Below are 72,089 nucleotides of genomic sequence, written 5' to 3' on the forward strand. Positions count from 1 at the left end.
AGCCTCCAGCGGAGCGAGAGGAATTAGTCGACAATCAGCCGGGAGCTGCTGCCTAGACCACGGACAATGCCACCAACAAAATGTATTATTTTGACATCATTGTCACTGAATAATATAAGAAACGTGAATTCAATCTGTGCTATTTTAATATACGGGACCTGCAATGGGGAAAAACGATTACACTTTTTTATAAAAATAAATAAGAGTTTTTATAACTTTCAAAGTTCGAATGATTAGATGTAAAACATAAAAAAACTGCCTCTTATATATTATAAAACGTATATAATGTAAGATGTAGTTTTGACGTTTAAGTTAAACAAAGGAACGGAACCAGATTGTCGAGATTAAATAAAACATATTAAAAAATAACGAATAGAGGTTTATCAATTAGTGGATACATTTTACTATAAGCTTTGCTTTAAATATAATACATTTTTATTAAATATTCAGGCAAGATCCTTTTGTTTCAGTAATTGCAATCGGAGCACAATAAAAATAATTTGAAACAAATATTATCATAATTTCTCACTTATTCATGGCCTTCAATTAAGGTATCACAGCACTAGCTGTTTTTTTATGTGTACAATGATAGATATAGTATCGTATCACGTACACGAGATGTACTTTACTGGTGGTAGGGCTTTGTGCAAGTTCGTCTCGGTAGGTACCACCCACTCATCAGATATTTTACCGCAAAACAGCAGTACTTGATATTGTTGTGTTCCGGTTTGAAGAGTGAGTGAGCCAGTTACAGCACAAGGGACATAAAATCTTAGTTCCCAAGGCTGGCGGCGCATTTCTTACAATGCCAATGTCTAAGGGCGTTTGGTGACCACTTACCATCAGGTGGCCCATATGCTCGTCCGCATTCCTATTCTATAAAATAAAAAAAAGATGACACAATACGATATATATTGTGTAATTGATTTTAGGAAGAGAGCCTATTAAATATTTGATCGTAAGTTACCTTCGTCCATAGACTAACACTGATAGTCCAAGAAGCTTAAACACTTTACGCAGTTATCAAACATAAGTGTCAAGTTGATAAGGATCAAGGATAATTGTGTTCCGGATTTAAGGGTGAATGAACCCATTATATTTGAGTAATTTGAAAAAATGCATATGCATTTTGGCGGTAAAATAAAGTGACCTATTTCGGCCGTCATTCTCAAGAGTAGCCATTTGGATAGCGCAGGAAATATTATGCTGCATAAGTGTTTGCGCAAACACAGGTGCACACTTTCTCACTGTTGCGACTCGACTACTTACCAAGAATTCAAACGCAGAATCAATCATTTTATATACAGACACTATTACCCAGGGCGGTAGAATAATAATTAACAAGATGAGTAGGTACCAGTCGAGCCCCACCGAGTAAATATGATCCATGGCTATTCCGTGTATAAAAATAGTTACTCAAATTCATTGCATCCGCTCGCGATCTAAAAATATCACGATAGTTTAAATTTAATTCGAAAACTTATAAATTATCTCGAATTGATATGTCATGTCATAGACAATAAAAATTGTAGCGCAGAAAATTTTCTGATGCATAAATAGAAATATATATAAATTGTATATATATTTGCAAGAAGCCGGAATGGCCTAGTGGTTAGAACGTGTGAATTTTAACCGATGATTGTGGGTTCAAACCCGGGCAAGCACCACTGAATTTTCATGTGCTTAATTTGTGTTTGTTATTCATCTCGTGCTTGACGGTGAAGGAAAACATCGTGAGGAAACCTGCATGTGTCTAATTTCATTGAAATTAGACACATGCCACATGTGTATTCTACCAACCCGCAATGGAGCAGCGTGGTGGAATAAGCTTCAAACCTTCTCCTCAAAAGGGACAGGCCTTAGCCCAGCAGTGGGACATTAACAGGTTGTTACTGTTTACTGTTACTGTTGTATATATTGGCGAATATGTTGAAAAAAATTGGAATTCAATTGGCTTTGTAGATTATATAGATAATAAAATTAATCAGCAATTTAATATAGTTCGTAAAATGTATTTAAATCTGTATTTAATAAACAACAAAACTATGATGAAATAAAACTACAATAGACAATGTTAAATACGGTTTTAATTTTCTAGTTCTCGGAATTATTCCTTAAAAAATAATTACAAAAAATATACCTTTATGTGAGATTATTAGTTTCCAAAATACTATTTATCCTATACTATCAATAATTTTGACCAGGGCGGCGAACAGACTATACATACGCAGAGTATAAATTACATATCCAAGCAGCATTTATTACTAACTTAGTAGTAGAAACTGAATGAAACACTGGTACTCAATAAATAGTATTTAAAAGATATTAGATTAAAAGTTAAAAGAAAACCGTTTATAAAATATAAATTTTTAACTAATAAACATTGTTAAAGTTTTGAGACACACAATGGTTTTCATCCTTATCGATCTTATCAAGCTATCCCCGCGACTACACCCGCGTCAAAATTCAATAAATCTCGTAATTTATACACTCATAACCTTATCCATGAGCCGGGCTGCCTCTATGTTAAATTTTATTACGATAGGATACCGAGACGAGACTTAAACGACCGAGTTTAGTCATTATTATATGTTAGTTAGTTACAATATTACTTGATAGATATGTAGATACCAGACTCACGAAAAGGAATATGTTACAGAGGCTTCCACATCATAAAGTTATTAAGGCCTCATATCAGGCAATCATACTAGCTACTATATAAACTTACAAGAAACATTCAACATTATGTCAGTAACTTTATTACGTTGAAATATACAAGAAATATATTCCTTTAGACTGTTTACTAGATGTAGCAACACCGAACAAACGATAATACCAAGCCAGTATAAGCTTTAATGTAAATATATAGAATAACATTGAAATGAATTCCGTTTTAACTTTTATATGGTATGATAAAAAGCAAGTGAATATAAGGCAAATGTGAGTATTTTTCTGAATCTGATTCTGTATGAAATAGATAACCTTTGCATTAATCCATACTTTAGCTTGTAGCATCAACTTACCCATAAAATTATATTCTGAATTTCAGAAAGTGATACGCAACATTGACTATAATAATTATAACATTTAAAGCATTCTCGCATCAAAATGGCATATCACCTAAGTCGGTTTCCAACATTTCGTACTTGATATACGACGCGAACCTTTGAAGAACAACATTGCAGCGCCAAAAGAATGTACGAAAATCAACTCAATTAATAGGGGAAATAGTTTAAAATGCTGTAGGAAGATTTGAGCTGTACGTACCTATTAGTTAAATAAATCCTTGTAAAAATCATGTAGACAAGAACATGACAACATAAAATATAATCATATTGTGATACATTAATATAAACATTTGTTACTAAGATTAATATTATAGACAAAAGAGATCGACTATCTTTCTATAGTGAGAATTGAATGAAAATTGTCTTATTTCAATTTACCAGTAATAGCCTGTGAATGTCCCACACAGTCTAGCGACTAAGGCCAATCTGAATCGGTATCACATAACAAGTTTAATCCTTACGGGAACAACTCAATTTACGCCCGTGCAAAATTTAGCGGTTCGTGAGGCTTTGAAATAAATAAAATGACATATTCGTAGTGCTTTCATTCGTGTTATATGAATGACAGACAGAAACTTGAGGTCAAAGTGCTGGGTAAAACGATATATGCAACATTTCTAATATAGTAACAGTATGCAGTAACAGCATGTTAATGTCCCACTGCTGGGCTAAGGCCTCCTCTCCCTTTTTGAAGAGAAGGTTTTGGAGCTTATTCCACCACGCTACTCCAATACGGGTTGGTGTGGCAGAATTTCAGTGAAATTAGACACATGCAGGTTTCTTCACGTTGTTTTCCTTCGCCATGAGATGAATTGTAAACACAAATTAAGCACATGAAAATTCAGTAGTGCTTGCCCGGGTTTGAACCCACGATCATCGGTTAAGATTCACGCGCTCTTACCACTGGGCCATCTCGGCTTTTTTTTATTTAAACTTAGAAAGTGCCATTCAAAAAACAATCATTACGCTTGTTAACAATACTTTATTGTGAATTTAGGTGGCACTAGCAAGTAACATCTGGCTAGCAATCAAAATAGATCGCATATAAACGAGATAACGTCAGGCGAAACTACGGAACCAAGTGCAACATTTATTTCGTACCGTCCTAAACGACGAACCGATGTCAATGTGCCATTCGTAGAGTATGCGTACGTATCCTAAAACAGAGGTGAAATATCATCACGACAGCACAACGCCTCTATAGTCGTATTTTTTAAAGCCGAAGCGCTTCAATTTTATTTTCACGCCTGCAACGCGCTGATACGATGAAACTTTCATCGAAGGCTTTCACTAGATGCGCGCAAAACATAAATCGTGGATGGACGCCGCGCCGAACGAACTCTCGTCTTTATTTTGTACAATAATATAGATTACAGACGTACAATGTGTGTTTAGTTTTTTTAAAGCGAACTACAGAAAATACAGAAACTTTTTATTATTTTTTTCCCGTCTGCGTATGAAAAAGCCCTTAGATATCCCACTGATGGACAAAGACTCGCCTTGGCTACAACAGGCTATTACTACTGCGGATTGGTGGTTCTTTGTATGTCTGTCTTAATCATACATACTGTTACAAAATTTGTAAAACTTTAAGATATTTTTGTTTTTCGCATTAAATAATGTAATTTATAGTCAACAAAAATAACCAAAACATCTTTAATATTAAGTTGCCTTGTCCATAATATAAATATTTTCAAGCTTATTGATATGCGTATTTTAACAAATCGAACTGTATGCGTATTATGCTGTACTCGTTCATACGATTAATAATTTGCTTTAACATGGCTTTTATTTAAGCCTTAAGTAAATGATCATATTTAAAATACTTAATTATATTTGGTTTTATTAAAATTATGGAGATACATTAAGATGGCTGATGTGAACAACGAAATTAATTTTTATTGAAATATTTTATAATTTAAGAAAATAAATAAATATGAAGTGAAGTAAATAAAAACATAATTTCGTGAATTATATTTTCTTATTCAATCAAAAATATTCATAAGAGAGCGACATGTCGTTTGCCGTTACGTTATGAGAGTTGGTCTCACCCGCGTCTATTATGTGACACATATATATATACCAATAAATATATGAAATAACCAATAAAAGTTAACTAGAGTTATTTTAACGAAATCTTTAAAATTAAATATTTTATTTACTGGCAAAGTAATTTATGGAGCTAAAATCATTAAATAACTATAAAAGAGTTCAAATATTTTTAAATAGGTCGTTACTCTAATCACGTTCCCACATAATGGTGTATAGTGACTTAATGGTCTGAGCCCGTGATAAGCAAGTACCTTTGTCCAGAGTAAGACATTAAATAGGCAATAAAGATAACCCGCTTATTCACATAATGTGACCTTATTTAGAACATCAATGTTACTTGACCAAAGGTAGGATTTTTTTGAGAATATAAAACGAATGAATTTGACGAGCCGGTTGGCGTGGCGGATAGATACTGGCCTTTCACGCCGATTCGATTCCCACCCAGGATAGACATTTGTGTGCATGAACATGTCTGTTTGTCCTAAGTCTGGGTGTAATTATTTATATAAGTATGTATTAACAAAAAAAGTAGCATGTTGTCTGGTTTCCATAGTACAAGCTCTACTTAATTTGACATCAGATGGCCTTGTGTGAATAATGTCCCAGGATTTTAGTGTATTAATGAATTTCTTAAATATAAATTACACTTTTAAAAATAACTTTTTGATAAAGTCTACATTTAAATTTATTTCATTTTAAATTCGTTTGTTTTATATCGTTAATATGACTTTATTTACTTTGATTTATTTAATACTACCCGTCCCGTCTTCGCACGGGTTGAATAAGGTTTTACATAAGGATCTAAATAAAAGACTCATATCGTAATACATAATATAACTCTATTGATTTACGGGGCGCACGCTAGCTAAAGAAAAGCTTTATTCGGCATAACTTTTTTAATAATCTTCTACAATCCTTTACAATATTTTAATTATTTCTTATGAATGACTCCGTCCATTGGTGAAAATCGTTCGAAAATAGGTTCTGAAGTTTTTGAGTTTATTGCGTTCAGACAGACAGAAGATTTTGTTTTACAATATGTAGTGATTATATTTAGTGCACTTGCTGTGTTAATTTGAATACCAGGAATATTTGTATGAGTCAATGTGCATTCGCATATATCCAAAAATGTAATGATGAGTCATTGACCCCAAAAATTGTGCTACCTACACGATATATAATGTTCTATATTTATATTCGTACGTATAATCGCACTTAGCCTTACTAATATCATAAATGCGAAAGTAAATTTATGTATTTGTTTTAAAAGTTTTCACGTCTTCACTAATCAACCGATCATCATGGAAATTGCATACACATTGTAACACGCGAGTAAAGCCGCGGACGCAAGGTTAGATTTAACGCGTTAATCTCACGAATCCGTTCGATAACATAATACTTTTTTGCGTTACATAGACCTACGTATTTTTAATAAAATATCTAGGCAAATGAGGCACCTGATGGCATGTGGTCACCATCAAAATATGACACATCCCCCCGAATGCCGCCAGGCCACACGTATTCTTCTTTTAGCCTCCTTCTCAAAGTTGTGCCGGCCCAGTTGTATAGTTTGGCCCAGGTAGATGTATTCCCGTACATATGGTCTCGGGGATACATGTTGGTTTGTCATAATTTTGGTATTTTCAATGTTCATCCCGAGACCTACTTGTCTTGAAGAATCGCTCAGGCTGTTTAACATCTCTTCGAAATCCTGCAGTCTCTGCCATGATGACAATGTCGTCGGCAAATTGCAGATGAGTAATATGTTGGCCATTTATATTAATGACGCGTCGGTTCAAATCGAGCGACTTGAAGACGTCCTCCAAAGCATTGGAAAAAGTTAGTGTTAGTATTATGATCGCTCAATTTTTATTCGACATAAATGTGAAGCGAATATAATATAATTCATTCAATAATTGAATAAGATTTATGTCTGTAGTTACCAGTTTACAAATCTTTGTTCCCAAGGTCGGTGGTGCATTGGCGATTTAAGGAGTGGCAAATATTTCTTACAGCTCCAATGTCTATAGGCGGTGGTGACCACTTACCAGATTGCCTCCTAGACAGTCTACCTATGTAATACTATAAAAAAGGAAGGCAAGTGGGCTGGTGGTAAGAAGTAACTACTGTGTGCATTAGCACTGTAATATTAAACAATCTCTGCACCCTAAAAGTGTCGTTAACCATAGAAACTTATGACTTGCGCCTGTATTTACTATTTACACAGGCTCACTTACCTTTCAAGCCGGAACACAGCATATTCACAAATATGTTGTTTATTGGTAGTATACCCTAACCGAATATTCTGTTACTATATAATTTCGATCAATATGGCGCAATGGCTAGGACATTCAAAACTTAACCAAAGGTTGCAGCTTCAAACCCAGACTCGAACATCAATAAGTTTTCATATCAATCATTATTTCATTCATTATAATTCATTTGTGCTCGGTGTTGAAGGGAAACATCTTGAGAAAACCTGTATGTGTCGGATGAAAATCAGCCACCACCACATTAGAGAAGCGTGGTGGAATAAGCTCCGAATATTTATAACTAGACTTCCAACCACTACTTAAAATTTCAATAGAAACTCTTATATATAATACCTAAAAAGTATATTAAAATTTAACCAAAAGCGGATTAAATTTATAATCCTTACACCAACGTTATTTCGAGAGCAGACAGACGGGAACAAATTCTGAGCCAGTCTCTCTTAATTGAAATGTGTCGCGCGAAATACATATTATACAATGTACCCGCATCCGACTGAACGTCTTGAGCGAATTTGGAACTGTGTACATAAAACCAGTCAACGAGATACAAGAGTGTTAATTAATGAAACTACGATGTTTCTAATGTTTCCACATAAATACTTGTCCTATTCATTTTAACAGTATAATATTATTAAATTCAAATTATAAATTGTCTGTTTGAAGTAATTGAGAATATTTGTTTAAGTTTATGGTCATTGATTTATGTTAGCTCACCGTCCAGACTTCGCACGAATAGAATATGGATTTTATCCCGTGCTAATTTTAAGCTATCATACTAATATTATAAATGTATGTATATTTTGTTCGTTTTTAGCGACTTATGAAAAAACAACTAATCAGATTTATATGGAACTCGGATTTACTATGTATTCCATCACTCTCATACTGCAATGGTAATCGATGGAACCTTAAGGTGTTATTGGTAGCCTTACATATAAACTTCGGAGTGTTACTGGAAATTTCCCAATAATATATTGTCCCGAAACGAGGTTTGAACTCAGGACCTCGAGGGCCTTATAAGTCCACTAGACCAACGAGGCAGGCATTTTATAACCGATTTAAGCTTCCTTATCCTGACTTAACAACATTTTCAAATACAAGTATTGACCTCTAAAGCTTGCAATTGAGAGATTGCAGATTGATAGACAGGCCTTCACGAGCAGATGTTACGATCAAATCGAAACATATCGAAGCTCTTTGTACAATGTGAAAACTGAAGAGATTAGTAAAAACTCTTTTTCTACTATAAGCTTCAGAATTAGGATTCAAACCTTACTAATAGTATGAAAACGTTCAAATACTGTTTTTGTATAACCTGTTTCTATTATTTTGTGATGGATTTAATACGATTTTTACCAAATGGGAATAATATTTTTGTTTAATGATTTTTTTTCTGTAATCTGTAAAGAAATATTTTATTCTTAGAAATACACTTCGAAAATTGTCGTCAAATTTATAAAGGTTAGTGGATAAACATGTGTCAAATTTTCATTTGACAATGACAAATTGCATTTGTTTTACGATGTTTTATTTCACAGAGCAATATATGAATTATAAACACAAATTAAGTACATTATTTAGTAGTGCTTGCCCGAATACGAACCCATGATATTTGGTTAAGATTTATGTGTTCTAACCATTGAGCTATCTCGACTTCTAGATACAATATTCCTTATATTCATGTAATATTCCCATTGTCAAATACAACGTCGACATAGATTCTATTTATTACTAACTTAAAAGGCTTCTTTAAAATATTTTGTAACTTATTATATTCTTATAACTTATTATTCGCACACCAGTCACCACCTAGCGTTCTTTGAATGGACTAAATTGTTGAAGGAGAAAATTATATAAAACATAAGATATTAAACAAATAATTTTAAAGCAATAAGAAGTTTAAGAATGCATGCAGGATACAATATCAGAAGTAACTGGCCATCAATCTCCAGACAGAACAAGTGAGTCGTGAAATTCGGTACTTCGATTTACGATTTCAACAAATTTACTCCGCAAATAGTATCCCGATACGTGGTTCTCAGCTTAAACCATTACCTCTATTCGATGCAACATTATCAAATTCACTGATTTAGCAGACCGACCCGATTTTGGATGTTCTTTTGCGGCCGGTGTAACAACATTGACAGTTATAACTACGTATCGTATCGTACTGAATTCGCCGTACGGTGCTCATTAAAATAATAGTTTTAAGTTATATTTTTTCGTTGATTAATTTTAAAATATTTAGTTTAAAGTTAATCTCTAAACGAGTCATCCATTCAAAAATATTATGTTTCATATGACTACATGATAATGATTAACATAACTGACTGAAGATTATAATAACGCCGACGAGCCGGTTGGCGTGGTTGGTAGATACTTGTCTTTCACGCCGAAGATTGTGGGTTCGATTCCCACCCAGGACAGACATTTGTGTGAATTAACATGTCTGTTTGTCCTGAGTCTGGGTGTAATTATCTATATAAGTATGTATTTCCAAAAAAAAAAAAGTAGTATATCAGTTGTCTGGTTTCCATAGCACAAGCTTTGTATAAGCTTAATTTGGGATCAGATGGCCGTGTGTGAAAAATGTCCCAGGATATTATTATTATTATTATTACTATAATTTATATTTTTAAATCATATCGTGATCGACAGTGAAGTGAAGTGAAATGAAGTGAACTTGCGTCAAATAAAATTATACCATCTATGTACTCAATTAAATTCGAATCAACATTGGAGCAGCGTGGTGGAATAACCTCCAAGCCTTCTAATTAAAAAAAAGACCTTACCCCAGCTGTTATATATTATGATTGTTGCTCTTTTACTTAATTAAATTAACAAACAACAAACTCATCTGATTATAATATTATTATGATTTAGTAAGAACTTACAAACTGTAATTGTTATATAAAAACTATTAATCATTAATAAGAGAATATCGCAGCGCAATTTTCTTTAATCCTGAAAAAGTCAAAAGAGATTAGATTTTCTGAAGCTGACCTAAAAGAAATAAGACAATTAATTAATTACTCGTAACTGTTTTGCCGCGTTCGGTAGGAAAACTGGAAAGATTTATTATTTACACTTGACTTACACGAATTTATTATTGCTTATATATTACTAACATTTTCATATATCTGTAGTAGTGTTATAGTAATTAATAATATCAAAATAAATAATAGCTTAACTTTTATTTAAGTAAACAGTTTAGCTATTGTGCTGTCAACAGACTTTAGTGATATTTTTTTTGTAATCTATACTTTTGTTTAAAGCAAAGTGACTGATTGAACGCGCTTGTCACGAGATCTACCTGAAATAAATCAAATTTCGTTAAATCGTTAAACATGTCATCATCGGATACAAAAGTATGTGGAGAGAGCCATAAATAAATATATATTTACTGGTGGTAGGGCTTTGTGCAAGCTCGTCTGGGTAGGTACCACTCACTCATCAGATATTCAACCGCAAAACAGCAGTACTTGGTATTGTTGTGTTCCGCTTTGAAGGATGAGTGAGGCAGTGTAATTACAGACACAAGGGACATAACATCTTAGTTACCAAGTTTGGCGGGTCATTATCTTATAACGCTAATATTGGCGATGCCAATATTTACGGGTGGTGGTGATCACTTTCCTTTACGAATAGAAATAGTTCAGACTAATGGCTTTGCGTCATGTTTTCTGAGTCACGGGAATGTACTAAGTTCCAACGTCCAGACTCCGTGCTGTTAATGGTAATTTTCGTCAGAAAAGTCCAATTACTTTTTACTTGCCCAACCTTGGGTTTGCAGCCTTATACCGAACTACTCGAACTACGGCAGTCGTCAGTCAAGGTCTTAATAAAGAATATGGCTGACAACATTGAAATAATGTCGAATTCGTCAATGCAGTTAAGCTAAAAAATATAGTCTAATCTTATTATTTTTATTTAATTTTAAAAATGTATGTTACTATTGCACATGTTCTTATATATCTATTATGTCTTAAATTAAAAGCTTACGGGTTTACTGAATCACTTTTAGATTGGCTATCATCGTATTTAAAAAAAATCTGCATTCTTATAGTTTGGATTACGATGACGCAAAAAAAAAACATTTTGTTTAATTTTTGTTATTATCAAACTCGCGTTTGTCAAAATAACGGATCCATTTTGTAAATGTTGTCAGTATTTATGTTGAGATAGAAAAAAATATTGGAATGAAATCTTTCTATGTCTTATTTATATGAAAATGCCTTATACGACTGCAAACGATCCTTGTCCTTAATTAACTTCATAATTTGTTTCCATGTATTTTCCTTATTATACTAATTCATTATACATAGAAATAGATTATAGCTTAAGTTTGTATGGAATATTAATTTATATTTAGTTGAAGAATTTGATTAACACAATTACGATTATCTTACATTAAATAAAGTTTACATTAGATATTAATGGAAAATATAATCGGCATGGGAATATAACAGTTACAAATATATTTTTATAATCAAAATCATATGTGATATATCATAATTTACCAAGTGATAATTCATACATGAACTAGCAACATTGAGCGAATCGGAAGTGTAGTAAGTACGGGATGTGGGAAATTTTTTTTGACACATTGCGCGGAAAAAAATATGATTGAACGCTGTTCCCGGTATGTACCATATTATGATTGACATGCTTTAACTACAGTTTTCATACAAAAACTAAGCTGCAATCTAAAATCCGACATGCATAGATCTTGTTAAAAATTATTGCTATGTCAATCTCCCGATTTATTATTTGCACACTTAACTGCATATGTCTAAAGATTTTTAAAATGCTTAATTATCTATTTCGCACATATATTTAAGAGATTCTTATACATGAAATTAATATATGTATATATTAAAATAATTATATAGAAAAGTCTGTATTCTAAAATTGCAAAAACTAAACAATAACTATCGTTAAAATTTAAATTCTGTCTCGAATCGAAACCGTTTAAAATTAGTAGAATTGACCAAGTAGAACGTTTAGCTAAAGAAAAATACATTATTTCATTCGAACTATTAATATACTTACCTAAAATATATTATTTATATATTTATTTGTTTTAAAATTGAATGTTACCTGAGGAAAATTTAATTATTTCTAACTGACGTAGTCTACTCAACTGTAAACGTAATTGAGATTAAAACTTTTTGAGTAATTTCGAGTAATCTCAATTAAAACTAATTATACTTTTTTAACCAAATTATGATATTTAAACAAACATTTTATATACCTAACTACAAAAACTACGGAGGCGAAATATCGCAGTAATTCTTAACAGTCGATCGCCCGTCGAAACCTTGAAAAGCATTAATGAGTTTTTATAATTTGTCTCATGAGACGAAGGAGAGCAGTGAGAAATGCTTAAAACCATGAAGCAGCATAGTGGGATAAGCTCTAAAATCTTCTTTTTAAAAAATGCCTTTCCCCAGCCGAACCAATTATACTTAACCAATAATAACTTATATGAATAGCAACAAATTATTGAATTACGTTTTGTCTGTAATTATCGATGTAACCTATTTTTTTCTAATTTATTAGGTTAAATAATATCAATAGTACCTATTGCTTATTAAAGTGACTAAAATTGAATTAACGCAGCTTACAAAATAATTTTATTAATAACCATCGAATCTAGATTAATTCAAGACATACCTTAAAGCTGACTGTATTTCGTCTCTAATATCGGATTCTAGTTCTCAACTTGTATACTGATAGGTACCAAACCTAACTAAGTTTAATAAATAAACAGGGACAAAAAATATATAACTATTAAGACATAATAACGATAAAGATTAACATATTTATTTAAATCATTATAAATCTTTTCTTCCTATAATATAAAGTAGATTTAATATTTTGCTATTTTCGTTATTCGTTTTATTTCAATTTTTTTGTACTTTTTTCTTAAAAAAGCGTTCGAAAAGTAATGCCACAGATAGATACGTCACACATGTGTCAATCAGACCCTTTCAAAAATTAGTGTAGTAGGTACATTTTTAAATGAATTACATGCTAATTTACTTGATTTTTTAAAATGCTGTTACTACCGAAAATAAATACATAAGAAAAACACATTAGTAACAGTCTGTTGATTTTTTATCATAGTGTGTAACTTTCTACATTTATTAGCAACTGTTATTTTACGTTTTTTTTTTTTTTTTAAATATACTGATATAGAATGATTATTGTATTGAAATTATTGTATTGTATATTTCACAATCATACAAAAAAAAAATTAAATAAGAAATTTAAAAAATGATGCCGACTAATAATGAAATACTATAATGGATAAGTCAGAGTAAAATTATAAATTATTTAAGATAAAAAAAATACCCTGCTAACGTTGATTGATAAGAAGTTAAGTCTAATAATACTAAGTATTAATAATTTAATTAAGAATAGATATTACAATTTAAATACACAATGAAGCGAAACCATACAAAAAAATTATAATGGATGCCAGTCTGTGAAAATAGAATGCTTAATTAAAAAAAAAAACTACTAAATGAGCGAAAGAGAAAAGTATGTAAGAGATTTACTTTCTAATTTCTATATAATAGCTAGTAACGGTTTATTCTTAGAACTACTAAATTAAATATTGTTGATGAGCCTGTTCTTCGTTTTTTAGATAAAATGTTGCTCACTTCACAACTTTAATAAAAGATTGAACAAATTTTAAATAGAGCGAGACGCAATAATTATTACTAAAATATAAATTAGGTTGTTCAAATGCAATCAAGTTGTTATTGTTGCAATTGTTTTAAATAAGTGGTAAATTAAATTAGTGTTTATCAATCAATCTTCGAACGTTGCAGTCGATTACAAACGTTCGGTCACTATAACCAATTACCTCGAATGATCATGCAATCCTGGGTCGGCATAATAAAACCTTATATATATATGTATATAATAAATACCTTATAAACTGATTGTAACTTTGAAAAACACTAAATAGTTTTTTTTTCGTTTTTAAAATAAATTTCTATAACATAAATATAATAAAACACTTATTTGATCTTTGAAACACAAATAGTATATTTACCGTTTCAGTTCAGGGTCCGATAGAGTATCACGCTCGTTCGCCCTAATGACATAACATTTAGCATACTTGGTGCACGTTCAAATAGGCAATTGAGGTCGTAAAGGATACTTACATGACGCGATGTAAATAAAATGTAGGAAGCACAGTGAGATAAAAGTCATAATTTTAACAAATATTTACATAATTACATTATAATATTTCAGTATGAACGTAATTTTTAATACATCTAACCGAAATTAAAATAAGTTGTAATATTTATTAAGAGTAATCTGGTAAACATAACATCTGCATACAATAGGGTACGACAATAAAATTAACGAACTTTTACTTTTTAATCTGGTAGGTTAAGCTATACGATATAAAATGATTTTAAGGAAAAAACTTGAATTCTTCATAATACACGTCATGTGTTATTTAATATATGTATAATTATTTACGTCGTTTTGCAATATTCAAAATTTCAATTATAATATATAAAAAAATTGCACGAGTTGTTTTTCTTGCTCAACAGAGTAAAGCAAGAAATATTATAATGCAAAAGTTTGTGTGACCCGACAATACCGGCGCAGAATGAACGTCTCGACTTTCCGCAACATGAATGCTACTGAGAATTTCTTGATAAATATTGTATAAAATTTTTATTAGCAGAAGCAGGACAGCTCCTTCCAGCAAAAAAGTTTTGTTCAAAACCACCAATAGTATTTAAGAAAAAACATATACGTAATTTAAAATGATACATAACTATAATTTAAAAACTAAAAACATGATTATAAACCTTCTGGTATCAAGCGGAATATTTCATAGACAAGGATACTTTAATAATAATAAAACACAAAATAAAAAATCCAATAAGGATCATAATTTATTTATAAAATGATATATACACTTTACAATTGACCAAAGGACATTTAGCGGGACGGGGTATTCGTAGAATTCAATCCCAATGCATTCCATTTAAAATGATCAACTAGCAGTTCTTTAAAAAATAATTAACTATCAATTTATTTATAACAATAAATCTGCTAAATACTAGATCTTCATTTAAAATAATACTATAATATAGCATTGAGTAGGATTCTAGAATACTCGGTCACACTAAATATCGCATTCGATGATGCATAAAAGCATCCTAGATGTTTCTCATTGGTAATTATGATAAAATCTATTATTTACAAATACTATTTACACCCTCTGAACTCAATCTCACACAATCACTTATGTAAAACATGAAATTCTTAGAATTCATATTGCTTTACGATTTATTTCGAATACGAGTGAATAATTTTAAAAAAAAATGCCTACAACTGTGAAAATGAAATGCCCGCATCGTACTTTTGATGATCCGTTGTAGATACCACTAAAACTTATTGATACCAGTGGTCTCTATTAGTCATTAAAGATACGTAATAACGGCTTACTAATAAACATTGCTTAGCGGCGGCTGTTTAGTTAAGCACTGATTCTCTCTTTCTTTCATTATTGATTTGACATTCGAAAGAAGACAACATTGTTTAACAATATCTCGCTATACAACATTTATAAGTAATGGACTTGGTTGAATCAGTTACTTTCAATGCAAATTTAAATGCCTTTAAATCATTAACAGATTATAAATAATTAATGCCATGAGCGAAAAATGTCAATTTCATCGTTCAATAAAACCTTATTTCATTTAGAACTAATTTTTAACTAGTACTTTTATCACAACAACATGAATGCACTTTTCAAGTGTAAATATTTTTATTTATTATTGCATTCATGGCAAATTAGAATAAATCGTTTTAACATTTGAGTTAATTTTAAGTGAATAACGGCCTTGCATTTACATAGAAGTAATTTCACAGCCTTGACGAGGCGAATGTTTTACGACGAAAATTTCAAAATACAATCTAGGATGTAGACTTCGAAATGATATTTGGCAGTGCCTTATTCACATATATTTTATTTGATAACTATTACATTGAATAATAAAACACGGCATAACATCTATTGACAGTAAAGAAACATGTGACCGATTCGTTTCGAGTTCACTTATTCACAACACCACTAACTATGATTATTCGTATTTCCATACGTTGAATTAATCCTTTTCAAGTTAACTGAGGCACTGTTTCCGTTTTTTTCTAGTCCTGCTAAAAAGTCTTCTAGAAGTTGAGCGAGCGTTTTCCTTTTAAACCGTAACGACTCGCTTATAACGTCACGTATAACTTCTTTCTTCACATCGACACTTCCTTTTAATTGTTTTAAGTATTCGAACAGCTTCGTGAAATCTGAAACAAATGTAATATTTAAAAATTGATGCATTTATAAAAAATAAAAAAAATTGCAATATATTCATACTCGTAAATGCAAAAAAATTATCACTGCGAATCGCCTCGGGTGAATATGGTCAGTGACTTGTTAAGTATGAGCACCGAATTTAGAGCATTTAGTAGATTCGGACAAAATAGCCTGGGACAAACGGATCCACCGACGAGTGGTATTACAATAGTTCCGTTTTTTTCATATCATATACGATACACTATTAATACAAAATTTATTAAGACTAGAGTTTACAAAAGCTTATAGCTTTTAGACTTTTATCATCATAATATATACAACAGTGACAGCCTGTTAATGTTCCACTGCTGGACTAAGTCCTCTTCTCCCTTTTGAGAAGGTTTGGAGCTTATTCCACCACGCTGCTCCATTGCGGGCTGGTAGAATACATATGTGGCATAATTTCAATGAAATTAGACACATGCAGGTTTCCTCACGATGTTTTCCTTCACCGTCAAGCACGAGATGAATTATAAACACAAATCTATATTAATATTATAAATGCGAAAGTAACTGTCTGTTATCTTTTCACGGCTAATCTTGAACCCCAAGGAAAGACATAGGCTAGTTATTTACATAATACCTGGCGCCGGCCCCCTAACACGCGTCCTAAAGCTTGCAAAAACTAGATTAAAAATATATGACGTTGTTTTAAGGTGAGAAAAGCGATAACCTGTTACGTGTAATGAGTCAATAAACTCAACGGTTTTACACTAGTAATGTAAAGTCGGAAGTTAAATTTTTACAGTTTGAGCTATTTATCCTCTATTTATGCAGTATGTTAATTAGAACGATTAATAAGAAAAAAATATTCCTCAAAAACAGGAATTGCTATTATTCTTTTATATATATATCCAAGATGCTTTTGCACAAAGCTACTATTTAAATAAACCTTGTTCTTATCTACATTGACATACTTTACAGGACATTCTCACATTTAATAATAGTTTAGAAAACCATCACAACCCAAGTTCGGAACCGGTTTTACCACTTAAATATACTCAAACGCTTAATTTGTGTTTATAATTTTAAATATTAATAAAGAGGAAGGAAAACATCGTTAACCAGCTTGTTTCAAATGCTATTCTACCACACATATACCATTAAACCTGCAATGGCACAAAATGGAATTTGAAAAAAATTTGTCAGCCGATGGATTATCGTGTATTTATTTATAATTTGCTAAATAACAAAGTCGAGATGGCCCAGTAGTTAGAACGCGTGAATCTTAACCGATGATCGTGGGTTCACGCGTAAGCATAGCACCCGGGTAAGCATGACTGAATTCTCATATGCTTAATTTGTCTTTATAACTCATCTCGTGCTTGACGATGAAGGAAAACATCGTAAGGAAACATGTCTAATTTCACTGATATTCTGCCACATGTGTATTCCACCCGTCCGCATTGGAGCAACGTGGTGGAATAAGCTCCAACCCTTCTCCTAAAAAAAGGAGAGGAGGCCCTAGCCCAGCAGTGGGACATTCACAGACTGTTACTTACTGTAAGTAACAAATGCAAAAAACTTACCTTTTCCAGGCCTTCGGACAGCTCGATAGACCTCGGAACGAACTTCGAGATTATGTTTCTTTATCTCAGCTAGCTCTTTACGGGAAGGCTGAGGCGGCAGTATGATAGGCGGCTCCTGTCTCTCGCTCTGTAAACATTTATACGCCCATTAATTACTGAATATTAACTATTAGTAGAACTATGTAAGGTGAATTTAGGATCCACTGAGTCACCAATATTGTGAAGTTAAAGTTTACACCGATAGCTTATTGTTTTTAAAAATAGTTAACACACATTTGAAAAGAAAGATACTATACAATATTTTTGAATATTTTCTGGAATCTCATAAAAATATTCATAGTTTACTCGTTCCATATTATTTTGCAGCCAATTCAAATGACAATTGTCAAGATGAACGATTTTGAACTTGATTTTAGATGACATCACTGGTCTAGATCTAAAATAGTAAACTCCAGAGGAAATCCATGGTCCTATAAAGCCTAACATTAACAGGATCAGAATTATTCAGTACTCAATTACAACTTACAAGGTATGAAGAGTATGGTTCCATACTTAATAGTCTAATAGCAAATGTATTACATACTCAGCCGGGGCATTACATCATTAATAAAAAATAAATGTAGGTCAATGAATAACAAAAAAAAAATTGTTTAAAGATATCGCGACACTGATTTATTGAAATCAATTTAAGTCGAACACTATTTAAAACAGGAAACAAGCTATTCCAGTAATTAATAGGCCTATATCTTTACTTCCGTCATTAAATAAAATATCTTGTGAATTATCTAAAGCACTAAATTGTGTGTCATATAAAACATTTTTATATAAACTTAAGCATTACGGTATTATAGGAAGAGCTCTTAATAATATCGCTTCATACATATATCCCATTCCAATAGAACACAGGAGTAAAGATAAAAACCTACGATTTACACATTCCATAGGATTTGCAGATAGATATTCTACCGCAAAACAGCAATACTTGATATTGTTGTGTTCCGGTTTGAAGGGTGAGTGAGCCAGTGTAATTACAGGCACAAGGGACATAAAATCTTAGTTCCCAAGGTTGGTGGCGCATTGGATATGTAAGCGATGGTTGACATTTCTTACAATGCCAATGTCTAAGAGCGTTGGTGACCACTTACCATCAGGTGGCCCATATGCTCGTCCGCCTTCCTATTCTATAAAAAAAAAAAAAAAGATCTGCAGTATTATGTACTACAACAAGTTTACAATAAATATATTTATGAGACAACACTTGTATTCACTTTAATTTTACTTCCAAAGTTCCGATAACAACAATCCATAATGAATACCATACATTATTCAAGATCTCGACCAATGATATTGCATCAATTCAATGTCAAAAAATGCCTTTAGTCCTCTTGTGGTTGAAATAGAACTTTAAGTCAATGAATTCAACATGTTTTTATATAGATAGTCTTTTGCTATTTGGTTTTGAATGCAAAAAAAAAACTAAACCAAAAACTTTTTGTAGTACATCATTTAGCAGAGATGGAAGATGTAAATCTAAAGTTTGTTTATATTTACTTCTTCTGTCATTGAAATATTTATTATTTCATATGTTAGTATTATCAAATAAAAAATATTATGATTCGCTTCGGCAATTTATGGACATTTGATCATCAAACGAAAATTATTCCTGGGTTGGTGATATAAAAGACTAGCCATTTAGAAAGTTGATATAGAGATAGGATTTATAAAAAAAAAATTATACACAAAACCTGCATGTTCTACATGAAATTCTGCCAAAATGCCTTTTGTGATGTGATGACACATTTAACTTGGTGCTAAAACTTTGTGCAAGCTAAAGGTACCACCCAATCATCAGATATTCTACTGCAAAACAGCAATACTTAGCATTGTTGTGTTGAAGTGAAAAGTTGAAGTGAGCCAGTTTAACTAAAGGCATAATTGACATAATATCTTAGTCCCCGAGATTAGTCGCGCATTGGCGACGTAAGGGATGGATATTTTTTTTTACAATGGCAATATCAATGGGCGGCGGTGACAATTTACCATCAGGTGGCCCATTCGCTCGGCCGTCAACCTTTTTTATATAAAAAAAACAAGTACACTGGAGCGTCGATATGGAGTGGCTCACCTTCCGTTTCCGCTTCCTCGCGCGCGATATGAAGTTGTTCTCGGCCGCGATGCCCTGTATGATGGCGTTGATCTGCAGCTCCTGCGAGTCGTGCGGCACCGCGGCCTCGGCCGGCGGCGACGGCGAGCGCGACAACTTGCTGCCCATCGTCGTATACGCGTCTGGAATGGTCGAATGCGACAAGTAAACAATGTTGTCTTCTCGTGGTCGAGACTAACTTGTTCTATTCATTTTTATATTTATAAAAAACTTTATTTGGTATGTAAATAAATATTCTTTGGTTTGTTAGTTATATCACACAGAAATATATGTATATAAATATTAACACAGCAAATTATTTAAATAATTCGGATGATATTATTACTAATTAGATGCTACCCAGCTGATTGGAATGGAAAAGGACTCTTCGAGAAATACTAGTAAACCTCTGAAATATAGTAATACATTAATTTAGCCCATTTAGACGATTCATATACATTACATATTGTAATAAGTGACACTAAAACTAAAAACTTGTGAATTATACTTGTTGCTGTTTTAAGACACATACATCGAGCATAATCGTACCTTATTTTGTTTTTTATTTTTAAGGCACACATATCTTTTCACACTGTTTCAATGTGCCATAGATTTAAGAAAAAATACAAGTATCAGAATTGTGTGAAAATGCACAAAACGAGAGGATGTGATATTAAAAAACTGAGTTTATGTAATTAAGTTAAAATCTTTGTGTATATGTAATTAAGTTATTGTAAAAGAAAATTATCAGCGCACTACATATTTTATGTGTTCATGCCATATTATTAGAGGTTAGGCTTGTTATGTGTATCATAGCCTAAACCATCGAGACTTATAACACATTTTTGAATTTATTTACCTCCATTAAGAAACGGTTTGATAACGGGCGGCAGGTTAGTGGGTGCAGCGGGCTGCGGGGACAACGGCGGTGACGGACCTTCTGTTTCCACATTTGGAGGTTCCTGAAAAATGGTTTACAATTTATAACTCCACGAGTATCAAACAAGTACCAATACTATTAAATAAGTTAATGTTTAAATTTCGTAATTTATTCTTAATACATTGTTTTTTACGATTGTATTACGAAGAGAAGCGATTAATCCATTTATATTTAAACAAAGTCTACTACCTACGAATTTATCGTTTATAGTGGCAGATCTATGTTGTATTCAGGATTTTAATTATTGGATTGTTATGTAGGCTTTTCATAATCATCAAAACGTGTCACGCTGAAAACGCTCTAATATACACATTTTGAAATAGTCTGGGTAGTATACCTCGGGCGGTCGGCCGGACGGCAAGTCGGTCGGCACGGGCGCTAGCGGCGATGACGGGCGGCGCGCACTGACGGGCGACAATGGAGACAGCGGCGACAGCGGAGACAGCGGGGACAGCGCGGCGGGCGGCGCGGCGGGCGGCGCGGCGGGCGCGGGCGGCGCGGCGGGCGGCGGCGGCGGCGGCGGCGACGCGGGCGCGGACGGCCGGCGCGCCACCACGTGCTGCGGCAGCGGGCCCGCCTTGCGCTTGGGCGGCGCGGCGCGAGGGCTCTCGGAGCCTCGCTTGCCACCGACGCCCCCGCCGCCGCTGTTTCGTACCGCTCCCATCGGATCTATGTCCGCTTCGTCGACCATCATTCTCTGCAAAGAAATGTTTTTGTAAATTAAGGGTACTTTTTTTCTTTTAATAGTACGTTATTATATAGTTTCATATTAATCATTGGATTAAAAATATACTAAGAGATTAATTTCATTGCTCATAGACAAATTTTAATAAATTATGGTTTTATAATTACTAATAAAATATTCAACATTAATTTAAGTATATATACATAGCAGGAATTTTTTTTTACTATAATTTGTCTCTAAAGTTAGATTTTGATTTATTATATTGTAGAATAATTTGTGTTTTTTAAATATTTTCTTTTTATTTAACCCTACCTTATCGATCTTAAACGGGTTGCCGAACATGTGCTGCCGGACAGGTTGCGACTCGATCTCTCGCAGCTGAGGAGTCATCCTCTTGAGGTACTCCTGGTAGTTACCCATCTGCGCGACCGGCATCGAGTGCACGCTGTCCTCGTCCACGAGCCGCGTGTGCGCGAGCGATGGCTGCAAGAAGTTCGCGCGCATTCGGACCACCTGAAAAAACGTCATGATTTATTCATAAATTATGAACAAAAGAAATTTTGTAATTACACATAAACCAATTAATTCGCAATTAAAATTTAGAGTAGTTATCTTAACTTAAACCAAAACAAAGTTTTGGATCCTCAGTATAAGGCCCCAATTTCAATGTCACATTGTCCTGTGCTTTTTACATGAATATAAGATGAATGATTACAAATTAGTAAATCCGAAATTACTTCCCATATTTAAAAAAAATGTTTAATTGATTGTACAACATGTTTGACACAAGATAATACATACTGTGCCTTTATTTATACTAGCCTATGTCTTAGTTTCACCCATGTTAAGTTTTGATGTGTATGAGTCGTTAGTGGGAACTTTCTCAGTAAACAAAGAACAACAAACTGTGTAATGCAGAATTCTTTTTTTCAAATGGGCCTTGTAGTTTTTAGAGATTAATACGATAAATTCTTCTGTTTTATCATAATATGTATCAGAGGCAGAAATTTTCGAATTATTGGAATTCGTCAGAAAGGCCAATTTGGCCATACATCTCGATCATACATTTTTTTTTAAAGAAACTTTATTCTAATGAAATAGTCATAACTAAATTACCTGATCTAATAAATCCCGTCGCTGTATATCAAATGGATTTCTGTATGTGTGCGTTTGAGTCTTATGTCTGCCACGTGACAAGCCAACGACGAATCCGCCGAACTCGTTCAGCTGATCCCTTAGAGCGGTGAACTTGTCTTGCAAACAAGGATGAGTTGTAAGATCCTTCTTGAGAGAAGATCGAGGCATAACTCTGATGCTTTCTGCTACCTGTAATATGATATTTTTTATCATCATTACCTAAATTGTTACACTAACAGTATAAGAGAAATAATTTGGCCTGTCTAATGTCAAGGAGAGTTCCCTTGGGACACTTCTCTGGGGAGATATATATTTTTACTTTAACCTTATTACCATTTACCAATGAGTAGTTATGATGCCTATTCCAACCAAAATATAAAAAACAATTTGACAAATTTGACATTGAATTGTGTCGATGACGCAGAAAAAATGTCAATTTCCATGTCAACGAAGTTGGTCATCTTTCGTAATTCGTAATTAAGATTAAAGTGGAATAGTATTGTATTATAAATAAAGATATATTAAACAAGAACAGCTTATAGTGCTTAATATAGCAAAGCTATCAGCAAGTGCATGGAAAATGTAAATAAAGCTTGTTTATCTTAACTCCTATAATTGGAATAGGATATAGATTTCTTCATTAGTTTTCCATTGCACTCTATTCTATTATGCCGGAATACACAATGCTATAGAAAAATGTTTTTACACACACGTTTTTAGTTACATAAAGTGTAAGGTAAAATTCCAAATACTTTGACTAACCTTAATTTACTTTATATATGGAGTAAATTATTATATTTAATAATTTAATTTATTTGTAATACAGTACAGTAGCTTATACTGTGGTTTTAAAACATAAGATAAATACAAGTTTTTTTTTAAATATTTTAAGGATAAAATATTTAAAAAAAAACTGCCAACAAAATGCCATTTTCACTATATATTTATAATGCTATTTAATCACAATTTTTACCTTTTGGTTATTCCCACTGGAAGCTTTATTAATAACATCAGCACACAGCTTTTCAAACTCTATCTTTGCCTGGTTTTTCAGTCTTTTTAAATAGTTAAGCACGGAGAAGCTCAGTGAATTGTCTTGAGTATCAGGAATCAAACTCTGGACCAATGGTGTGGAAGCACCCATTTTTGTTAAGGCTCGACGAAGTGGCTAGAAATTTTAAATATCTTTTAAAATCGTTTTCAATCTTATTTATATATATTTCGTATACATTCAATGATTGCTACATTTTCGATTTATGATTTTTATTGACAGGAACTGAAAAGCATTCACACATTTTGAAAAGAATATACTCACAGTTGGATGAACCAGCAAAAGAACCATTAATTTTTTTACATTTCTTATTCCTTTACAATTTTCAATATAATTTAATAGCTAGGAAGTGATACTTTTATTCCCAAAAAAAACTATAAAGTCAATAATCAAATAATAATCGTATGCACACAAATAGCACCTTATATTTTTATAAAAAAAAGTAATGGCGAGTTTGGATGCCTTTGGGATTTTATTTCATTGTCTCAAAAAGTTGACTCTCTATGACTCTTTGCCAAGTATAAATAATTTTAATTCAAAATCACATCCTAATACACCAAAAACTCCATAAAAAAATTTATATTTTTCGAACTCATTTATATAAGAATTGTTAATACCGTTACATAATAAGATGGCATCCGATCCAAATATTGTTGAAAAGCCAACTTCCATTCAGGAGTGGGCTTGCATCGATGCACTTTGAAGAGGTCATCGAGAAGTGGTAAGAGCACTGGGTAGTTGTATGGTAACACAAACAAGTTGACACATGTAAGATTTGTAGATGCTTTTAAATAGCCAAATGGATGACTAACTTCAGAATTCTTGCAACCACTGTTCGCTACAAATACCTGAAATAAACAAATATTATATACACTTTATTAATATAATACCTTATCCAATATATAAAATTTAATAAAGTTTCTCATTACTATATAAGGAATGTACTCTGGTGACATTTTCTAATTGTAAAACCATTTAACTAAAAAAATATTATAAAAAAAGACAATAGATTAATATAAATAATGCTATGCTTATTGAATTTGAGTTACGTTTGTATGTAATTCTATGTCTGTAATCATTATTAGATATGTACCTGCCAGCAAGTTGTCGGTTGTTTCCTTGCCAGTATGAACTGAGTTAATGGACTAGGTTCAAGTTCGTATTTATCGAAAGGCAGATTATCTATAACCATTGGCTCTTGTGATGAACATGTGAATTTCACAACAGGGTGTGCAGATCTTGGAGGCTGTAATGTAAAATATATATTTTGAATCCTCAAAATTAAAATTAGTGTATTTATCCTAAAAGTTTTAAATTTATAATACTGGGCTAAGTAGATCCAGCATTACAGAACACGTGAATCATAAGGAACAGCTTCAAATACGGACCCGTTTAAACAAGCTAAATTTATGTTTGTAAATCAACTTAATTATATCAATGTATTCAGTGTTATAAGTAATCATTGCTAGGATATCTACACAGTTCATATAAAATTTTACCAACCCATAATGGAATAGCAATATAAGCTCAAAACAGTCATTATGGAAATGATCGTAAAAAAGAATACATTGAATAATAAAAAGTTACACAACATTATGGACTAAATTGACATATGACAGGTTAAGGTGGACAGTTGTGTGAACACCTCGAAAGTACTGAAAATAAAATAGGTAATCAAAGATTTAAGTGAGGATACTTTAAAAAAGAAAGTATACTAAATACTAAAATAAAACAATACACTTCAGTTTCAAAAAATCTTCAAAATAAGTTACTACCTACAAAGTTTTTACATAATTATAAGAATGCACAATTACTACAGAAGCTATTTGCATTACAAATATATGTTAATTTCAGACATCTCTTATAAAAGTAAAGTGTAGCTAGTAGAATTGTTGAATTTAAAAAATAATTAGGATTATTTATTTTGTAAAAGTACCTCAAATAAAATAGGTTCGATTCTATCTATATATTTTTTTATTTAAATTTTCGTAAGAATTTTTGTGATTGTGCTCTCATTTTTTTTTTATTTACGGATATTTTATATGTATAAAACAAATATTTTTGAATGAAAAGGGTTCTTTTAAACCGTCTAATGTAATGAAATATTGCTAGACATTTAAATGTATGCAATCTAAATAATGTGCAAGTATTAGATAAAGAATATTTTTATTATAATCATTGAAGAATCCACAAGTTACTAAAATGCGCATAATTTTTTTATATATACAAATGCAAGCACTTTGTTTTAAATATAAAAACATTAAAAAATTTTTGGTCTACTTACCAGTGTAGGAGCACTTGGGTCAGGTCGAAAGGATTCCGGTATGGGCCAGAAACCAACAGCGAAGCCTTTTTGTGACACAGTCCGTGGAACATAGATGAGACGACGGCAGGAGTGCCAGGCTTGGGGAGCACTGGAGGCTTGATTTGGTGCCAATCCGGTTTGATAAGCACCGCCATTCCAACGCTGAAATTATAAAAATAAATTGATTCACTACATCCCATTCATGGCCTACTGCTAGGCAGACAAGAGCATTTTCAGGCAAATAACTAGAATTCAAATAAGCCCATTTATTTTTGTACAATAAACAATTTTTAATTATAAACAGTGTGTTGTTCTTTTAAGAATACCACAACACAAACAACACAAATGAACAAGTTTATAAATTAAAAAAATCAGGATGAACATTAATTACACATACCCCATTCCGATCACAATCAGTATCCATTTCCTTTTCAGTGTCTGGGTTCAACTCATCACCTTCACCCTCCCTGTTGTTGCCTCCATCAATAGGTGGTGGATCGGGACCAATCTTCTCAAAGTTGATAACAACTCCACTCTGCACTTTTTGGACCAGACTGTCAATGCACTGCATTAGCATACGATGTGAAGTAATGCAATAGGAACGACCTGAAAATATGCATTTATTTATTTTCATTAAAAGGGTTATGTAAACTGATACATTTTACACATATATATATTAAAATATTAAGAACAAGTTTCGGGCTAAGACAAACTTATAAACATATTGAAAATAAGTAAACAAATACAAATATGGACAACAAAAATTAATACACCAACCAGTGTACTCTTCTCAGGTCTAAGTATTTTCTTTTCCATACCAGTACTGACTTTCAATAGATAATATAGCAGCTTTGACATTGTATATGGATGAATGGAGTTTTATAAAGTTAATTTAAAGCATTACAAATTTTGTTAATGTATATAGAATTATTATATTATTTTACTGGTGGTAAAGCTTTGTGCAAGCTCGTCTGGGTAGGAACCACCCACTCATCAGATATTCCACCGCAAAACAGCAGTACTTGTTATTGTTGTGTTCCGGTTTGAAGGGTGAGAAGCCAGTGTAATTACAGGCACAAGGGACATAAAATTCCCAAGGTTGGTGGCGCATTGGCTATATAAACGATGGTTGACATTTCTTTTAATGCCAATGTCTAAGGGCGTTTGGTGACCACTTACCATCAAGTGGCCTACATGCTCGTCCGCCTTCCTATTCTATAAAAAAAAAGAAAGTATAATAATAGCCATTTATATAAATCTTAATAAAGTGTAAGCACTTACATACAATCTCAAAATGTAGTTAACAGAAATTTATTATAATAACCTAATATACTAAGAAGATTATTATATAGAATACAAACTTTACTATCATAAAACTTTAATATCATAAATGTAAATTATGCATATATAATTTCTGTACTCAGTTTTAAGATCTTGTAATTAAAAATTAATATGTCGCAAATATTTTCAATGTAAGGTTTACTCAAAAAACTTGATAAACTGGTTTTCTTAGGTCACCCTTGCTTATAAGAACATATGTTGATAAAAAGGAACAAATGCACTGCTTATATGGATTTAGACAATGTTAAATAAAGTGTAATGGAAAAGTTTTTTTTGAGTGAAAGATTGAAAAATCAAAATGAAAATTGGGTTTAACAATTTCTTAATTATTTTTTGGCAGATATACGGTTTTTTTTATTCATTTCAATATGATAGCCACATGGACAAATCGACTAATGAAACTGCCAACCCCGAGAGTGTAAGAGATATTAATCATTCCATACCAACCAAGTATGGGAACTAATATTTTGTCTCTTGAGACTGTAATGGCCCATCCATCCTTTAAGCCTGAACATAGTAATACATATTTAAGTATTATTTTAGTTGCTGTTATTTGGTTAAAGTACTATTAAGAAGACCTATCTTGATGAGTCGAAGTGCAAAAGGTATTATGATAAAGACTTATTATTATGATATTTTGTTACTGGCGTACAATGTAAACTGGCAATGAAAACATTAAACAAAATTACTAAAAAAAAACTATATTTAAGAAGTATTATTTTTAAATTCATGTGAATAAACAAAAAGCTTATGTGTAAGGACAAGTTTTATATTTCAATATGACCTTACTTTATAACTCTATTTTCACCAACTTAACATAAGTAAAAATGTTTATAAAAAAACCATATTCTTTACAATAAAGATACTACTCAAAACTGAATTTGTTATCAAAAAGATTATAATTAAAAATTTAATTGCTTTCTTTTTATTTAGTCTAAAAGCATCATCATATGAGTATAATCATTCTTTCACCTTATATTATGATAAAAACAACTCACCGCCAGTAACTTCACACATGGCATCTATAGGTGAAGAGTCTGATGGTACAAGACCAGTATCCCTTTCTACAGCCGGTGTGCCAGCCAGTCTAAGCACCAGTGAAAAAAGTCTTTGGTCCCATCTGAATGGTTCCCTTGTCAACTCCGAACCAGGAATAGGACAATTCATTGGTAAATTAAACTGTGGAAAACAAATAAAACACTCTGTTAATATTTACATACATACAAAATAATTATTTTAATCGAAAATTCGAATTCATATAATATACAAAAGTATATAATGGATTAAATATTTCTGATAATATGTATGTTTTAATTTCTTTTTAAGAAAAATTTGTTATTTTACATATATATTACATATGATATATATGTTGCTGTACAGGTAAAATATAAATAAGTTCTTAGAAACTTAAACAGCACTAAAACACAAGTCACAAAACGAAAATGTAGCAATCATTGAATTTTATACATACATTTGAAACACAACTAGTTCTTACTTGACAAGTGACGAAATCGAACTTCTGATAAGATACGAGTTTTAGTTCATATTTACTTTATAAGACAAACTTTTGGTAACAACAGTTGATAATCTCAACAAATAGTCCCAAAATGTTTTGTTTATATTAGGTTTACAAACGCGCATCAATTTAAACAAAAGATCGAATCTTGTACAACTTTGATTAAATTAAAGAAGTATTTATAATTTACAACCATCACAAGTTAAATGAAAAAAAAACATTAAAAAAACTTATAACACACCTTTTGATTCAATTTAAACAACAACAAATTGTTTTAATTTATTGATCATGCTTTCTTATACTAGTAATTATTAATTAAAATATCTATTTTAGAATAGATTTCGAACATGCCGCTAACAAAAATATAATCTTATAGGAATTATACAAGAACATTTGAATTATGAAATGTAGATGTTAGGTATATAAGGATTTTGAATAAAAATTGATAAAAAACACTTACTTCTTCTTGTATGCCAGCATTGCTTGAAAGTTTTCCTCCATCAGTAATTACAACTATAACGGAAGGTTCGAGATAAAAAGGACATCGTCCTTGACCGTAAGTATCTATACCAGTCTGCATTCGATTGATATTAAGCACATCAAATGCATGCTTTAATGCAGCACCCATCGTCGTCAACCCAAGGCACTGCAGGTTCTTTAATTCATTGATAAATGTTGCTAAATTCTCTTTCCAACCGGCCTACAAATATTAAGAAAATACTCAAATGTAAATATGATTCGTAGCCGTAATTTTAGCCTAATTTTGTTATACCGATAGATTTGAACATTATCAAACACAACGAAGCCACAATCGCATTCCTATAAACACTCATCCTTTCATATTTCCCACCAATTCGCCATTTCGTTATATATGTATCTCGACCAATGAGCGCACGACGAGAGCGCAGTCGCGAGCGATATCGCAAAGGCAGCAACGGCAGCGGTTCGTCCTGTTTACGTCGTGTTTTATATTTCAGTAAATTTCGTACTTTTAACGTATGTTCATGTACTGGATTACAGCTCACAGTGCAAATTATAAACACTAAATAGAAAATGCAGAACTATGATTTTCTATGCATAAAACCATTAAAATATCCCCGTAAAACGTGTTCACTATGATATACTAACCTTGATGTTCGCGGGTGGCTCTTCGAAAGTTAGAAGCATATACCTATCGCCTCTGCTTTCGGGAGATCGCTGACGAACCTAGGACATAATATTAATAAGTTCCACACACTTTGCACGCGATAAACAAATCGATCACAGAATGAGGCGGTTTGAGGAGTCGATGACACTGCACGTACCTTTACGAACGTTTCCACAGCGCCCTTGGCTACATCGAGCAACGTTGGGCGTCCGCCCAAATAAGCTCTTTGATTCATAGAAGCTGATGTGTCTATTAAAAAGACTATGATAGTCATCGTGAAAAATTTCCTAAATATCCTTCTAAATACATTAAAATATGCGCACGCTATTATGAACAAGAACAAAAATGGCTGCTACATTGTACGCAGACTCGCTGAGAGGCGACCGTCCGACAGCCGCTTCGACGAGCAGCTGAACAAGCTACGCCACGAAGACTCCAAAAGTACCACGTGACCTAATCATACATTCGGTTATTCTCGGCCTCCAATAGAAAAACGCTCGGCAAAGATCGTAACTGGCATTTATGTTGCCATTTTATAATCTCAACTTTCTCTACTTGTTTGACAAATAGCAATAACTTGCAAAATATCTACATATTATAAAGTATTTTGTATTAATATTTATTTTATTTCTTATAATTTGAATAAATAATTCGAAATAACATTATTCGATCTAGAAAAATCCATTTGTGATGTATTTTTTATCCAATTTGAAACAAATTAATGAAATGGATTTTAAAATACTTTAGTATATACACTCATGAATATGTTACACGTGATATAACTACATAACAGCTTATTTAATTTTGAGCCGAATTTGCTGTAAGAGTTTGATAAACTCAATTTTACTTGGAAAATTTATGTTATGGCAACATTGAATTAAGGGAAAAGGACATTTTATAGGCGTTTAAAAGAACGATTCTTATCTTACTTGATAAACTAATAGGTTTATATGTTTAAATAATTATTTTTTATTTGTCGATTCCCAAAAAACGTCACATTTCGAAATATTAATATAGCTTTGTTGCTAAATTATGCTTCGTCTAAAAAAGCGGCAAATTCGAAAAAAATAAATGACATCATTGTCAGTTGGATGCGAAGCGTTAACATTTTAATATAGCCCATGATTATTATCTACAAAAACCTTTTAATATGTACCTATTACTCCTAATACCATTTTGTATTATTCTATCTTCAAGAGTTCTCATGAATAGAGTCTCATGAATGGGATAATCTGTAAAAAGAAAGTGAAGTAAAGAAAGTAAACTAATTTTAATAATGTTTAATATGTTTCTTATTATTACATAATTATTTGTTTATACTTTATGAGTTTTGGTTGTCATGTTTTATACAATTCATGAAATTACTTTCCATGTAAATGTTAAGGTTGATCTTAATGGGTCCGAATATAGTTTGGTCAGTATAGCTTGGAACCAGAAACGAACCTGCGCCATTAGCTAAGCTAAAGTTGAACTATAGCGGCCCAAATCACATTCCTAGTTGTATTCAGTAACGAACGGCCTCACTAATAAACATTGTATATCGGGTGAATATTTACACAGTGCTTCTCTCTTTCTATCATCATTCTCTTCACATTCGAAAGAGGAAGACAAAGTATTGTGTAACTACACAACCGCTATACATCGTGAGGTATTTTTAAGGGTAAGGCTCTAGGATTTTTTAATGTTATTTTTATATTATTGTGTAAAAAATATATATTCAGACTAGCTAGATTGACATCATTTGTTTTATATACGATTTTTTTGTGTGTCGTGAAACTATAACTATATTCATATCAAATTATTTTTTGTCCAAATACGGAAAAAACTTACCGAATAATAATTTTTCAAGTAAATATGAAAATAATATTTAAAAAAAAAATGAAGCTTCTGTGTTTCGGATCATAAGTTTAGTATATTAAATTTAATAGTTGCTCGTTCATCATGACCGTAAATGCAATAATAATAAGTATTATACATATGCAATATTCTAATCTTCAAGAGATGACGTCATTCTGAAATGAGTCCATCTGTGCTTTATAATAATTAAGGCTATTAAGATCTAAGTATATAGGTAATAATATTATAATTATTGTTTTTGTCTTTTTAATTAAATATATCTTATATATATATATATATATAAGATATATCATTGATGTCAATGTCATTGGTATCGTAATCGTAGTAGGCAATATGAATTTCATCGATATCGACATTAGTGAAAGCTAAAGTCATAATCAGCGACATCGACATTTTTCATCGTAATTGTCAAAGTCATTGTCATCGATATCCTAATAAGCAATATGAATATGATTGACATCGACATTAGTAACAACTGAAGTCATAATCAGCGACATCGACATTAACATCGTAATAATCAAAGTCATAGTCATCGATATCATAATAGGCAATATCAATGACAGCGACATGGACATCGTAATAGCAAAGTCATCGTCAGCGACATCGACATCGATATCGTAATAGTCAAAGTCATAGTCATCGTCATCGACATTGACATCGTAAATGTCAAAGTCATCGTCATCGATATCGTAATAAACAATATGAACATCATTGACATCGACATTAGTAACAGCCAAAGTCATAATCAGCGACAATGACATCGTAACTGTCAAAGTCATCGTCATCGATATCGTAATAAACAATATGAACATCATTGACATCGACATTAGTAACAGCCAAAGTCATAATCAGCGACAATGACATCGTAACTGTCAAAGTCATCGTCATCGATATCTTAATAAGCAATATGAATGTCATTAACATCGACATTAGTAACAGCCAAAGTTATAATCAGCGACATTGACATCGTAACTGTCAAAGTCATCGTCATCGATGTCGTAATAAGCAATATGAATGTCATTGACATCGACATTAGTAATAGCCAAAGTCATAATCAGCGACATCGACATTGACGTCGTAACTGTCAAAGTCATCGTCATCGATGTCGTAATAAGCAATATGAATGTCATTGACATCAACATTAGTAAAAGCTAAAGTCATAATCAGCGACATCGACATTGTCATCGTAACTGTCAAAGTCATCGTCATCGATATCGCAATAAGCAATATGAATGTCATTGACATCGACATTAGTAATAGCCAAAGTTATAATCAGCGACATCAACATTGTCATCGTAACTGTCAAAGTCATCGTCATCGATATCCTAATAAGCAATATGAATATGATTGACATCGACATTAGTAACCGCTGAAGTCATAATCAGTGACATCGACATTGATATCGTAATAATCAAAGTCATAGTCATCGATATCGTAATAGGCAATATCAATGACAGCGACATGGACATCGTAATAGCAAAGTCATCGTCAGCGACATCGACATCGACATCGATATCGTAATAGTCAAAGTCATAGTCATCGTCATCGACATTGACATCGTAAATGTCGAAGTCATCGTCATCGATATCGTAATAAACAATATGAATATCATTGACATCGACATTAGTAACAGCCAAAGTCATAATCAGCGACATCGACATTGACATCGTAACTGTCAAAGTCATCGTCATCGATGTCGTAATTAATAATTTGAATGTCATTGACATCGACATTAGTAAAAGCCAAAGTCATAATGAGCGACATCGACATTGTCATCGTAACTGTCAAAGTCATCGTCATCGATATCGTAATAAGCAATATGAATATCATTGACATCGACATTAGTAACAGCCAAAGTCATAATCAGCGACATCGACATTGACATCGTAACTGTCAAAGTCATCGTCATCGATATCGTAATAAGCAATATGAATATCATTGACATCGACATTAGTAACAGCCAAAGTCATAATCAGCGACATCGACATCGACGATAAATAGTTTTATAATAAATATTGATTATATGTATTAATATAAATTCCTCTTTAAATTATTCGAATCTGACCTTTCTTTTAGAAGTTAGGACTGATATAATAAAGCAAAAAGTAAGAAAAATGCCGCGGTGTGAGCGAACCACAAATTTCGGCAGCGAATCGTACGACGCTTAGTCTAATTATTTACCTACACTTTTTATTATTTGTAACAATAGTATAATAACATATATTTTATCTATTAATACCATTGTAACTTTTTACAAATTGAGCAGCCGCGGTGCTCTTTCGAACTTTGGACATTAATCTATTATATACTCAATTTAAATTAATAACTTAGAAGTTACAGCAAAATTAAAATATGATTGTGGTGCGGTGCGGCTGTGAAGTAGCCGGCGCAAAGATTTTGTATGTTCCATTCGTATGTACCATTCACATATTTTACCGCTAAAGAACAATATTTATTCTGTTCTGGTTTGAAGGGCGAATGAGCCAGTGTAACTACAGGCACAACTACATTTTAGTAACCAAGGTCGGTGGCGCATTGGCGATAGAAGGGATGGATAATATTTTTTTTTATAGTGCCAATGTCTATGAGTGGTGGTGAAATATTGTAATAAAAAACAAAAAAATAACGGGCCTCCATTTTCAAGAGGTCTGTCTCATAATGTGGGACGAATGTACGATGAGCCACTCTCTCATAGAAGCTAAATATAATAATAAACAGAACCTAATAATAAATAACCATATGAAAAAATAAACAGGGCGTGTGCTTTACTTATATATATTATTATATGCCGATTTTGGCCACGGCGGCCAATCTCAAGACAGATTAGCCAATTGCGTAGAACATAGTAATGTGCACAAGTATGTGCGTAAACATAAGTGCACTCTCCCTATTCCCTAACTCTCCTAATCCAATGGGACGGTGATCCGACATGACCCGAAAGAATTCAGGCGCAAGACCAACAGCACCCTTCCAACTTCCTGACTCCGGGTTGCTACTAAAATTGTTTGACATATAAACCCAATAACTTTGTATTGGTCCGACCTGGGATATGAAGCCAGGACGTTGAGGTCTGCAGCCTTATATCTAGCCACTAGACCAACGAGGCAGTCACTTAGCACTTTACTGTATGGGCGAATAGATCGATTGGCGAAGTTTTATGCCTGATTAAAAAATACACGGAATAAAATCCTTATTTTACCCGTTACGAATTGGGGGCGGGCAGCTATAATATATATTTATAACATTTAAATAGTAACAATAATTTTCATTTCTCGTAAAAAATATTTAATATTATTTACCAATTATTATTTATGTAATTTCAATAAAATAAATTCGACTGATTCTTGATCTTAAGAATTACATCATCAATTAAAGTACATAATAGTATACTAGAATAAATCTAGTGGCTTTATACTAGTATGTTATGTACGGACTTAGAATTGGTAAAGTTAAGTTATTACCTACCCCATGATATATTTTAAATATGAATAAATACGAATTACTTTGAGCGATAGCGATCAATCCGCCTGTTCTATGGAGGTATTTACTTAATACATATTTCCCAACGCACTACCGGCTTTTTATGTGCTTATTTAAATATATAATAAATAAATACGTAAAATCATTTAAAAACTAACAGAATAAACATGTCTAAACTAAAAATGTCGAATCGAAATTGCAAAATACCAGCCGCAATATGTATTCACAGAAATCGCTCAATATTTATAGGTTATTTATTGATTATTTCATAATATAAATAATAGCATAGAAAGTTACCCTATCCTTAAATTTTCTCTTATATTTTTAAGCATAAAATGGTGTCTTAGCTATTTTGTAAATTTATTCAGTTGCGTACTTCTCTAAAGATATAGACTATAGACGTTTTGGTGATTTACAATTCTTGTATACAAAGTGTTATTGTATCTGTTACGGTTTTGTAGAGTTCGCCTGGAAAGTGTGCGCAATAAAAAAAAAACACTCAATCTACTTAGTTTATTTTTATTTAAAGAAGTATCAATATAATATATTTTTATCTATCCTGAAATTTATTAAGTTTTGATACGTAATGCTTAATATGTAAAAAAAAACAAAACACTTAATTATCAATGTAGTATGACGAGATCTATACAATAAAACTAAATATTAATCTTTTTATTTTATAATCTGAGGACATAATAAAATTCAAGAAAGAGACTTCCGCCTCAAACTAGCGCCTAATGCGCTTGCGATCTATGTTGGTGCTAGAAGGACTTGAAATAAATCGATTTCATGATCTTATATTTTACCTATCGCGACTACAACAATAATTGTCATATTTTAACCAATTTACGCAAAATTTTAATGAATTATAAGTCACTCGGTTTATTGGTGAAAACTTTAGGAACATCTCTGTTCGATAGTTTTTGAGTTCGTGACACGGCGTGAGGACTTTATAGTACCTTTTAATGATTTCGCCATGTAAGTCTGTTTTCTGTCACAATCGATAATTTTATATCTTTATTGAATTGTAAATACATAAATTATGATTAAAGGAAAACTTACGTCTATGGGTTAATAGCTTATGTAATAAATTATTGAAAACATAAATGAAAATATTTAAAATATACCGTAACCGTAACCGTAACAGCCTGTGAATGTCCCACTGCTGGGCTAAAGGCCTCCTCTCCTCTTTTTGAGGAGAAGGTTTGGAGCTTATTCCACCACGCTGCTCCAATGCGGGTTGGTAGAATTCACATGTGGCAGAATTTCAGTGAAATTAGACACATGCAGGTTTCCTCACGATGTTTTCCTTCACCGTAAAGCACGAGATGAATTATAATCACAAATTAAGCACATGAAAATTCATTTAAAAAAAATTCATTAAAAAAAAACCGAGATGGGCTTTTTTTTTTAAATATTATAATATATAATAAATATTTTTAATATATATATATATATATATATATATATATTTATAATCTGCTCATTAATTTTAAGCTTTTAAGCTTATAGCAAACTGTTCCTCGTCTTGTATTATTAAATATATTGTTTAAAACGCTTAAATCAAATAATAAAATAAAAGAAACTTAATAAAAATACTTTACGCCCGGTAAAATATTTTTGTTGCTTATTTAAGGTATTAATAGAAAGATATATTTTATTAACAGAAGGTGTTATGAAATCGATAATTTTATATTTATAAAAAAGAAGAGTATAGGTAGGTAGGTAGATAACTGCAGAACACATTTCTTCACATAATGAAAATACCTACATTATTTAAATTATTATAATTATTTTAATTTATGTATTATTATAGTTAACGTACGAATCTTATTGCAGGCATATTATATAGAAAACAAAGCACCATAGTTCGCTCATTCTTTCATAACCAAATCTATACAGATATTATAAATGCGAGAGTGACTGCGTCTGTCTATTACGCTTTGACTTAAACACTGAATCGATTTTGATGCATTTTACTATGAAACAAGCTTGAGCCACGAGGAAATCCATACCCTTTTTTATATTAACACACCAAAATCTCCTCCATAACTTAAATATGCGGGCGATGCCACGGGCGAACACTATTTTTAAATAGTGTTAAAACAAATTTATAGAAAAACTTGTGTTTAATAAACGTGTTTTTTTTTTTTATAGAATAGGAAGGCGGACGAGCATATGGGCCACCTGATGGTAAGTGGTCACCAACGCTCTTAGACATTGGCATTGTAAGAAATGTCAACCATCGCTTACATATCCAATGCGCCACCAACCTTGGGAACTAAGATTTTATGTCCCTTGTGCCTGTAATTACACTGGCTCACTCACCCTTCAAACCGGAACACAACAATATCAAGTATTGCTGTTTTGCGGTAGAATATCTGATGAGTGGGTGGTACCTACCCAGACGAGCTTGCACAAAGCCCTACCACCAGTAAAAAGTAATAAGTGTACTTATCTATTGTATATTCTAGTGATATTATATAAATTACAAGGGCTATAAAGTACCTATATTCGCCTATCAATAGTTTCGCTACTACCTTGCAACACTAGCATTTTTTGCGAGTATTTGTTGTTCACTAAACAGGTGATGATAGTACTTTGAGTGCGAATCGCGATACACTCATTATCATATAAATTGCATTTTTTTCGCATATTATTGTTCAGTAACAGGTATTACCTATTCAGCGTGTAAGCAAATTTTAATAATCTCTGCACATAAAACTTTATTAATTTTACATATACTTAGTTGAAAATATAAGTATAATAGTTATCTCTGTTACTACTCTATATCAAATTAAAATGTTAAAGTTTTAACTGCTCGTTTACTTCACTTTTTTAGCGTATTTGGTCGGTAGACTGGCAAGTGGACAACCTGATGGTAAGTGTTCACCACTGTAATAGACATTATCATTGCAAGAACTGACAATCATTCCTTACATCGAAAATTCGCTACCAACCTTGAGACTTAGATGTTAGAAGTATGTCCCTTGTGCCAGTTGTTACACTTCTCACGTTAGTATGCAGGCGATCCCGTAACGTTATCCGAAGAGATGGAGTGGGTACTGCTGGTGCTGGTTTTCTAGTGGGTATTCCGGCGCCTCAGCGTTGGCGTGTCTCACATACCCCACCTCATGTTGGGGAAACGCGTAAATGCATTTTTCCAGCGAAAAAAAAAAGTTCCTCTGAGTTACTAGCAAATGTATGTACGTAACAAAATCTTTGAAGTTGTTTTTCTTGTCTTTCCGTCCCATCGGACCATGAGAGCGAGAAAAAGAGATGCACTTTCTTTTACTTTGTACCTATAGTCTATTCCAAAAACATATAAACAACGTTGACATTGAATTGACGCGATATCATTGGTCAATAATATCTTAAATAATTGTCATTATAGATTCGCAAAAAAATGGCGTCTTTAGTATCTCAATATAACATGTATCGATGAGAAATGTACTTGAGAGAGTCTGGGTTCTGAATAAGCTCAAGTAAATGATAAACTTTGTAATAATTATGATGCAAAATAATAGATAAAAAATAATATCATTAATGAGAGCTTTATTGTATGTAGTGTAATTTATGCGGTTGGTCATTTAATATTAAATGCAGTAATATAGGACAATTAAAACATAATCAGGACTAGAATCTCAATGTGGTAAAAATACAGTATATATTTAAAAAAAACTATGTTTTATATTTACGATAGCCTTGATGTCATTATATCAATTAGTTAGTGAGCCATTAAAAAAATGAAACGGTTGCTTATGTTAAAGTGTCTGCAAATAGGGGTTGCTTATTGCGAATGGTACATAAGAGCGAGAGAGAATCAGCACACCACACCGTTCATCAGATAAGGACGCAATATGACAGCTGTCCCTCGTCTTAAAAGATGTGATAATAATAAATTTGAGATCACAGAATCTTTTAAGAATGCAGATGATGAATCTGATATCGAAGCTCTGAGAACTCCGATAAATCAATTAACTATAACTGAAAGCTGCAATGTATTATACCTACTTACAGCTTCTATTATTATTATTAATTTTTTGTAATATTATATAGCTAATGTAAGGTCCAGGCAATGAAGAAACTCGAGAAGGAACCGAAGACTGTAAATCCATTGTTCATGATTTAAAAATATGTGTATGAAATTACACAAAAATCAGCAAATTTTCTTCGTACTCGGTGATTTATATATATATAAACTTATCTTTAAATACATTTGCATAACATCAATCAACATATCATTGTATATATATACTTTTGTTTCGATTACATATAATTACAATAGTGTTTTTTGACGTGGAACATGTATTACGTGTACTATCTCTGTGTCTGTGTGTGTACTGCACGCGACAATAAATTTATTTCTTTAAGAGTTAAAGAAATAAATTTTAAGAGTTAAAGAAATAAATTTATATGTATACATATTACTGCATATTTTTTATTAGTTTTCTTTATTTATAAATTCTTTCGTTAGTCATCAATTGCTGTATATATATACATAAGCTTACAGCTAAGAGCAAAATGTCTAGCTATTTGTTTCGACTTCTGTGAGTCATATTTAATCAAATGGACATCTAGATCGAAAAACATTAAGCAATTGACTTAGTAGACTTTTTTACAACTAACTACGCACATCCCGTGAACAAAGCACTAGGCGTCTCATGTCTGCCTCATGGACTTACCTTATTTTCAGAATATCTTTTACCATCAGCCTTAGAGGCCAATATTTTATTGGTAATAACACGAGTGGCCGTTTACATATTTGCTTTAATAATGAATACTATATTATTATAATATAAATTTTATACACTATTTCTTATAATATTATATACAAAAATAGATAAATTAATAAAAATAAATTCATAATATGTTACTTGATGAGGCGTTCGCTACGAGATTAATGAAAAAGCGAATGTGTAAACTCTAGTTCGCCACTCAATTCCCTTTGACTCGTGTCCAAAAAACCGAGCCCGATGTGAACGTCACTGGCTGAAATTCAAAGCACGAGGCGAGCTGAGAACGCCTGCACAATGCACATAGCCCTGCCACAGATCAACACACGATTACGTGACGATCTTTAACTTAAGTCTTTGACTCGATCAAATCATCGATCCAATTTTTATATGCTATAAAAATCCCTACAAATATTTATAAATCATGTATATAAAACGTACCACTACTAACTACATTTATAAACGTTATCATATTAAAATACATTACGTACATATATTTTCGTTATTTGATATATTTAGTTCTATAAGGCAGAATATTATTTTTCATCGTCTATATTCCAGTCTTCTTCATTAAATATGTACTACCTAATGCAAATATAGCCTCACCCTCGTAGATTTTAGTTTATAAACGTCTTCACATCGTATCGATTATATGATTACGAATACGAAGACTTATAAATTTTAAATACAACACTCAACAGGTATTTGGTAAAATGCATAACTAGTCCTTATGTATTCTATCGATCCATTAAGAAAAATCTAGAATTTAGCTCAAATGTTCAACTTAGTTCGGGAAAACCGATTCGATATAAAAACTAAAATACAGCTTATATATTTGATTTAAAGTCGATTTTTGTTTGTTCAATTGAGTTGTTTATAAATTGCCTTATATATTTTGAAATCGTGTAGGATAGAACCAATAGAATTAATTGTAATTTATATTTCAACAAATTTAGAAAGTTCATGATATGAAATAATAGCTGTATGAAAAAATCGGAACAGCATACTTATATTAAAATTAATTAATATTAAATGAATTAAAATAATTAAATCTTAATTTACATTCGCAAGCGATTTAAGAAGAAGATATTCTCTAAGAAGTCCTAAAACATATCGAAGACTCTGGACATTTGTAAATAACGGCGATTTGAAAAGTGTATTTGGCATATTAGTAATTTGTTTATTGTGACATTTTATTACCCATGTATTAAGTCATAGATATCGCAAGTTAAGAAGAAGTGCGAACTTCACATATACCAGAAGACAAGGAGAAATGGATACTGCGCTTCAACGATAGGCTGATAGCGAAGACTAGACTAATACCAGTAGTGGCACCAAGACGGGCTCTTATGGAAGCATTAGATAACTAATATGTCATGGAGCTTTTAATACATGTTTATAGAGCAGCTCTTGAGAGAGGTCTCAAAAGACTAATGAAAATCTCCATCGGTAGCCAATGGACGTAGAAATGCAGGTTAATCAAGATATAATATCTTATGCTTGTCATTCAAAATATAACGTTGGTCATTTATATATACTAGGAAGAGGAATAGGCTTAAAACAAAACTGACGGACCCCCATACTTATATTGGGAGTTATATTGCCATTACCATCAACTTTTAGAATTCGATTGTCCATGCCCTTACCCAATGTTCAATGTCTTTTCATTATTTTTATGAAAATCAACTAACCGTTTATTCGGGAATAAGAATCAGACAAAGAAACAGAGATAGTTAATTGTTTAACTGGTTCGCCACTAGTATAAAGGTCTAAAAACAACAATAAAAAGAAAAAGCTACGGAGATTTACACACAACAACTACATCCACCAATACATTCACCGGTCCTATATATTCACTCATTCATTCTTTCACACTTCCTATTTTCTACCTTTGTTTCACAATTTTACTTTATCTGACGTCCCGGAAGACAGGCGGATATCGTCTCTACATATTATAGAACCGTAAAATTGTCATATTGGTTTATCAAATAAGAGTTCATAAAGTGTAACTGAAAATAGTTGAAGTTTATCATTTCATTTATATTCTGATTCTCGATTTAATACTTATTAAAAGCCTGTCGGTATTTTAAATTAAATATATATTAATGTATATAATAATTATTTTATACATTGATCAGTTGATTTTCGTAAAGCTCTTCGGTACCAAATAACCCTGTCCCTATATATCCTCTTACTACACTGTATTCTTATAATGAAACAAAAAAACAAAAGTAGATCATATTTGTGTAACATACAATACTTCAATACCAAATTTCATCTCAGTAAGAGTTATAGATATACTGATAGATACTGGTATTATATAAAATATAAAAAAATAACATCATAATGAACTCATAAACAAACATTTGACTTTCCAGAATTTAATAGAATATGTTTTCAAACACTTCACATAACAGTAATCCATAACATCACAGTTCCCCACATATTTTATTTTAGATAAATAAATTATTGTTATTCAATAATGAGTAGTATGACTATGCAATACATGTCAAAATGGCATGTGATTTATGACAAGAAATATATCGTCGAGAGTTCCTTTTCTATTCGAATACCGGACCCTGGTTGTTACCACCTGCATGGCTCGGTGCAACGTCAATGCATCTGTGCGCATGTCCACTCGCATGCGCCTTACAATGATACCTAAAACCTCAGTCGAATACAAATAATAATAGAAACAAATCGTTTGAGCCTGAAGTGAACCGGTAACATTATAAATATCGGGTAAGTTTTATTTATTGTTTATGAATCATGTTTAGAGCTTATTGAGCAACAACCTTATCTTATATTTGGTATTTATCGATATTGAATTAAATTGCTTAACTTTGATTGTCATTCGATATATCCACATAATTCTACCTATATCAATTTTTTATTGATTTTGCTAAATTCTGTAAAGCAATGCATGTTGGTACTCGAACTATTAAAGTATAAAGCAGTTTCTAATAATCTATAAATTAGTTGTAATAGAATTATTTTGTTTAATTTAGAGAAATAACTTATTTGCTTCTGTTTTCAATGAGTAAGTAGAAAAAGCAATGCATCTACATATATATTTTATATGCCTATTTATTTTTATGTATAGTATAGTATGTAAGTTTTGGCAATTAACAACCGAAAAGAGTTTTGTTTTTTAAATAATTAATTTAAATGCTTTATATTTAGTTCGAAAAGCGTTTCAAGTCACGGTTTTCCTTTACAATATGTACTAAGAGGAGGTACTCTTTATGTTGCCCATGTACCCCCCATGTATGCCCAATGACAGAAGTAAAAAATTAAAAAATAAATAAACAACTTAGACCTTGACCTGACATGACATTATTGGTTGAGATCTAATGTAGTCTATGGTATCGCTATGGTGTGCTATGGTATTTGAAACAAATTGGCATTTTGGATATCGGTGAAGGTTTAATCAGAAATTAAAAAGCAAAATTTAAGTAAATGTGTGAAGTTAAGTGAAATAGTTTTACAAAATAAATAGACTGCGATAGGTATATTAGTCAAGAACTGTTTGTAGTCATTAATGTAGCAGATCGCATGGTATAAGTAAATCTAAGTTTTGTTTATTTTTACTTATTCTGCCATTTAAAATACTTTTCATTGTAATATTTATCATATAGTTGTACTAAAATTGCTAGATTTACATACAACCTACAGATAGAATATTGATGTTTCGTTAAGAATATTGCGAATTTTATTAACACATTTTATGAAATGTTGACATAATATGTTTAACATATACATTTGTTTATATATATGTTATATTATGTATTATATTATTTGCCTATAAGCGGATGTGTGATCGCCGCGTTCTGGTTTTAAAAAACACCATACGTCAAACTTTAAAGTCTATCCTCCTCTATGTTATGTGTCAAATTTGACAATATTTTAGTTTCCCTTTCGTTTACACTACAATAGAAAGCCATATGTTGTGTGCCGGTTTTAACATTTGATTCAAATAACTTAATTGCTTTCAGTAAATTTATAAACTATCTATTTTAAAAATGGATGAAGATTTGGAAATTCTAGAAAATGCACTCTTCAATCTTCAAGCTCCCGATGTAGAAAGAAGCAATTATGAAAGCCTTTACAAGTACTGGGGAAAATTTGGAAATCAAGAAGAGAGACGAATGCGACTTTTGGAAATTCAAAGAGGGCAATTATTTTTGAATATTTATTAATTGAATTTGTTATTGTTGACTTAATAATTATATTACTGTTACGTTATACTTCAAAACACTAAGTTTTATAGATTTGTTTATTATTAAATTGCAGCAATAGAAATAACAAAATAGATAAATTCCGGGGCATCTTGGATCTCGTCGAATCCGGTGAGGATAGTAAATTATTCAAACCATACAAGAAGGTAAGGAAACAAAAAATTAAGTAAATATATTTTTTGGTTCACTAATATAATTATCATGTAGTAAAATACACTATGTATAATTTAAAAAAAAAAGAATGTTTTGTATAATCACATAATTATTTAATATAATTATGTGATTATAGAAAACATATATACAGATGAATGTATATAGAGAAACAGAATATATTAAACAACAAGGTCATTGACATTGTCCTTAACAATGACAAATTTGGATAATAGTATATCTAATATTCAAACTTAACTATACTTTATTATTATGTTTACCATAAGATATATAACAGTATTGTTTCTTAAACTTTAAATAATAAGTTAACAATGTTTTAATAGTATCTACGTTCGAAAAAATACATCAGAAAACAATTATGGTAGAATGAATTTTCTGGTGGTAGGGCTTTGTGCACTCTTTTGGGTAGGCGCCACCCACTCATTGGATATTCTACTGCAAAAAAAGCAGTACTTGGTGTTGTTGTGTTCCGGTTTGAATGGTGAATGAGCCAGAGTAATTATAGGTACAAGGGACACAACATCTTAGTTTCCAAGGTTGGTGGTGCATTGACGATGTAAGTGATGGTTAACATTTCTTACAATGTCAGTGTCTATGGTTAGTTGGTTACCATTAAGTGGTTGGAGGACAACCCATTTGGTTGTTCTACCTATTCTTTAAAAAAAAAATCAATCGATTACAAGTACTATAATTTCATAAATAAAAAACAAAATTAAATAAAAATATTCAACACAAATTGTAATGTTATGGAAATTAGATTAACCGAATATACCTAAAGTTTTCTTGAATGTGCCACATTAAAACAACATGCTTATAAATAGAGAGCTTATAACAGATTTAAAATATTACGAGGTGGACTAAAATAAATGGCACACATAGTATGAATTTTTTTAACATAATTTAAGATTTATAACACTAATGTTTCCTATTCCTTTCATACTTGATGAGTGGAGTGCTAGGTAATAAGCACAAGAGACATAACCTCTTAGTTTCCAAGGTTGGTAGTGCATTGGTAATGTAAAGAATTGTTAATATTTCTTATAGGACTAATGTATATGTACGGTGATGTCAAATTACCATCATGTGGCCCAACTGCCCGTTCACCTACCTATATTAAAAAAAAGTCCTTTATAAAGTAATCTATTTCCATTCAGGCTCCATACAAGCCAAATGTAAATGTTGCTGGATTCAATAAGACCGGCCTTACATACAGCAATGTTCTTATGCTGTCAGAATGGATGATTGAAAAGCCAAGAGATTTTAGTACGAATTGGTATGTGGTGCCTTGTCCAAAAGGCATGCGGCTGCTCGTTGTTGCAAATCATGTAAGATAATGTTGTAATATTTTTATCACATCATTTTAGTTTTTTTTTTTAATTTCAACAATTTTTGATAACTATAATGATTTTTTTATTGAAACTAATGCTTTATTGTTAGTTGTCTTTGTCATTCTAACTTAAATAAATTCCAATTACCTTTAAAATATAAAATGGGATACCTTAGCTGATAATTAGCGATAGCTTATCCTTTTTTCAATTTCAATATTATTTTTAGGGAACAACAAAATTCTATTCAAAGTATGGTTACTTTAAATTTGAGCTTCACACTGGGTTGCCAGGAGGAAATCCACACAATTGTTACCGCAAAAATAGTTGTGTATTGGACTGTTTCTTCCATGAAGAGACAAACACTATGTATTTATTGGATTTGCTTGCCTGGAATAATCAGCCAATGACTGATGGAGAGGTAAATTTATTTGTTAATTTTTTATGTGAAATCTCTATTGGTTTACTTTAGAGTTTAGACAGGCTGGCACTTTAGAGGTAAGGCAACAGCTCTCTACTGCCTTAAGTAAGAAGTGTGGATTCGATTCTCTATATATACTACATTTCTATATATTATCAAAGTAATAAGAAATATATATTTATTTTATCAACATAACTATATTTTTAATTATTTTACCCCATATTAATTTATTGGTTCTTATTAATTATAAATTCTTTCAATAACTATCAATATCACATCTGCCGGGCTTCCCTTGGTGGCCACATTTCTTCAATCAACTTGTGCATCTATTAAACTGATTGTATAATGAAGAATACTATCTTATGTTCTTAACACAGTTTTTATTTGAATTCTATATATTTTAGGATAGACACATTATTTTATTTGTTTCAGACTGAATTCCGTCATTATTGGATGAAAACTCAGCTAGAAGACTTTCCGGATACACAAACAATCAATAAGAAAAACAAGGTTATCATAAAAATACTCCCCAAGCTGCCATGCTCAAATCATTTCCTCAGCTAGTAAGTATATTCATTAACAATTTATGTAAAATAATTATATGTAAGAAAATAAGAAAAGACTACTATTATTACAATACAATAATATTTTTTCACTAAGTTATTATTCATTTATTTAATATGGATCTGAAAAAGACACATAGACTTACTTTTAATAAGGAATACTTGCCTAAAAGTTTTGACTTTTTGTACTCCCATAAGACAACAAAACAAAACAAAATGTATCAATTTAATGGTATGATACTAATTTAAATGGCTTATTGGTTGTTACAGTATTTTAAAAACAATAAAAATACTGTAACAACTATATACTTGGTTTGACAGTTATTCAAGAAATTTAAATGTAAGATAAATGTAATAAAACATCAATCTAAAAACACTTAAGTATTAAACGGAAGAGGTAGCTTAAATTATAACCCATTTCTGTATTTCAAATGCATATTTTGTTTTTAATAATTATAACATACTACATATAAAACTAAATTACAATATAATATATGTATTAACATTTATCCGGCATCCCATTCACACCTTATTTGTAACACAGGAAGGAAGCCTTTATAGTATTTGAATGTTTGTTGATAATAATAATACAACATCAAAGATTTTTGTGCTTTGATATTATTTATATATTAATACAGTATATAATTATGTTTGGTTCTAGCATATTTAATTCAAAGTATAAAGTATGACTTTTTACCTATCATCTTGATGAGTTTCATATCTCAGTATCTAAAAATGTTTGGTTGAAAGAGATTTCTTGGTATTTGGCCTCTGTACACTTTGTTTTTTTTTTATATATTTCAATTATAATGTTTGTACAATCATTTGATTGATGTGTTCTCCTATAATTGGCACTATGTGTTTAGTATAAGTACATGTAAGGCATGTTTTGGATATATATTATGTACAATAATTGGAGATCCAAATAAATAATATATTTATATACAATAAAGAGATTAGCTACAACAACACTTGTTTCTCAATAAAAATCTTTTTAGCTGAGATGGCCCAGTGGTTAGAACTCGTGAATCTTAACCAATGATCGTGGGTTCAAACCCGGGCAAGCACTACTGTATTTTCATGTGCTTAATTTGTGTTTATAATTCATCTCGTGCTTGACGGTGAAGGAAAACATCGTGAGGAAACCTGCATGTGTCTAATTTCATTGAAATTATGTCACACGTGTGTTCTACCAATCCGCATTGGAGCAGCATTGTGGAATAAGCTCCAAACCTTCTCCTCAAAAGAGAGAGGACGCCTTAGCGAGCAGTGGGACATTAATAGGCTATTACTGTTTGTTTGTATTACATTGATAATGAATATTTTTAACACATTATTTTTTTTAACAGTTTACTAAGTGCATATCCCCAATTCGAGAATAACTCTCCAAAACTAGATGGCTTGCTGTTCTATCACAAGAAGGCGCACTATGTTGCTGGCGAGACTCCTTTAGTTGGTTGGTTGTATCCTTTCATGATACCTGAAGTTCTTGGTGAAGGTAATCGTTAATTATACTTATGATAAATTTTGATAGCTAAATAGATAAATTGCTTTATTATAATGTATCATTTTTTTTATGTACTTTTTTGTATTGTTGTTTTTTTCAGATATAATAATACATCCAGAGTATGTCGACGAAACTCCAGAAGATTATGTGAATCAAGCTGATTTTATTCAGAAGTTTGAAGATGAGAAATCAAAGAAAAACAAATTAAGAAGCAATAATAAAAACATGAATAAGGATACAGATTCAAACAAGTCAAACAAGACTGAGGTATCTTAAAAGTATGCGTAAAAGTATTTTTTCTGCGTAGGTTTTCACATTCTTCCGGTTTAACTAAATTATTAACTTTGCATATAACTTATTCAATTGCTAATTAAAGTTATTGAAAATAATGACCTATGTTGTTATTATTCCAACCCAGTCGCTTTTTAGAATTAAATATAACAACCATAACTCCTATAGACTTTTTACAATGTCACTATTTCTGTACAATGAACAACATAACTAAGAACATTAGAATTTTAAGAACAAAATATTTTTTTTTTTATCTCTCTAATTAATCTTAAAGTAGTTGTGATTATAATAATTAATTTATTCCAGAAAATTACTACTACAAATGAAACCGTTACCGCTACTATGGAAGACGAAGAAATCAGTGAGAAAGAAAAGTGTGACACAGAAAAAGAAGTAAATGAATTTGAAATGAAATAAATATTCAATACATAGATGTTAATTACATATGATTATTGTTGATTGTAGTGTGTAGTTACTTATATCTAATTAAAAGTTACTTGACATTCTATTAAAAATTGTATACATTATAAAATGTAATTAATGTTGTCTACTCTGTGCAAATACACATGGTCGGATTTAATTGTTTAGCAGGCATTGCAACAACAGATAAGTTGAATAGAGTATTTGAACCATAAGAAAAACGTTTTTATTGATTTGAGTTCATTAATGGTCTCCTAAATCAGGTCCTGCAAATAATTACATTATGTATGATGAAAATGTAAGTGATTCCTATTAAATATGTTGATTTTAATGAATGCTAAACATGTATGAAAAATGCTCACGTATACCACATGCTATACATAAAGAGGTCCGATTGTTAGGAAATATATATTTGGTATAATGCTTATGTAATGTTAATCATTTAGGAATAAAATAAATATTAAACGAACACTGTTTCATTTCTCTGCTGTATCTCTGGTTTCTGAATATCTAATCAATGCCAGATTAACAATTTTGGCTTTAATCGGAACGCACGGAGAATTCAGATCAAACTGGTGTGCAGTTTAATCATCTAATATAAAAAAGGTATTACTAGTATTGACTAGTAAGAGCCGAGATGGCCTAGTGGTTAGAATGCGTAAATCTTAGCCGATGGTCGTGGGTTCGAACCCGCTCGTGGGTTCGAATTTACCACTGAATTTCCATGTGCTTAATTTGTGATTATAATTCATCTCGTGTTTGACGGTTACGGAAAACATCGTGAGGAAACCTGCATGTGTCTAATTTCATTGATATTATTTCACTTGTGTATTCCACCAAGCCACATCGGAGCAGCGTGGTGGAATAAGCTCTAAATCTTCTCCTCAAAAAGGAAGAGGAGGCCTTAGCCCAGCAGTGGGACATTTACTGTAATACTAGTATTATAAAAAAATCGGTAGTTAAAAGTTTTTTTTTACTAATTTAACATTGGCTTTAGAATAACTCACCATTTGGTTTATCTAACATTTGGTAACTTAGGATCAGCTAACGGCTTACGTTAGATCGCTTTGATAATAATGATTTTGTTTTTATATAAAACATTGTAATTATTCGAATTATTAAAGTACCGGAAAAAAGCATGAATTTAGGCTTTGTAATATAATGTATGTTGAATTCTATTATATTATGTAGCAACTTACTATAATATCACAGTTTAGACAACAAGTGTAACAAGCTGTTTTTTAGGAAAATGTCATATCTTTAAAAAGTACTAAATTGTCTATGATTTCATCTCAATACCTTAAGTTTTAGTTGTCACTTGTCTAAGATCTTATCATAATATCTTTCATAACTTAATTTATTTGCCTCTGTATATCAGAGGTAAAATATACCTCTATGTCGTCTTTTAAGATTTTGAGCTCAAAACACAAAAAAAAATTGCCTTTTTTTTAATTTGAAGGAAAAATACTCATATAATAGCTTACTACTTGAGTGATAAGACCGCCCTTGCACGCATCATGTCTGATGAGGTCTGCAATTTTATTTTATTTTTATAGTATAGCTTCTTTTGAACTTTTGTTTTCTTTTTCTTTTTTTTTTACTTGTGTTTGTTTTTTCTTTTTTCCTTGTGTGTGCAATAAAGTTTTTTTAATAATAATATTTTTTTTTTGTTAAGAGTAATTGTGCGGCAGTGATTAGCTAGGGTCTTCAATTTCATTTAGAAAAGTCAAATCAGTCAAACAGTAACAAAAAATGGGTAACGATTATGAAAGGCGTCTAGGCTACCGCCCACAAGACCTGCCGCCCCGGGCAAGTGCCTCCTTGGTAAATACGCTACTGCCTCTATGCTAAATTTTATTATGATAGGTTTCATATTTTGATTAAGTAATCATGACTAAACTACAACTTACAGACAAAGTTACTTTGGCGTGTATAATATTATTGTTTATATTAAATCAAATTGACTCCTTAACTTGATGGTACTTGTGCGAGCCTGTCTGGTTAGGTACCACCCATTCATCACATTTTCTACTATTCTGGTTAAAAACATTGCGCCCAAAATCAATTAATCTTTCAATAAAAAGAATCAATTGATAAATCCAGCAATGTAGCTAGTGTTTAGTACATTAGCAATGGCCGTTTTATTTTTAAAGGAAATACTAATATTCTTATTTACCTCTCCAATTAAGCGTAAAGCTTATGTTAGGTTGGGGGCGAACCTGCAATTTTTTAAATCGCTGGGTCGTAAACTATTGCTTTATTGATGCTTAATATTCACGACAAAATCAATTCTCGTGTCAAAACCGACTATAGCTATATATAGACTAGTAACATTATCGCACCGCAAATTCTTATGGGTAGTTCGACTAACGAAGCTATGAGATAAAACCTAATGTGTTATTTGCAGATCATAAATCGGATAAGCAATCGCAATGAATATTAAGGGAAAGTCGTAAACTAATGCAATAACAAAAAGTAATAATAAGTTTTTGCGCTAATGGAATATCCAGTACATAACTGATCATTTTAATTAACTTTGAAAATGTAAAAGAATTTTATGTTTACGTGTTATATTTTTTTAGTAATAGCACAGGCACAGGTCCGTCCTAGTTGTAGCTAAATTATTATTTTTTAAATTCACAAAGGTTTTGGTTATTAATTGAAAGTAAAATATGTGTATCCATGTCATACGAATATTCCAAGAAAAAGATTCTTGAGATTTATTTTATGACGCAAAAAAACACTACGTTTACAAAACAGCTGTTATACGCAGGCATTGTTGGCAGTAAGTAAGTTAATTGTTTAAAAATTGTTTTAGATTTTTTTTAAATAATAGCATAAGTTTAATAAGTCGTTTGGATCATCCAGTAAGAATTATAAACTACATATGTATAATAAGCTGCATTTCTGGTTTCGTAGGTAACATAGAAAATTTTAGATCCCGACGTACAAACATACAAACATGGACATAAAAATAACGTACATATATAACGAACATACGAAGTTGCAATCAGGAGTTTGGAAGTTAGCAGTGTCTACATTCTCGAGGCTTGGAAATCACGTTGGTTTTGCACTTCAGCTCTCTGGGCGTTTCGGATCACCGTTCCCTAAGAGTTATATATTATAGAGCAGTGCTTCCCAACCTTTTTTAGTTCCCGTACCCCTGCCTTGATAACTACATATTTACTTCTGAAAATGTGTCTCGTTTCTACTAGGGTCTACCTATTGTCTATCTTAACTTTGAAATATACCTAGTACAAGACTTGTGGATCTATAGAGAATCACTGTAGGAGTTTCTTTATATACATTAACATAATTTTATGATTTTTTAAATATTTTCTTATTTATTTATTATTTTCAAGATATTCTTATAACAGTTGGTGGTATAGGGTTTTGCAATGAGTGTCGATAAAAATGACGATTTTTGTTCTGATACATAAAAAAACAGCCTATTTATATTAATTTCAGAAGCTTAAACCTTAAAGCTAATATTATTTTAATAAATAAATCAATTTTGTCGAAATTCATTAAAAACTCGGTAATTACAACTATTTCTCAGTATTACCGCCATTACCAATATAATTTTCACGTACCACCAATGGAACCCCGCGTTCCCCCAGGGGTAGCGTACTACAAGTTGGGAATTTTACTGGTGGTAGGGCTTTGTGCAAGCTCGTCTGGGTAGGTATCACCCACTCATCAGATATTCTACTGCAAAACAGCAGTACTTGATATTGTTGTGTTCCGGTTTGAAGGGTGAGTGAGCCAGTGTAATTACAGGCACAAGGGACATAACATCTTAGTTTCCGAGGTTGGTGGCGCATTGGTGATGTAAGCGATGGTTAACATTTCTTACAATGCCTATGGGCGTTGGTGACCACTTACCATCAGGTGGCCCATATGCTCGTCCGCCTTCCTATTCAATAAAAAAAATAGCAATACTTTGTGTTTTGGTTTGAAGGGTGAGTGACAGGTACGGAGTACCTGTAACTCGGAACAGTACTGTACACGGAAAGTGTAGTTACAGGTACAAGGGGCAACATTTAACAGTTAACGTATCCTACAGCGCCAATGTATATGTGCGGTGGCGACTATTTACCATCAGTACCCCATTAGTCCGTCCGCCTAGTTATTATATATATATATATATATAGTTAGTTATTATATATATATATATATATATATATATATATATATATATATATATATATATATATATATATATATATAAACAAAACAAAAGTAGAAATGTGATACAACGTAACGAGAACAAGCTATTGTACGCTCAGCCTGACTAAAGTACGAGTATGTATTGTAGCGAACATCGTCAAGTTGGCGCGTCGATTAAATGTGCCGTACAAAAAATGCTCGTAAAAACAACGTAAATATCTTACTTTATCGCTCTAAAGCTGTTCGTCTGAAATGTCGCTACGTAGCGTGTAATACAGCCGCAGTTTGATATTCAGTATTAAGACAAGAAAATTTATTTAAATATGTATCGTTTGAATAGAATTCGTTCTGTTGTTATTAAATTATAGTACGACTTTTACTAGTAATTGTATCTTATTGTATTCTATCGGTTTCAACATATATAAGTTTCGTACTAAAGTTTAAGCCAGGGATAACTGGCTTCAATAATACATAAGCTTTACTTGCCTACTTATTTATTACAAACTCGTTTACAGGGCAAGGTGTGGACAGACGGTAAAAAAATAATTTTAATAACGAAGTTATAAACTCTGTGTGTGTTTGTGTGTGTGTGTGTGTCACTCATCCCCCATCACAACGGGGGACGAGTGACGTCACGCAAGTGTGTTTTTGTACGTATCCTATTATAATAAAAATGATACTTTAAAATCGTAACTAAATCAATATTTAATTAATCTCCGTAAAGCGATAGAATGAATGATCAAATTGAAGATAATAGCATCTTTAATACCAAACGATCCCAGAATCCTTAATGAGCGCTTGTAATTACTGTCATCTACCAAAACGGTTCAGTATTCGTATATTCCGCAATACGCGATGCATTTCCTGCAGCATTCGTTTAATCAGCAGGATTACGTTAAATTCTTGAATATTGTTGCCTCATTGTTTCAATTGGATTTTTAATTAAGTAATCAGAACTAATTACATTGTAATACATCTCGATAATTATTGTCTTTCTTAATATTTGTATTCCTTTCCTAAATAATTGAATCTCCACAGGCTTGTTGCATTTGTTGTATATTTTAGGTTATTTTTATGTGTATTTATAGTATTCATAATTCGATCACAATGCTAGACACTAGTTTATCTTAATGTAAAAATTCAGTTTTATGTTATGTTAACAAACACTGTTATTTGTTATTAGAGCAACAACTTGAATGTCGAGTTAGGAGCAGGGGTATATACCTTTTGTTACACTATTTTTATGTAATCATTAAGTAAATTAAAAAAGGTGGCAGGTTCGGGATGGATGCGGACTGCCCAAGATCGGGATGGTTGGCGTTCTATGCCTAAAAAAGCCTTCCCGGCTGTCGTCCAGCAGTGGACGGCAAAAAGCAGAAAAAAAAATTTAAGTAAATGTATTTCTCAGTATATAACGTTTGTTTAGTTACAGACAGCATCACAATCTAAATAGCCTAAACTAAGCCAAACCAGTAACAATAGCTTTACTTGGATATTAGCTAAACTTGGATATTGGTCATAAGCTTCACCGTTCAATAGTTATATGAATACTATTTCCGATCTTGTATGTCTTAGTGTCTTTTGTGCTTGGCCACGGGGTCAATGCTCCTTTTAATAGAAACATCAAAATACAATAGCGATATGTACAGTGGTTAAATATCCGATGATTTTATCGTATTTACTACATATACGAGCCTTGTATGTACTAATTTCTATTATAAATGTTTTAATATTTTTAAAATGTTAAATATTATAAGAAAGTAATAAAATGTTTGTTTTTTCTTATTTAATAACTAATAAAAATGTTTGAATATATCTGTTTATCTACAAAAAATGTATGAAGTATTTTGTGTTGATAAACTTAGCATTCATGTTTATCTACGATTTATAATTATTTCTTCTAAATTTACACCTGGATTTAGATTTATTTAGATTAGTGTTTAATAAATTTTTACTCAAATAAACAATTGGCAGACGAAATAACAGACACAGTCACGTTTTTCCACAATGTATACAAATTTCCTGAACACTGTCCGCTCCAGACAATACGGCACTTGACAGGTGGTTATTGGGTACACATCTTTTGCATTATTATTTATTACAAATTTACCTAAAGCGATAGAAAAACAGTTTATTTCGAATCACCAAAATATATTTTATTTTTTATCTTCCTGTAACGTGATTCAAAAGTGTTAACAGAGCGTATTTTAATTTTGATTCATATTATGATTATTGCATGCACCAACAAACAATACATTTTTTTTTTGTCTCTATATAGACTTGATTCCGCCCGCGGCTTTGCCTGCATGTAAGTGAATGAGTGAGTGACCTAGAAGGTCTTACTCTAAGTCTTTTTCTGTTCTATTCAAACTTTCACGATTGGTTGAGTAGATAAATCGTGAAACCGTAACAAAAAAAAACACTTTCACATTAATAATATTAAGAAAGTTTAGGACAGTTAAATGATTCAAAAATACTACTAAATTAAATACTAATATATTAAAAGTCTAGAATCAGCCACAACATACATAAACATATTAATATTTACCATGGGCGGGAATCGAACACTCGATGGCCTCAATTAACTCCCGATTCCAATACCTTACGAAGATATTAATATCGTTTATTATAGAGACGCTTTTGAATTACCATATGGATTACCATTCGCAAGCAAAACGAATGGTTTTTTAAATATAGCACTCGGATATATGCAAGTCATATCATAAAGATGATGAAAAAAATCCTTTAATTAAAAAGAAATTACAGTTAGTGTAGCGGAAATTTTGATACTTCAGTTTTTTTTAAATCTTAGTTGCAACATATGTAGTCCTTACATGTATAATGCCTCAATCTAAAAGGTCTTTGTAGTCACAGTCGTAAACTAGAAACGTTTGTGAGGGTTTTGCTATAAAGAATTGGATTTCGACTTCCGATAATTCTTACGACTAAGTTCTCGTAGATTCTTTTATTCGGCTCAACCTTTTGGCTTTAGCTTTACACTCCTTTTGTGAACTCAATCGCTTCAAAAAGAACTTTGGTATTATTAAAGTTTGGTACATAATGAAAGTAACATTTTTGATCAATTGTGTTATATTATTATCTAACCGTCATGCATGCACGTGTATAAATATGGATTAATATACATACTCGTTGCTGCTCTGCATGGGTCTACTAACTACTGGGTTAAGCGTTACTGCTCCGTAGGTATCGTATGGTATAGTATGATATTATATAGTATATAACAATATATTTTTTTCAATTAATACATAATCGGTTAATAACTAAGCGATCTACCGCCTGTACTCTGCTTAACCCAAACACTTTTTTCAAATATACGATAATATCCTTAGATCCAAGCCGATTGTTGGCTAGAACACGTGAATCAGCCGCGAAATAAGCTCTTCAAACTAAATTCTCCTTAAGACGAGGCCTGCCTTTAACACGCTTTTATTAATACGCTTTACTTATAAACTTTGTGTAGCAAGTATTTAATTAAGCACTGATTTCTCTTCTTTCTGTCATCATTAATTTGACATTTGAAAGACACAACACTGTTTAACTCACCCTTTAAACGACATTAATAAGAAGTGCTAATGTTTTAAATCTTGTTACAGCTAGTGAATGTCCCACTGCTGGGCTTAAGGCCTCCTCTCCCTTTTTTTGAGGAGAAGGTTTAGAGCTTTTTCCATCACGCTGCTCCAGTGTGGTTTGGTGGAATACACATGTGGCAGAATTTCAGTGAAATTAGACACATGCAGGTTTCCTCGCGATGTTTCCCTTTACCGTAAAGCGCGAGATGAATTATAATCACAAATTAAGCACATGAAAATTCACCACTGAATTGCTCGGGCTATTTTGGCTTTTTAAAATCTTGTAATTAATGTGAATGTCACTGTCAATTAATTTAGTGCCATATACGGATTAAGCATTAGTGTCTTATACAGAAAACTCCAAGTTAAGTACTCATTTGAATACTTTCAGCAAGTCGTACGAGGTAGCGTGTTTATTTAATATTCAATATATCAAAATAAATATCTCATGTGTTAAAATATACAACGCCTACTGCTAAGAATTGCTAGATCTTGAATTAGGTCAATATTACTTAGAAATATTCTAAGTCAAGGCGGCCAATCTCAAGAGAGATTAGCCAACTGCGCAGGAGATATTTTAGTACACAAGTGTGTGCGCAAACACAGGTGCCCTTTCTATTCCCTAGTTCTCATAATCATCAGCTTAATGTGCTTTCCGCGGCACGGGCGTGTATACACTTGCAATTTCCAGACCCCGGCCTGTTACTGAGACCTTTCAAACAGAAAAACCCAATAGCTTTTTATTGGTCCGACCTGGGAATTGAACCCAGGACTTCCGGGTCAGCGGCCTTATATTTAGCCACCAGACTAACGAGACATTTATTATTAATTACTTAGAATATAATTTTGATAGTAAAGTAGAACCGAGATGGCCTAGTGGCTTAACCGAAGATTGCGGGTTCAAATACAAGCAATCACCATCCTAAGTATAATAAGCTAGCGTACGATATAATGTTTACGAGCACCGTTGAGTTTTACCCACCCTGTTGATTTGTATGTGTCCAACAATCTTCATTGAAGCTGCGTGGTGGAATAACCTCCAAACTGGTCATCCAGAGGAAATGCGTTTGATCGGTCGAGGGTTTTTTGCAGGATAATTTTTACCTTATTGAATTGAAAATAATACGCCAATTAAATTTTAGTAGTCAACTTATTTCACGAAGTCACACTAGAATTGTCTTTAGAATTGATTTGTCTAGAGGTTTACTTAGCTTAATTCAAGAGACGCAGATAGCTCGCTGCAGATTGTGAAGCTTAAAATACTAGTTTTGTGTGTCTTATTATATAAGCTTACCCTTGTAAGAACAAAACGAGTATCTTTGTTTCAGTTGGCCGTGTATCAAGCGAGTTAGAAAGCTGTTTTATAAATCAATGTTTAAATCTATGTAAGACATATCTACATCATCAGCCGAAAATTATATGACGTCGACATGTGTGTTTGTGATGATTTGTTCACTCGTTTTCGTTAATTTGCCAAAATAACAGACATTAATAATATATAACAGTAACAGCCTGTCAATGTCCCACTGCTGAGCTAAGGTCTCCTCTCCTTTTTTGAGGAGAAGGTATGGAGCTTATTCCACCACGCTGCTCCAATGCGGGTTGTTGGAATACATATGTGGCAGAATTTCAGTGAAGTTAGACACATGCAAGTTTCGTCACGATGTTTTCCTCCACCGTTATGCATGAGATGAATTATAATCACATAAAAATTCAGTCCATGCTTGCCGGGTTTGAACCCACAATCATCGGTAAAGATTCACTGGGCCAATATATATAACATGAGATTGTAATTAAATATATAATGTTCTATTCAATATTGATAGATTTCTAGTAGTAATGAAATATGTATATTTTATTTGAAATAATCACAATATTCTATGTTGATAAACTTTGTTTATGCTGTTTTTTATTATCTCTTTCCTTTTGTGTTCCTTGTAATTTATAATTTATTAATAATATCGTATTTATTAATAAGAGGCATTGCCGTTCTTATTAAATGTAAATAAAATATATAAATAAGAATGCGAATTTTCTATATATATATATGTGTGTGTTTATATATTATAGTACTAATTCACATAATGGGATGAAGCCTTCATGAGCTAATTCGCCAGGATTGGTCACGGCGGCTAATTTTAAGCCCAACATTGAATGTACATGATTATGTGATTGTATTGTATTATATTGAAAAACTCAATAGTTTTTGTAAATGTAAATTAATGTACTGGATTCAAACTCAGGACCCCGATATTTGCAGCCTTTTAAGTTAGCTACTAAACCAACGGCAGCTTCTAATTCAGAAACACTGAAGAGAAAAACAGACTTGCAAACAAGTAGAATGTTCATATTCGTTGTAAAAAATTGCTACATATATTTCATCCAAACCAAAACACGAATTTGCCTATCAAACATTGCTAGTATTTAAATCCCGACATATATGTTCATCCATCCTAACGATACATATACATATGTACATGTTTGTGAAACGTAAAAATATATAATCTGAGCACACTCATAATTTAGACGAGCCGGTTGGCGTGGTTGGTGGATGCTTGCCTTTCACGCCGAAGGTTGTGGGTTCGATTCCCACCCAGGACAGATATTTGTGTGCATGAACATGTCTGTTTGTCCGTCTGTCTGTCTGAGTCTGAGGGTGTAATTATCTATATAAGTATGTATTTACAAACGAAAAAATAGAATATGTAGTATATCAGTTGTCTGGTTTCCATAGTACAAGCTCTATACAAGCTTAATTTGGGATCAGTAGCCGTGTGTGAAAAATGTCCCAGGGTATTATTATACTTATTTATTATAATTAAAATAAGAGCATTTATTATAATTAATATAATTAAAAAATATAAGAAAAATAAGAGACTATGCATTTATTTAAAGACAGTGCATTTAAACTGTGAAATAATTATTTATAATTAGTTTACTTATAAAATTTTGTCAAATGTAATAATTCTATTAGAAAGCAAATGTAGATATGAAATGTAGTAATGAAAATTTAACACTGTTACTTTACGAAGCCGAGATGGCTCAGTGGTAAGAACGCGTAAATCTTAACCGATGTTTGGGGGTTCAAACCCGGGCAATTCATCTCGTGCTTTACGGTGTAGAAAAACATCGTGAGGAAACCTGCATGTGTATAATTTCACTGAAATTCTGCCACATGTGTATTCCACCAACCCGCACTGGAGCAGCGTGGTGAAATAAGCACCAAACCTTCTCCTCAAAAAGGGGGAGGAGGCCTTTAGTTAGGTTTAGGACATTCACAGACTGTAACGACTTTATGAACAATATATGGCCCGATGTATTCATCACCTATATAATCTAATCACTTGTTCTATTTTTTTTTTTGTAAATACAGGTATATGTTACTAACATAGTACGCAAGTCAAAAAAGAAATATAAAACTCGTCTACCAATATGCAAAACTATAGGTTTAAAAATATAATAAAGTAAAGTAACAGCCTTTACATGTCCCACAAATGGGTTAAGGCTTCTCCGTTTGAAGAGAATGTTGTCAGGAGTTGATACCACCACGAACTCTAGTGGGAGTGGATACACATTAGACAGATTTTTATCCAAGTCCTGCAGGTTACTTCACGACGTTTTTCTTCACCACCGAGCACGAGATGAATCATAAACACAAATTACGCACATAAAAATTCAATAGTACATGTCATGGCTAAGATTCTTGCCTTCCAACCACTGACCTATCACGGCTGCAAAAAATTAGTAGTTATTCAAAATAAACATCTATAAGAGGCCGTAGTAGGAAAAATAATTATTCTGCGAAATCCAATATGGTTTATGTTATTTAGTAGATTAAACGCCACCATCTTCGTTTCTGTTTTCCGTCTCTATTTCCTCAGTTTCGTGACCTAAAAACCTTAAACTGTAACAAAAGTAAATGAAAAACAAAATGGTAACTGAGCCATTTTAAATGAATGACAAAAATTGCTGAAGTAATTATAACCTAAAAAGGTAAGGGTATTAACTGCTCTTTATATTATAAATTAGGTAATAAAGATGCTTAAGGCGTGTTAATTAAATATAAAATGTGTATGTTACATCCTATGTAATTTAATGGCAAATATTTATGATTTCTTGATATATAATAGTCATAATAATCATATATAATTTTATTGTTTTAAACACAAATAAATATATTTATAGTTGAAGCATTATTTCTTATGAAATTATGTTAACCGTATTTAATTTTTTTTTTAATAAAAAATTTATTATTTTTAAACTCTACATGTATATCAGCAAATATCACTGAGGCAATCCTATCTAATATTTTTATTTTACCCGTACGAAGTCGCGATGAGCAGTTGAATATTTTAAATTTGTATAGTTTCATAAAACTCACTCTAAAGAGGTTTTGTTCAATGTGGTAGAGACAATTTCTATGCGAATTTGCGAAGAGTAGAGCAATTAACAGGAACGTGCGGTTGCGAGTTGTGAGGATCATTAGAGCATTCTACTATTATCCTGACCGGTTTTTATGATTGCCGCACGAGGGTTTCACTTATACTGTCACTGAATTTCGTATTAAGCCGATGAAAGTAAATTTTAACTCAACGAAGTTTCATCATTTGATTAAAACTAATCGTAAGACGTGTGTGTGACTGTATCATAAAATATATAGCAGCGTCTTTATAAAAGAAAATTTTGTAACTTTTGTAATGTCACGCGTTAGCGATAAAAGTTTTTATTAGTACTGTAGTGTATAGCGTAGTACTTATTTATGTAAACAAAAATTGCAACAATGTTGTGTTATTGTTGATAAATTTCGAAATAGGTATTGCAAACTAAATATTGCCAACTTTTCGTTTGAAAACGCACCATAATAATCATAAATCATTTTAAATCAAAAATTTTTTTTTTCAACCTTTGAATTGTCATTTTACAAGATTTATTTAAATTTAAAGTTATTACCGGCAAGAAACTTAGTAGTTATTACCGACAATTGCGTTACTTTCGTACAATGTAGTGTAGTATGATTGTGTTCTTATAGTTTGAAGGTGTAAGAAATTATTTACATTTTTAACACTCACCGCTACATCACCAATGCTCTACGAACCTTGGGAACTAAGATGTTATGTTGCTTGTGCCTGCAGTTACACTGGCTCACTCATCCTATAAACAAGAACAAGAAAATTATAAGTATTGTTGTATAGCGGTAGAATATATGATGAGTGGGTGGTACCTACCCAGACGGGCTTGTACATAACCCTACAACCAAGTAAATAATCATTATGAAACACTAAGTAATGATATATTATTTGCATTGTAAAAGTTTATTTTTTGTCGTTGTAATGAATACTTACAGTACAGTAACAGCCTGTTAATGTCCCACTGCTGGGCTAAGGCCTCCTCTCCCTTTTGAGGAGAAGGTTTGGAGCTTATTCCACCACGCTGCTCCAATGCGGGTTGGTAGAATACACATGTGGCAGAATTTCAATGAAATTAGACACATGCAGGTTTCCTCACGATGTTTTCCTTCACCGTTAAGCACGAGATGAATTATAAACACAAAATTAAGCACATGAAAATTCAGTGGTGCTTGCCCGGGTTTGAACCCACGATCATCGGTTAAGATTCACGCGTTCTTACCACTAGGCCATCTCGGCTTGTAATGAATACTTAAATGCTCAGTAATAAAGTGCAGTGGCTCTATGAACGCGTGTAGATTTATTCTGTTCGTGCAGGATTAGAGTGTTCTCATCGCTAAGCTGTGCCCTGCATTTTATTACCACTCATTTTAAGAGATTAGTCGTGCGCAATCCTCATCTGCATTTGTCTGTATTCATAACCAGTACTTAAGAAAGTTTTAAATGTAGAAGAATATTATAATCAAGTATTTGTAAGTAGTACAGAACGTATCTATAGATAAATTACCAAATTATTACGTTTCTGTGAATCTTGTGAATTAGACGATATTTTTTATCCGTTATCCGTTAAACTTTAAAGGAGTTGTCAATTTTAAACATTAAACAATGTAAGAGAGTGTAATTAGCAAAAAATACCTTCATTTATTTTATTCCCTATAAGTTATTAATACATATTTTTTTAATATGGCGACCACATTACATACTTGTGTCAGTTAACAGCCTGTGAGTGCCCACTGCTGGGCTAAGGCCTCCATTTTTGAGGAGAAGGTTTGGAGTTTATTCCGCCACGCTGCTCTAATGCGGGTTGGTAGAATACACATGTGGCAGAATTTCAGTGAAATTAGACATATGCAGGTTTCATCACGATGTTTTCCTTCACCGTCAAGCACGAGATGAATTATAATAAACACAAATTAGGCACATGAAAATTCAGTGGTACTTGCCTGGGTTTGAACCCACGATCATCAGTTAAAATTCACGCATTCTTACTACTGGGCCATCTCGTCTTCTTGTGTCAACGAATGTTGAAATATAAATTTTATTTTAATTGATTTTGCGTTATTATTTTTGTTTAAAGTTAAATCACATGTTTATTATTGTTTTAGCATTTCCGTCACAGCTACCGCCATTGTTGGCAATCCATGTGAAATTTTACAATTGGACACTTATCCTCGTAGCCTTTGCGTCACAAAAAGAAGTATTGCGGGAAATCCTAAATCCTTTGAGAATAATTACTGTTTTACAAACCTAATTTTATACAACATTAGATATCCCAGTGTCGCACGTTTATATTAAAGAACAAACATACAAAGAACAAAATCTTGTTTTTTTGAACTAGGAACCATCTCTCTTTTCCGAAAAACAACTCACAAAGTTTCATCACAATCGGGTGAATGACGTAGGAACGTATAGAGGACAAACATATGAACATTCATTTTTATTTATTAAGAAGATAAAATGTAAGTAATTAAACCTCAAAAGTTAAACGTATAAATTCAATAAAATATAAATATAATAATATAATAAAAATGTTTATTTTATCATTTACAAAATCTTTCTCAGTAAATTATTTGGACCCCCAATTAAGAAAATATTTTTGCTTGTATTCCATTCTAGTCCTTCCATATACCGTAACTTTATAAATGAGTGAAATATTATATAGAAAAACAAAAGAGTAGCATGCAAGTAATTATCTGTCTGTGTAAGCATGTGTGCATGTGTGTGAGTGTGTGTGTGTACTTGTATGTGAGTGTGTGTGAGCGTGTGTGTGAGCTCGGTTGAAATATGAATATGATTTATTTATTTTTACTACTAAACGTTAACTTAACATTCATACATAAGCATGAGCTAAAATGCTATAAAAGATAAAAATATACGCACCAAACGAGTTTGCAACATTGCGATAAGTTAAATCCAGAAAAATGATCTCAGAATATAAAATCTGGCTATAAAATGATTATAATATTCATCTCCTCGAGACAGATGTCGCCTCCTGCAGAGCTATTCTGTAAGAACAAACTCGAAGCTCAGCGCACAACACGATCGTGAAATGTTAGAAGGTAATCTGCGACATTAATATAATAATTATTTTGTAATATTAAATGTGTAATTCTTGTATATATATTTATTCTCTGTATCTCGAAAACGACTAACAATTTGGTCAAAATTTTTTAATAGAGATTTTGCTTTTTAAATTTATCTATACATGACAGGTCTTCCTGACTTGAGGCCACAAATCCCGAGGTCTTAGATTCAAACTCCAGGTCGAACCGATAAAAAGTTTTTGAGTTTTTATGTCGAAGATTCTCAGTAACAGCTCGGAGTCTGGAAGCTGAAAGTTTCATTAGTGAGATGTGAAGGGAGTTCTTATAGAATAGCACTGCTATATGAAAATTAAGTACCACATAATTGAACATACTTAAGATCTATATATATATATATATAGTAATATTATATATTATAACTACTTATATATATATAGTAAAATTATATATTTAAGCATATTTTTATATACAAAGTCAAAGCTGTTTTTATGTATTATATAAAATTTACGTGTGTCATTGAACTCCTATTTGGCTTGGCCGATTTTGATTAATGTTTTTGTGTGTTTGTATGGGTGGTTTTAATTAGACCCGGAGGTAAATTAAATCCTTTTTTCATCCGAACGAACTCTTGACGGAATTTATTCATGTAATTTCTTATTATATGTAACTTATTGTATATACATAATTTACAAATTATTTATATCAGTATTCAAGAGTGATAAATTATTTGAACTGTGAATATAAAGGATTTACTTTGCCAGCATGTTTTTTTTCTAATATACAGAAAAAAAACATGCTGGCAAAGTGCCAGGATAGTACACCGACCAACCGGCGTTTGACCGCTTAAAACATTATCCAAAAGAAAATATGGAGAAGTTTATGTTAAAATATAAATACAATTTATCAAGTTGTTTATGTTATGCTTTGTATTTGAGTTCATTGAAAGATATCACTATTAAGCGGACCATACAAAAAAAAATAAGCCAAGGCTCTTCTAATAATTGATAAGTAAAATATAGTTCAACTTGCTAAACAACGTTCTGGCAGAGTAGAATAAACTTTTGCACTTAGGCGAAATCTTAACCGTGTTTCCAGTCCGCCTAGCCCGGATATCTTATCTGGTTACGTGGGATTATTATGTACTTAAACTCCTGCGATGGCTTTTTTGGCGCGTATCGGAGAGGCTACGGGATCATTTCAATATAACACATCCGCAACGAATTCTCAGAAAGTGAAAAGTGATCATAAAAGACTTCTAAATCCTTTTCTCTGCATCGACCACGAATGTGATATATATAAATTTATTTTAGTAAAGAATTAAAAGAAATGTATATTTAAAAATATTATAAAAAATTAAATAATTTTATATGCATAACTTATGAGATACTTTTTAAATATTTTCAACATTTTGACATATCGAACGCTATACTCATATACTAACGTATATTGCTCACAACTGCTATATATGTAAAGCTTTTTATACATGACCCTTGCACGCGTTATTGTCGTCATAAAATCTAGGGAAGTAAGAATTCTATTCGATATAAATGTCATGTGGTGAATCCAGTTAAGTTACGGTGTATTGCCATGATGAAAATCCTCTTGTTTTTTTTTTATTCGTACTACAACAGTGTCCAATTAACACAATATGTTAAATAGATGAGTGAGGACTGCATTGTTAAAAAAAACATATTGTAAATACATTTTTGGTATCAATTTTCTCGGTTGCATTGTTAGATTCGATACACAGTGCAAACAATTTTAGCTACATTATTTACAATGGTCTAGTGGCTAGATATAAGCCCACATACGATCCCCAAGATATAAGCCCACATACGAAGCCCAAGATCCGGAGGTCCCGGGTTCAAATCCCAGGTCGACTCAGTAAAAAAGTTTATCAGTGGAAAATTTTCAGTACCAGTTCGGAGTTTAAAAGTTTGAAGTGTGTACACAGCTGTGTCTCGGAAAACACGAAAAGCCATTGGTCCTGCGCCTGAAACCTCGGTCGTGTCGGATTGCCGTCCCATCGGATTATGAGATTGAGTGAATTGACAGTGCTCTGTGTTTACCCACACTTGTGCACTATAATATTTCCTATATATTTGGCTAATCCTTCTTGAAATTAGCCACTGTGGCCGGAATCGAGCAGGAAGAAAACATTATATAAATATTTTAAAATTAAATCATTTATCGTGTATATATTATATTAAGTCATAGTGAAAGCAAGATACCTTTTCTGTCAGTAGTTTGGTGCAACATTGACCTTAATGTTACGAGAATTTGAGCGTTATCGGTCGTCGTCTTATGAGGATTGGAATTGACTTGAAATACGTATTGAATGTAGGCTCGTTGGGTTTTATGGCGACTTTACGACGGTAGTGACAGAGGCGAGATTGTTTGAGCCGCGTCGATTATGACGAGGACGAAATGACTGTTTCATAGTTTACGAGTTTTTGATAAATTCACAATTTTGTTATTGTGTGAGTATAAATTGACAATCTAGGTCAAAATAGTAATAACCTCTTTTTTATTTTTTCACAATAAAAATAGAATAGGGCCGGTTGGCGTGGTTGGTAGATACTTGCTTTTCACGCCGAAGGTTGTGGGTTCGATTCCCACCCAGTACAGAAATTTGTGTGCATGAACATGTCTGTTTGTCCTGAGTCTGGGTGTAATTATCTATATAAGTATGTATTTACAAAAAAAGTAGTATATGTAGTATATCAGTTGTCTGGTTTCCATAGTACAAGCTCTGCTTAGCCGTGGCCGTGTGTGAATAATGTCCAGGATATTATTATTATTATTATATTATTAAGACTTTATCTTTCTTATCTTATTATTGTGATATTTTAATTCAGTATGTTTAGTTTAAAATATATTAATGAATATTAAGTAACATGGAGTACCTTCGAAAATATAATATTTTATTTTTTATTATTTGTACCCACATGTATATTCTTATTTTATTAGCTTACAAGAACACGAAATCCACGCTTGCCACGTCAATTGTATAAATTTAAAGTGGTTGAAACTGCGAAGCACTTCTACTCGTATAATGTTAATATATTCTAAAACGCAATGCATCTTCAGATATTAATTTTATGTAATAGCGTAGCTATTCAGATGACATTATAAAAAAGTCGCCTCATTTAATATATATATATATATATATATATATATATATATATATATACGTTTATTGTATATAAGTCATTCCGACGTTAACTGCCTTTTAAAGGCGTCGCTCGGTACTTATTGTAAATTAAACATGCAAGTGCCATTTCGCAATTATTGTATGGTAATTTGGTGGGAAATTTTAATTAATCGACGTAATCATGCACCCATAAAATTTATCTAACAGCGTTCCATCTATTAAGTAATTAAAAATAAACATTTATTTTTTTCCGTTTATGATATCTGTAACGTAATCGATACGCGAGCAAGGCAACATAAATTCACCACTTAAATTTATACTAATAATATAAATGAAAAACTAGCTATATCTGTCTGTTACGCTTTCACCGTTAAGCCAATGAACCAATTTTGAAAAAAAATGGTTTGAAGCTTGAATGGGATGGAGCTGAAACTCCTACGATGTATATAGTCTTCTACGTTCCTTTCATCTTATAATATTGGTCGAAAAAATGTCAATGTATTATTTATGAAGAATGGTTAAAATTATGTAAAAATTGGGCCGTTCCTTTTTCTAAATATCATTGGTCACTTAAAATAAAACAATCTAGTTCAACGGTCTGTTACTCACTCGTGGTGTTAAGTGACAAATTACAGCATGGTTTGAAGTATCCTTGTTTCTACTCGTTCTTACAGTGCTCATACATGAGCTCTATAACTTGCATAAAAAAAAAATCCAGTTCTATAGAACTTCTATAGAACAGTTCTATGGAACCTATAGGTTACAAATTATAGAGAGAAATTCAGACTTCTTTTTTTATCTCGCTGGAAAAATGCATTCACGAGTTTCCATTACGGGAGGGGGTCAAGTGAGACTTACTGGCTTTAATGGCGCTGGAATACTAACTGAAAGAACAGCGTGGGTAGGAGGTCCTCGATGTACAGAATATCTCTCTAGCCTCATCGACGCTTACGGCGGGGTAGAAGGTGGGCATAGAACCGACGCCTCGTCCTCGGTCTCTTTTGGTGGTCTTTTTTGGCGGGTCAGCGGAGGCACTCTCCTCACACATCCATTCCGCGGCTTCCTTCTGCATAGCACTCTCACGGAAAGAGACCATCTCCATCAAGCACCTTTCGCTGCCGAGTATGGCAATTTTAAATATCTCAGTAAGTATCTGGTGTAACCGGGACCGGGTTAGGAGAGCTCACCCTCCCATAACACTTCATACATATCCTATAAGAATATTATCGATGTACTTTATCTAGCTTCCTGTTGGCTGTGTATCTAGCTGTGTGGGTTATCTGTAATCAAAAAATATAGTAGTGTTTCAGTTTTATCGTGATTTATATGGAACATATACTCGTATCCTTATTTTTTGTTATTTATACTATAAATACCAAATTCAATTTGAGTATCACAAAGTGTTTCAAGACATCCTTTGAACAGTAAAAGTACACCGTATACTCAGAGAGTTTTTTCTGATAGCTGACAAATATTTGCTAAGGTCTTCAACCTTACGAACCATTTCCTTATTTACTCTCCCACTTATCTCAAATGCATTAAGCTTTAGCATGTCATTCAACTTAGCATAATTTAAAACAATACATTTTTTGTAGCACTAAAATATTATAGTTACAATAATGTTGTATTTTACTTTATAAGACGAAGAAGTTTTTAAATTTTTACTTGTTATGATCTATATGATATGATATGATGTGATGATGTCCTCTTGACCAGTTCTCCCACGGCGCCCAAATTCAAGGGAGACTAGCCAACTGCACAGGACAGATTATAGTGCACAAGTGTGTGCGCAAACACAGGTGCACACTTTATTCCCTCAATGTCATAATCGGCATGGATAGAATGGCAATCCGACCCGACTGGAAAGAGGGCCAATTAAAACCTGCGCAGTATCAACGGCTAATGTGCTTTCCAAGGCTTGGGAGTGTACACACATTCTTCAACTTCTAGACTCCGGGTTACTACTGAGAAATTTTCGATAAGAAAATCCAATAACTTTTTTATTGGTCCGACCTGGGTTCGAACCCAGGACCTCAGGATCTGCGGCCTTATATCTAGCCACTAGACCAAAAAGGTAGTACAACTATTATACTTCGTATACAACGAGTTCTATATTGAAGTAGTAATTAACATCATATGCAAATTTTAATTTGTCTTCAAGATAGGTTATTACTCGCTAAGTCACATATTGTTGATGGAGAGGCGTTGAATTCCCCGAGGACAAGTAAATCTCTTGTTCATTACCCCAGATGTGCCGGCACCGCTCACGTCGGCTGGGACATCAAGCCATCGAGTTAGTGAGAAATCTAATCTTACAGTGATTAAAGCACGCAAATTGATATAAAACGCCAATTGTTTGGATAAAAATATAACAACTATACCGTCTCAATTAAATATGATCAGTAAATATCCTGTCATAACTGTCGGGATAAGACTTCTTTTCAGTTTGAGAAGAATATTAGAAGGACACGGATTGGATGCTCATGTAGCACAGATAACATATACAGGTTTCATTATGATGTTTTCCGTCACCGCCGAGTAGAAGATGAAATATCAACACAAATTAGGCCCATGAAAAAATATCGATGCTTGTCGACAAGACAAGAAATCTAGATTTGTACCCACAATCATAATGATTGTTACAATCGTATTGTCGTTGAGCTAGATTTACGAGTAGCTTTAAATCTATTTATTAGGAGAAATACGATTATTTTTTAAAACTCTCTGAAAATGAACGAGGAGAATTAAAATATTTTATATATATATATCTTTGAATTTCTTTGAAAAGAATCATAACTTAATTACTTAAAGATTTGCTTCTTATAAGAAATAATTTTTATTCGATTTGAAATTTTAATATTTCTCGAACATCACTTAGTCCGCTTTTTATAATTCAATTGTATATTTTACATTTTTTTTAAGTCATAATCCCGAGAAAATGAATAAAAACATGGGTTTACAGTGTTTTGTATTTTTATACCCTTCAAGCATTCAAACTTTTACGCTACAACATTTTATCGTTCCTTATTCAATCCGTTCGGCAAACGATCAATTCTTCTCTAAAGGACTTTTTGGGCTTATTTTGATTAATCTGTGTAGATTTACTTGGTGGTAGGGATTTGCGCAAGTCCGTCTGGGTAGGTACCACTCACAAAGCAATACTTAGTATTTTTGTGTTCCGGTTTGAAGGATGAGTGAGCCAGTGCAATTGCAGGCACAAAGGACCTAACAACTTAGTTCCCAAAGTAGGTGGCGCATTGGTTAAAATACTTTATAATGCCAATGTTTAAGGACGGCGATGACCATTTCCCATCAGTTGATCCACTTACCAGTCTGCCTACTGTACTGCCTAATAAAATAAAAAGAGTATTTAGTATTTACATGGAAAAATGTTGTGCCTTAATTATTTTGGTTACAGATTATACGACAAATAATCGAAATATCATACTTAATTCAAATAGGCTATCCAAGTACCATTGAATCATTATTTACAAGATAGTTATTAATATAAAGGTTCCACCGATACAGAATGTATATTCTACCGAGTAAAGCCGGATTTTTTTACATTAATCATATAAAATTGAGTTGAGCCGGTTGGCGTGGTTTTCACGCCGAAGGTTATGGTTCGATTCCCACCCAGGACAGATATTTGTGTGCATGTCTGTTTGTCCTGAGTCTGGGCATAATTATCTATATAAGTATGTATTTACAAAAGAAAAATAGTACATGTAGTATATCAGTTGTCTGGTTTCCATAGTACAAGCTCTGTACAAGCTTAATTTGGGATCAGATGGCCGTGTTTGAAAAATGTCACAGGATATTATTATTATTATTCAAATTAAATTTACATATGTATACTGTATACAAATAACCGAAACCGACCGAACCGAAACAGCCTGTGAATGTCCCACTGCTGGGCTAAAGGCCTCCTCTCCTCATTTTGAGGAGAAGGTTTGGAGCTTATTCCACCACGCTGCTCCAATGCGGGTTGGTGGAAATACAAATAAACGAATATTAATTCCAATCTCTTTTATCATATATATAATCTGAAACACTATAATCTGTTTTCGAATCACTTAAAAACTCAGTACAACATTCCATCTAATACCAGATATAGTCTTTAATATTATACTTTTATGTATAA

At 32.2% G+C, this 72,089-nt stretch overlaps 2 protein-coding genes across 3 annotated transcripts; one reads left to right on the plus strand and one right to left on the minus strand.

Moving 5' to 3' along the window:
- Positions 1-15,296: 15,296 nt before the first annotated feature.
- On the minus strand, positions 15,297-30,987 carry LOC126771702 (integrator complex subunit 6). The gene is made up of 16 exons (XM_050491726.1): positions 30,730-30,987; positions 30,554-30,631; positions 29,886-30,125; positions 28,908-29,088; positions 26,966-27,174; positions 26,548-26,730; positions 25,357-25,509; positions 24,881-25,111; positions 24,186-24,380; positions 23,192-23,401; positions 22,388-22,588; positions 21,728-22,087; positions 21,310-21,412; positions 20,433-20,593; positions 18,308-18,434; positions 15,297-16,729 (listed from the first exon to the last, which is right to left on the minus strand). The coding sequence occupies exons 1-16, from the start codon at positions 30,844-30,846 to the stop codon at positions 16,506-16,508; spliced, it is 2,973 nt and encodes a 990-aa protein (XP_050347683.1). The 5' UTR covers positions 30,847-30,987; the 3' UTR covers positions 15,297-16,505.
- Positions 30,988-43,333: 12,346 nt separating this feature from the next.
- Positions 43,334-50,050, plus strand: LOC126771996 (snurportin-1). 2 transcript variants are annotated; one of them, XM_050492194.1, is made up of 9 exons: positions 43,334-43,387; positions 44,641-44,819; positions 44,939-45,029; positions 46,209-46,379; positions 46,609-46,800; positions 47,233-47,363; positions 48,713-48,861; positions 48,971-49,137; positions 49,468-50,050. In XM_050492194.1, exons 2-9 carry the CDS (start codon positions 44,668-44,670, stop codon positions 49,576-49,578), a joined length of 1,164 nt encoding a protein of 387 aa, XP_050348151.1. In that variant the 5' UTR covers positions 43,334-43,387; positions 44,641-44,667; the 3' UTR covers positions 49,579-50,050. The 2 variants fall into 2 exon arrangements, with proteins under 2 accessions (XP_050348151.1, XP_050348152.1); XM_050492195.1 differs by lacking the exon at positions 43,334-43,387 and having other exon boundaries at positions 44,546-44,819; positions 48,971-49,148; positions 49,468-49,596.
- The last annotated feature ends 22,039 nt before the right edge of the window (positions 50,051-72,089 follow it).

Source organism: Nymphalis io, chromosome 1 (genome assembly GCF_905147045.1).
Source record: "Nymphalis io chromosome 1, ilAglIoxx1.1, whole genome shotgun sequence".
NCBI classification, from domain to species: domain Eukaryota; kingdom Metazoa; phylum Arthropoda; class Insecta; order Lepidoptera; family Nymphalidae; genus Nymphalis; species Nymphalis io.

What these genes read in the sequence shown, in the direction of transcription:
- LOC126771702 (XM_050491726.1), bottom strand. Translation starts at nt 30,846, where the DNA reads ATGACTATCATAGTCTTTTTAATAGACACATCAGCTTCTATGAATCAA. An exon ending in ATGCTGGCATACAAGAAGAA is followed by an intron (nt 29,089 to 29,885) that starts GTAAGTGTTTTT and finishes TGTTTTCCACAG; the next exon opens with TTTAATTTACCAATGAATTG. An exon ending in ACCCGTTTAAGATCGATAAG is followed by an intron (nt 22,088 to 22,387) that starts GTAGGGTTAAAT and finishes ATTTCTTTGCAG; the next exon opens with AGAATGATGGTCGACGAAGC.
- LOC126771996 (XM_050492194.1), top strand. Translation starts at nt 44,668, where the DNA reads ATGGATGAAGATTTGGAAATTCTAGAAAATGCACTCTTCAATCTTCAA. An exon ending in CTTTTGGAAATTCAAAGAGG is followed by an intron (nt 44,820 to 44,938) that starts GCAATTATTTTT and finishes ATTAAATTGCAG; the next exon opens with CAATAGAAATAACAAAATAG. An exon ending in ACCTGAAGTTCTTGGTGAAG is followed by an intron (nt 48,862 to 48,970) that starts GTAATCGTTAAT and finishes TGTTTTTTTCAG; the next exon opens with ATATAATAATACATCCAGAG.